Source organism: Quercus suber, unplaced genomic scaffold (genome assembly GCF_002906115.3).
Source record: "Quercus suber isolate HL8 unplaced genomic scaffold, Cork oak 2.0 scaffold_544, whole genome shotgun sequence".
Taxonomy (NCBI): domain Eukaryota; kingdom Viridiplantae; phylum Streptophyta; class Magnoliopsida; order Fagales; family Fagaceae; genus Quercus; species Quercus suber.
The window spans coordinates 79498-146913 of NW_027069992.1; the positions used below are offsets into that span (position 1 = coordinate 79498).

Consider the following 67416-nt stretch of genomic DNA (forward strand, 5'->3'; position numbering starts at 1 on the left):
TTCTCTAGGATTTCTCTCTCAAAATTCTCTCTGGAAGCTCTCTATATTTCATGAGTATAAGGGGTATTTATACTAGTGTGTGTTTGGAATACGAAAGGTCAGTTTTTCCCAAACAGAGTGGTCTGGCAACTTGACCTCTCGACTTGACTGAGTCGCGAGTCTAAGTCACGAGCTAACGGCCTGGCCAGTTGGAAGTTTTGTCCTGTAGTGCAACAGCTAGCGTAACTCTTCAGCTCCTCTACATGCTACACACATGTGCCTCCTTTGGCAACTTGCCAACTGTGAGCTAGCCGCGAGATCCAGTCGCGAGGCCCTGCTGAGTGCACATTTTTGAGCATTTTTTTTACACTCTCTCACACACTACCCTTACATGATTCCCACCTAAATATAGGGTTTCTAAATGCTAAATTATAAGCAAATAGGCATGGAATAAAGCCAATAAAATGGTTGATTAAATTCAACCTTACGATCTCCATCTTTGGCTATTCCATGACAAAACCCTAAAACAAACTTTAGACTTAACATGTGAATTGGGAACAATTGAACATAACTCACTCACACCTAACTCTAGAATTCGTGTAGCTCTTGAACTATAAGAACAAGTATCTCCTGAAAAACAACAACACAATATGATCATTGTATGCAAAAAACTTGTAATGCATTGGAGCAAGCACAATGCGATTAAGCAAAATGGATTAAAGTAATAAAGCATGGCTTGACCAAAAATGAACAATCATTGTAAATAGTGACCACAATGCTCATTCACACAAGGAATAAACATCCGGACATGCAAGCTAATAAGCTCAATGCAAAATATCATTTGCATGTCCAACACTCAACCGATACAAAAACTCAAAGTAATTGCATCATGGATATAAAATCCAACAAGGGCACAAGAGTGATGTACTTAAAGAAAATGCAAAACATTTAACAACAAGTACTTGGCTACAAAGCATGGGTACAAATCAAAAACATACTGAATAAAAACTTATGCATATATATACCAAAGTTTCAAAAGCTAAGTACCAAAAGCTTTAAACAATAGCACAATGTAAAAACCAAAGTATTTGACACAGAACTGAGCAAACCCAGAATAAAACTTATCCAAAACATAACAACAAAACCATAGATAACATAAAATAAAATGCTTAAAAGAAGTTTCTAGTTTTTCTCCCCCTCAAGAACTACCCTTTCTTCTTCTCCAAAATTCTCCCCCTTTTTGACCGGAATGGCCAAAGGGCTACTGTTGGGTGGAAAAACTGTAAAACTTTGTTGAAAGTATATTCATCTACTTTTGGATTACAGCCAACTTGTTGGATTGCTCATTCTGGACATCTCGGAGTCCATCAATCCTTTCAAGTATGATTTGGAGTGCATCTTGAGGTAATTCAGAGGATGATGAAGCTCTGCTCCTTTTGCCACGGCCTCTTGAGCTTGATGGTTGTCCTTCAGCTGCAGTCTAAGTCTCCATTGGTTCTCCTTCTTCTTGAGCACCCTTCTTTTCATCACCCGGAAGACGAATTCTTATCCGTGTAATGGTTAGAGTATTAATGGCTGAGAGAGTAGGTATGAGACTGATGTCTCGAGAAATGTCCACACATTTTGCTCTAAAAAGCCTCACAAATAGACTAGGGAAAATCATTTTTGCCCTTGAGGTGGTTCTTGTCTCATCAGCAATAATGAAGAAGATATGAGCACTTATATCAATGTAGGTTTTCTCCTTGAGCTCCATGAGAAAAATGCCTCTAGCATTATTAATGGTGGTCATCTTCTTCATCGAGTACAAGTTGAACATCATGATCACTGTAAGACATCTCATGTCAGCTAGAAAAGCAGTAGTGTTGAGGCATCTCCCCTCTCTTACTCCAACAATATGAGATTGGACAGTTTCTATGTAGAGCATCCTGTCCTTGTAGTGTGTGAAATCATGGTCCAAGTTCTTAAAACCCAACACCTCATCAATATCATCCAGATCTATGTTGAATTCAAGTCCTCGTATCCAACAGTTGATCTCATCCTCTCTTAAAACAGCATTAGCATAGAATTCTCTAATCAGAGGTTCACATACCCCAGGCAGATCACTTAGTAGCTTATCCCAACCTCTGTCCTGAAAGCAACTGGAATGAAAGTGTCCTTTAAATCAACCAAATCCACAAATCTTTCTTGGATGATGGGTGCCTTCAAGTAGAACTAAGTGTATTCCTCAAAATGTTTGGTAGACCTGAACTTTGTATTGTCCATTTTAACCTCTTGTCACTCTTCTTTGCAGTGGTTTTCTTCTTTGTAGGAGTCATCTGCAAAACCATGGCAGCAAAACCCACAAAGACAGAGCATACATATGATAACACCACCAATTAGTACCAAGTTAGTAGCACTTAAAATGGCAACGAGTTAAACCAAAGATTCAGTCTATAGCACAGTTCAGACACAGCTTGTCATGAAAGAACATACAACAACAAAACAGAGTAGAGTTTTATCACAAACTTTTACACATATCACAAAGTGAGTGTGTGCTCAAAACATTCCATTAACAACCTAGGACAAAATGCAAAAACACTTGACTAGTGATGCAAATACCAAATAGTGTATTCCAGAGACATTACACAGATAGTGTATATCACAAAAACCCTACAATCCAAGCAAATGTCTACAAGACATTTCACAATGGGTATGATATGCACAGCACAACTCAGAACAATAATCATACTCAAGAATGAAAATCAAACATGAGAACAAGCATATCAAGAATCATATTATTCAAAAATAACCCAATTTATGTACGAACAAACATATCGCAAAACTCAACAACAACTCAAAAATCCAAGAAATCAGGGCTATAATCATGAACTACTTAGAGAAAATAAGAAAAGTCATACCTTGTCTTGAAGATTGAAGTTGAGAAGATGATGAAAATGGTGGATTTGAGAGTGAAACACTGTGAGTTTGTGAGAGTGTTGAACGAACAAGACAATGAACAGTCAGAAATGTTCAAGGGAAAACTGAAAAGTTTTAAAAACTGCCCTTAAAGCGCAAAACACGCGTTTTTCGCGACTGAACCAAGTAGCGAACAAGTCGCCAAAGCAAGTCGCTAGAAAACTACAAGACAAAATTTTTGAAAAATTGTCCAAGAGTTTTTCGCGACTGGAAGTTTCACCCGCGAGTGAGTCACATGGGGAGTCGCGAAAACTTCTGAGTAAGCTCGCGACTAAAGCTTCCACCCTCGAACAAGTCGCCAAATCGAGTCGCAAGAAAATTAAATATCCAGATTTTGAAAAATTTTCTAAGTATTTTTCGCGATTGGGACTCTGACACGCTAGTGAGTCGCGAAAACCTACTGAGTAAGCACGCGACTGGATTGACCCGTGACCAAGTCGCCAGTACAGAGCAACACAGTTTTTGAAATTTTTGATATTTTTGCAAAAAACAAAAAACTTTCCAAAAACAATTAAAACACTCAAAAATCTTTTTGTGTTTGATCAACAAAAATTGAGTATGTGAAACACATTTTATCAAGAACAAGTCACACAAATGAATAACGCATTCATTGAACATAGACATGTATGATGTGTGTGGGTACCAAAAATGAGATAGTCCTTAGTCCAATGTGAAACTTCAATGATCAATTCAACTAAGGCATACACAATTAGCACTAAGAAAAGTGACTTATCTCAATTATAAAAATATGCATATATGATCTCCCACAAAACTTGATTACATAGTTTTGAAGCTTTTCATTTGGCTCCATATTTATCATATCATTTGATCTTTTTGAATCATTACATCTCATTTTGAGATCGATGCTTGAAATTTTTGATATTTCAAATTGATGAGTAAGCCTTTGACTTTTTGGACATCATACATTTTTCACAAAAGTTGCTTTCTCTTTTTTCTAGTCAAATACTAGTATGTGCGAAGGCTTTTGCAGCTCATTATCTCTTTTTATTTTAAGATTTATATTTGTTGAGCTCTTTAAACAAAAGAAAATAAACGGTGGGAAGATATATAGGCACAAGTCTATGCAAGTTTCAAAATCAACAAAACTATTGACTAATCATTCATGACAAATTTGAAGATCTATTTACAACAGTCACATAGAATTCAAGATTTTTCCTACAATGATATGAGTGCATAAGGTACAAGCTATGCTCGTAAATGCACAAAACCATTAGCACAAAGGTACAAGGCAAAACATGCTTGTGACAAAATACAATAATGTCGATCAAACTTTTTGAATTTTCTACTTTTTATGTGTTTTTGGATTTTTTTGACACAAAAACAAGTAAAGATTGATAAAAAAAAAATGTAAAAACATTTAAAGCAAAAAGCAAGCAAACAAACACAAATTTTCAGCATATGCTGGAATAAAAACAAAAAGCACACAGCCAATCAAAGTCACAAAGTATAGGAAGTATTAATGTATGGATATGTTGTAATGCTTATGCATGAGTACCTCTCTTCACCCACACGACATGTGCATTTGGGGTGATATCTATAGAGGATTGGGTACGAGGGTTATAGCTGTCAAATCTTCTGGAGAAGCTTGCCAAACAGGTCGTGAAAGCATCAATCATCTTCATCACATCTCCAATGTTAGATTCAGCTTCTCTCCCTTTCACTTGCTTGGGGTTCCCTTTATCCTTTCTTTGTCCACGTGGTCTTTGATAGTTGCCATTTTTCAATGCCTAAAGCTCAAGACAATTTGGTCTGGTGTGTCCTTGAATTCCACAGTGATGACAGAAATGTTGAATTCTCAGACCTTTTTGTGACTTTGGGAGTGATTTCCCTTGAGCCATAGGTTTGACCACTGATTGGTTAAGAGGCTTAGTAAAAAACCGTTGGTCAGTCACATTCCGCTTCTTCTCCAGCTTTGCTTTCTCAGCAACTGTAGTTTCTACCACTGGTTCCTTAGCTTTCACAAACTTCATGTCCTTGGATACTTTGACACTCGAGTTGCTCTCTCCGGTGTATCCCAATTTGCTTTTGTCGAAGAAAGGTTTTTGATGAGCAAGCACTTCATCAAGCTTCTTGGAAGAGACTCGTTCTACCTTAGCATTCACTTGAATCACCTCAAGCTGAAGGAATTTGATTTTTGAATAAGCTTCTGTTAACTCTCCATTCAGCGTCTACATTTCACATTTGATCTCCTTGTATCGCACTAGAAGACTTCTATAATCTTGCTCTGCCCTCTTCATCTTTTTAATGGCTGCGTTGGCCACTTTTGCATATTCACCGGTTTTCTCAAGGCGGGAATTGTAGGTCTCTTATAGTCCCACTGTTCCCTCATCTTCCTCATCATCAGATTCCTCTACTATCCCTATTGACTCCAATTCAGAATGCTCACAAAGCTCTTTCACTAGCGCACTCAAATCATTCGAAGAATTTACTGGAGTAATGGTCATGAATGTAGAGAAGTTTCCCTCTCTATCACAGCTTTCATCTGAATCTGAATCAGAGGAGTCGGAATCACTAAGAGTAGCGGCATACACCTTGCCCTTCACTTTCAAATAATTGGGACACTCTTTCTTGAAATGTCCATGTCCGTTGCATTCGAAGCATGTGATTCCTTGAAAGGATTGAAAGTCCTTCCCATCTTTCCTCTTGAAGCCCTTTTTTACCTTTCTGGAACTTGGGAATTTTCCTTTCTCAGCAAATTTTCCATTCTTCTTGAACTTTAAGAACTTTCGGAAATTCTTCACAGGATATGCCACATCTTTATCGACAACATCCTTATCTGATGAATCGTGAGCTTCTTCCCTCTCATTAATTGTCTTAAGAGTAAGGGATTTGCTCTTCCTTTGTGGTGGCAACGACAGCTCATATGTTTGAAGTGAGCCAATTAGTTCTTGAACCTTGATATCATCAAGATCCTTACTCTCTTCAATTGTTGTAACTTTTGCACGGAAGCTCTCCAGCAATGATCGAAGGATTTTTCTCACTATCTTTGAGTCCTCTATTTTCTCACCCAAATTGAACTTGCCAATAACCACCTCATTCAGCTTGCCATAGAATGAGTCAAATGACTCGTCCTCACTCATTTTTAGCTTTTCAAATCAAGTAGCATTTGCAATTTAATGTCCTTCACTTTCTTCGTGCCTTTATACGCGGTCTCTAATATTTGCCACGCCTCCTTGGTGATTGTGACGTGAGATATCCTGTGAAACTCATCTGGAGATACACCACAAAAAATTGCATTCAAAACTTTACTGTTAGTGTTAGCTGCCACAAGAGTTGCCTTTTCCCATGTGGATTTAGTAGCCTCCGGCCTAGTCCATCCAACATCTACTGCATCCCAAATGGTTTCATCAATTGAACACAAGAATGCCCTCATCCGGACTTTCCAAAAGGCATAGTTGTTGCCATCAAAATATGGTGGAGCATTTAAAGATTAAGACTGGTCCATCCCAAACAGGCTCAAGGATTGCACTAAGGTAATTCAACCACAGTAAGTGCAGTCGCTCTGATATCAATTGAATGCTCAAATAGTGTGTAAAACACTTTAAACGTTTAGACCTCCAAATTACAAATTACCAATTCAAGCTTATTATCAAATAATGTATGTGCGAAATATGAAAATAAGCTACAACAGAATTGATAAAACAATTTAACCAAATAAAATCACAACCATAGAAGAAATTAATTGGCAAAGATTAAGGGAAGAAAGATGCAAATATAAAGACAATACAACGATGTGTTATCAAAGAGGAAACTGAAGTCCTCGCCATAAAACCTCACTGCTGCCCTCTAAGCGGTTAATAATCCATTAGAGAATAAAGTTGAGATATATGAACAGCAGAAGACCCTTCAAGCCTAATCTACCCAATGTACCTAAGCCCTCTAAGCTTCTTACTCCAACGAGGTTACGTCGAACTTTTGTCTTCTCTAGCTTACCGGATCCCACTATAGCCCATAGTATCAATTAATATCAATTGGTCCCTTCCTAACTGTTTCCCAAGCACCAAATAACATTTCACAGATATGGGTATGGTGAGATAAGGATTTGGCCAATGTACCTCTCAAGAATGTAATAATGGAAATGGTGAAAGTAGAGGAATTTGGAGAATCAAATGATGAAGATTGTGGATGAGTCAATCTTGTTTTTCTCTAGGGTTTCTCTCTCAAAATTCTCTCTGGAAACTCTCTACATTTCGTGGGTATAAGGGGTATTTATACTGGTGTGTGTTTGAAATGCAAAATGTCAGTTTTTCCCAAACAGAGTGGTCTGGCGACTTGCCTTCGCGACTTGACTAAGTCACGAGCTAATGGCCTGGCCAGCTGGAAGTTTTGTCCTATAGTGCAACAGCTGGTGTGACTCTTCAGCTCCTCTGCATGCTTCACACGTGTGTCTCCTTTGGCGACTTGCCAGCCGCGAGGCCCTGCTGAGTGCACACTTTTGAGCTTTTCTTCACACTCTCTCACACACTACCCTTACATGATTCCTATCTAAATACAAAGTTTCTAAATGCTAAATTACAAGCAAATTGGCAAGGAATAAAGCCAATAATATGGTTGATTAAATTAAATCTTACAAAGTTCATGCTCATAGTAAATGCATTTAGGAGCATTTAAATTTTTGTCATCTACTTCTATGCATTGAAAAATTATTAGATACTTCTGGAGTACCATAAATACGTACTCCCTCCTCTCACATGAATGGTGGGTTAGTGAGACCCACCATTCATGTGAGAGGAGGAGTACACAATAATTTCCCCTATGAATTCGCAACTCAACTAATTGAAATTCCTTGTCACTAATGGTATGTTTCTATATGTTATCTTTGAGGAGAGACTCCCCAAAGGCCTTGTGAGACTTAAAAATTTCAATTCTTCCTTTATCTTGTATTTGATCGATCTTCTTTTTCTTACTTTGTTCTTAATTCTGCAGTATCGTACAAACTTGTCGTCCGTAATTTTGTCCTTTCACCCATACTCATCCTTGAGGTGCTACAACTTTGTCCAAAAATTCTAGCCCTAACTCTATGCAGCTTTCAATCATTAGATTGGATGCAGTTGAAAAATATCATAGGTTTGCATTGGATTTTAGTTGAAAAATATCATAGGTTTGCATTGGATTTTTCATAGCATCCTGAAGGACCTGAACCCATTAGAGCAATTTCTTCCCTAATTCACAATTGTGAACTTTCTTAGTTTAATCTAACTTGATTAGTGCAGCTGAGTTTGTCCCTCTGCTTCAAGATGGACAATATAATTATAGGGCACTAATGGGAACCATATTACCATTGCATAGGATCTAGGAACTGAACCAACAAGGCGTGTATGGTCTTCAATTAATGTTGGTCTTCAATATAATTCTCACTTGTTTTTTATTATTATTATTATTTTAGTTTTGGCATTTTTTCCACGGTGGCCTTTTTAATTTGAAAATTTCTATGGACACACTCAAATTCATATTTGATTTCACATGCTTGAGAGTGTCATCTTATGGTACATAAATATTTTTTCTTTTTCATAACTAGTTGAGTCATATGTAAGTGATGAAACCAATTGACAAATTGAGAACCAAACATGTTATTTTTACCCTTGTTAATGGCAACTGATTTTTTATTTATTAAGTCCATAAACACTCTTTTAATTTTGCTCAAGAAAGGCAACTCATTAATTTAGCATTATGACTTATGAGAACGAGAAAAAAAAATATTTAAAAAAAAAAAACCCTCATTTTTATGTATGTGCAGTGGAATCCAATGATGTGGATGGAGCACCAATTTTTCTTGATAGGAGCACCAATTTTTCTTGATATAAGCACCATGAAATATATGATTATGAATTTAGACGTATGGTTGTCGAAATTCAGATTAGACAGGAAATAATATAGAAAAGAGCTTCTTGTTCTTGACTAGGAAAAATCCATTAGGCAAAGAATATAAAATTTAAAACAAAGACAGCACAAAGGAACAGCGTTTGTCTCATTATTAAAGTTTGCATGGAATTTTAATTTTTGTTCTTATAATATACAAACTTTTAATTTTTGTTATGGTACCTAAATTATTAAAAACATTTTTACTTTCTGTTGATTATATGAAACCAGTATTTTCGTCCCAAAAAAAATCATAAAATTAAGGAAACACAAAAATCTACATAATTCTAGGATTTACAACAATCATATTTTCTATATATATATGTGGGGCCCATAGGCCTGATAGTCTCGGCCCATCATGTAGCAGGCCCAAGGCCCATGCCGAGGAGCACAAGCTATTTTGGACTAAAGTGGGGGAAAACCTATTTTCCCAATCCACGCCGAGGACTACCTTATCCTCGGCCTGACAAAGGTGATTTTGGGGAGAGGCTAACCCCAAAGTAAGTTGTCACTCTCGCATTTAATGCACTCAACTAACTCCCCTGGCCGCATTAATGGGGAGGTAACCCCTTGGCAGGATAACGTTGATCAGAGTGAACCACTTGAGTACCGATAAGACCTCTGATGGGACGGACGGCCAGAAGAAAGGCAAATAGATGATCAACAGATGGAAGCAGGAGATAGGAAGATGAAAACTATAAAAGAAAAGCTAGTAAAGTAAAAGGGGGGGGGGAGAAAAAAAGAAAGAACAAGAAGGCCTCCTCGGCCACAGGCCGAGGAGCATCCCCCCTATTTATAAAGAAACTCTTAGCATTTTTTACAAGAAAAGTTCATGCATGGTGATCGACGGCCAGCACCTAAACCTGTTAACCCACTCTCTATAAATTTATTGTTTGGGCTTATTGGGCTGAAAACCCATCACTCAGGGTCAATCCAAATTGAGTCCTTACAATTGGCGCCGTCTGTGGGGAGGATTAGGGTGCTGGCCGGCGCACCAGGTAAGTGTTCTAAGTTCTAAGTATTCGTTTTACAGTAAGTTAGAAAAAAAAAGAAAAAAAAAATATATAGAAGATTTGGCAGCAAAAAAAAAAAAAAAAAAAAAAAAGATCTCGATATTATTATTATTATTTCATGAAAAGAAAGGTTACAGATTACAATCAAAGGCTCAGGTAGGCTTGTTTTACAAGTAAATTTACAAGCTAATAACCACCTGTTATTCCTGGCTACTCCTACAATTAGAGGCCCAAGTGGAGCCGCCCTAAGAGAAACTAGCCGGAGGAAAGTGTCAACTCGTGCTTTTATTTGGCACCAAGAGAATGGGAGAGCTTGACACACGGCGGAGGAGGTGAAGGGCAATCATGCTCTCAGGCCCCCAACAACTCCCTCCTCGGCTAGGCGGAGCTGGAACAAAGAGAGGAGCAGACGCAGGGGCTCCGAGATACCCTCCCCCATGATGTTCCCTCGATTCTCTCCGTTCCTCTCGAGTGTTGGCCGTTGGAGACGGCAACACTCGAGCACCGCCCATGAGGTGAATTCGCACGCCTTCCTCGTCGGGGTGTGCTCCGAGGAAAGACGTTGGGTTCTCTAGCAACATCCCTCTGGGATACCTTGAAGGGCACCATCAGGGTTACGCCTAGACTCTGCCGCACCAAAAGCCCAGTGGGGGCTGCGGCCATACCGGTTTTTGTCAGTCCCGATAACAATTCCGGCGAGGTTGTTAAAAGGGCGTGGGAGGTTGGAAGAAAGTGTTTTGTTCTGTTTGTGTTGAGAGGTTCATGGGTTGTGGAGGAACCATCTCCTTACTTTATATAGGGATGGGGGTTGGTGAGAATTAATTCGTGCAGAGTTCGAAAAGAATATTATCAGCTGGGTTAGTAATGAAGTCGCCAATTTCCAAGGAGGCCACGAACGGTTGGACTCGTGTCAATTTACGAGGGCATTAATGAAGGCGCGTTTCGCGCGCTGGAGCGTCAAGCGCGGAAAACGAACAGACAAAGAGCGCTTCATAAATGAAAAAGATGGGGCCGCGAGTTGGAGGCGAGATCAATGCCACGTATAAAGATCATAATCTGACGCAAAGAGGAATCATCTCCAATAAAGCGATCTGAGGACAAACTTCTACTTACAAAAAATAGAAGTGGTAGACAGAACCAAGGTATTGTATGGTTCTCGGACCCAAACCTATGGGGAAACTAGATATTTACAGGAAAATAGAAGTGGTAGACAGAACCAAGGTATTGCATGGTCCTCGACCCAAGCCTATGGTAAAACTATACACACCATTATATCTAATACTTACAAAAAAATAGAAGTGGTAGACAGAACCAAGGTATTGTATGGTCCTCTGACCCAAACCTATGGGGAAACTAGATATTTACAGGAAAATAGAAGTGGTAGACAGAACCAAGGTATTGCATGGTCCTCGGACCCAAGCCTATGGTAAAACTACACACACCATTATATCTAATACTTACAAAAAAATAGAAGTGGTAGACAGAACCAAGGTATTGTATAGTCCTCGGACCCAAACCTATAGTAAAACTACACACATCATTATACCTGGGTACTAGACAGAACCAATGTATTGTATGGTCCTCGGACCCAAGCCTATGGAAAACTAAATACTTATAGAAAAATAGAAGTACTGGGCATAACCAGAGTGTTGCATGGTCCTCGGACCCAAGCCTATGGAAAACTAAATACTTATAGAAAAATAGAAGTACTGGGCATAACCAGAGTGTTGCATGGTCCTCGGACTCAAACCCATAGAGAAAATAACTATCTAGAGAAAAACCAGAGCGTTACTTAGAATCAAGCTATACTACGATATTTAGATTTATATTCGAAGGATAACAGATGGTTTCATGAGGTAAACTCCAAATAGAAGTACGAATATTGAGCAGAATACAATAGTAAAGTAACAAAAGAAAAGAAAATATCATTAGTTGGAAGCGAAGTATTAAGTATTCAAATTCAAAAGAAAGTATACAATTCCCTTACAACGCCACTGAGGCAAGAAATAAAATGAGATAAAAGAGAAGATAAACAAATTCATCCTACGCCGTATACTAGTCTCCTCAATTCAATGAGCAAATTAAGTCAATAGGTAAATCAAAAGGTCTGGGCTAAGGCCTAAGGGCTTGATTTCAAAAGGTCCGCCGGAGGACTTGCCATGTCTTGTGGCATTCCCTGACCCTCAGTTGCAACTTCCCCAACACTCTTTGGGGCTCAACCTCCTCGGATGGTTGATCAGTTAACGGCACATCCTCAGCGGTCCTATCCTGACTTTCAACCGATGGTAATGAGGATCCCTCCTCAGGAGTAGCAGGTGCAACCTCGCGAATGGCAATAGGGTAATATACCCTGTCCTCCTTCTAAGATCAGATGAGGCATCACCCTGCTTGTTGAGGGCTTCATACCAGGTTTGAGAGCAATAATGCCTGCACACTGCAGGAACTTGAGCCCGAAGGATGGCTTCAGTCTTAGCCACCCCTTCTGCGAAAAGCATCTTCCTCTGCCTTTTCCACAGAGCGCTCAGCGTCTGTTTTCGCAAATACCGCCTCGTCTTGGCTCTCACAGCCTCGTCCCTGGCATACTCAGCAACACTTTTTCATGGATTGCCTTGGTCAACTGTGCCTTCATATAGGTAATGTTCTTATTGGCAGTTTGTAATTGACCCTCAACGTCTTGCAAGCGATTAGCTTGATCCTCGGCCTGCTTCCTGGCCAAGGCTAGGTCAGAGACAGCAGTATCCCTGGCGTTTGTCATCGCTGTCAGATTATCGGTCGCCTTTTTTAGGTCGGCCTCAGATCTCTTAAGAGTATTGGCAGCCTCCAAGAATTTGTCGCGCTCTTGCGCTAAGGCATGGCTATGGTCATCAACCTCTTCGCCCAACCTGAAAAGGGCCTGGATAGCCTGCCAGTAAAAACAAGCAACTCTGTAAAGAGAAAGAAAAATACTAAGCGACAAATTTTTAGTAAAATGAATAGGTGCCAAGGGACCTACCATGCCTAGATATTTCTTAAGGTCGAGGACAACCTCTACCCCACTCATTTTCTCTAACTCGGCCATATCAGTGGGAAGAAGAAGAGATTTCTCTAGGGCCTCGGCCACGAGAGCCCCCTCGTCTCCTTGAGACTCTCGTATTGACGCGTTATCCATTAAGGGCTGATCATGGAGCATGGCAGCAGGCAGCCATGCTTGAGCCTGGGGCTGCTGGGTGGCCTTCTTGCTCTTCCTTTGATCACCGAGCTTCAATTGCTTTGGAGGCCTGCAAGTCCTACCCTCCTCGGGCGAAGAATGAGATTTGCTCCATCCATTGGCTCCTTACCCTTAGAAAGTCTTTTCCTTTTCGGGTCAGGAGACTCAGTAGGAGGGCTGTTACTGTAGGAACGGAGGACGACCTGGTTTGCATGGTTGGAATCTGCGGGCTGAGGTGCTGGGGCTGGGGCTGCGACTCCCCTGGTACATCCTTCTTGGAACCGCCTTCAAGCAGGTCAAGAAGATTGGTTTGGGGCTGTCTTTAACCCATCTCAGCCTGAGTACCAACTCTTAAGGACTGAAGATCGGCTTCGGACAAGTGAGGGTCTCCTAGGTCACCGGGAGGATCTCGGACTGATCAACTAAGTCAAACACACTATATTCGTCCTCGGAGGAACTCAGTTCAACCACCTCCCTCGCTTTCTTAGATGGTCCTTTCTCGGCCACGGTTACTTGCCGGGATGAAGAGGGACCTGATAGCGGAATGCCTTCAGGTATATAAGACCCCTCAGTAAAAGCAAAACGCTCTCCACCACGGTAATCTGCGTAAGCCGAGGGTCACGAGCTCTAATTACGTGCTGTGAACTGGGAATGACGTCTGAGCTGGGTCGCATCCGAGGATTTTATGAGCAGCTCTGACTTGGTTATCAGGTTCGTTCAAGAAAAGTTCCGACCTGAGAACGGTTTCCAAATCCGCTTTGTTAACCAGGTGGAAATGACGTGCAAAAGCGTGTGGATCTGCGAAAAGAAAAGCGAAATTCCTATGGTTAATCAACCAAATCGAGTATACAGGTATAAAACTTGAAAATGCTGAGACCTAGATTATCTTGTATTTCGGATGCCTACCTGGCTCCCCTCTACGGTTGGGCAATGAAAGCCGTCGTGCCACTCTCCCGACACTATGAGGAAATCTTGGTTCAACCCCTTATTGGAATCAGGAAGACACTGGATGAGACGAACCTATCGTCCCTTGTCTTCATATAATATGTCTTACCCCTCAGGTGATGAAGGTTGTAACACCAATTCACATCATGGTGAGTCAGTCTCAGCCCCATTTTTCATTCAGGGTATCTACACACCCTAATATCCTAAATACATTCACGGCACACTGAGTAGGAGCCCAGGCGAAATGCCTAAGGTAATTAAGGTCACCGGCCTCATAGGGATTCTCATCCCTCCTTCTACGAAAGCAACTATCGGATCACAACTTCACCCTCTCTCCTCCTAAGGTACCACTCTCCCTCTTCACAGTACTTCAAATTCACATTATTTGGTATTCCATAGTCGACAATGAATTTGTTCATCATCTCATCGGACTCGACCAACTTCTTAAACTTACCCATTCCCAAAGACGAACTAAAAGTTCTAAAAGAAAAAAGGAAGAGTGAAATCAAGGAAATTTGGGTCGCTAGAAAAAGAAGACTTACAGAAGTATGACGATACTCTTCAGATAGTGTGCAAGTCGAACCAGATTCAAACTATATGCATCAATAATTATAAGCGCGAAAATGATGAAACCAGGCGATTCAAACAGTATTTATACTCTCCTTTAAGTTCCCCAAATGAAACCGCTTGCTCATAAAAGCAAAAGATCATGCGTTGAAAGTGGGAAACGTGGTGCCGCCAAAATTTAATGTGGGCACCCATTAAGTCTTGAAACGCTAAAAACGCGCATTGGGCAGTCAAAAAAAGCCGCCAGCATCAGTATAAACCGAAGTGGGGCAATTCGTCCAATGGACCCGCATGTATCAAAACCCTCCTCTCCGTTCGAGGGAACGTGCAGCAGAGTTTTGAGGGGCTATTGTGGGGCCCATGGCCTGATAGCCTCGGCCCATCATGTAGCAGGCCCAAGGCCCATGCCGAGGAGCACAAGCTATTTTGGACTAAAGGGGGGAAAGCTATTTTCCAATCCACGCCGAGGACTACCTTATCCTCGGCCTGACAAAGGTGATTTTGGGAGAGGCTACCCCAAAGAAGCTGTCACTCTCGCATTTAATGCACTCAACTAACCCCCTGGCCGCATTATGGGAAGTAACCCCTTGGCAGGATAACGTTGATCAGAGTGAACCACTTGATACCGATAAGGCCTCTGATGGGACGGACGGCCAGAAGAAAGGCAAATAGAAGATCAACAGATGGAAGGAGGAGATAGGANTACAATATATATATATATATATATATATATATATATATATATTTGTTTTTTTCATGTGTTCAATATGACCGAAATGTAAGAAAAAAGAAACAGAGTTGAAGATAATGATAATAAGTGGACAAAGCCTACAAAATTTTCCAAAAAGAAACAATTCTCAGAAATCATGGTTTGAGAAGCCAAGTCAAGTTGATATCTTTTTCAGCCACCTTGACCTCTAAATTAGTGAGAACTTCCTTGATAGGCTCCCAAAACTTGGCCCTCTCTTCATCACATATCACAAGCTTCAATTGCTCAAGATTTGTAGCTGATGGTGGCAACCCATTAAGCAAGCTCAAGCACCCTTTCATGTGGATCTCCTCTAATTTATATAACACACCAATCTCTTTTGGCAAGTGTCTAATGCTTAGGCAATCAGATATGTCAAGAAGTCTTAACTTATCGAGGCTTTTGATTGATTTTGGCAACTTAGATAAATCAATACAGTACCTAAGCCTTAGCACTTCTAAATTCACTAGCTTTCCAATTCCTTTGGAAAGTGAAGACATTTGATGAAAATTAGTGATAACAAGTTTTTTTAGGAGGATAAAATCACACATTCTTTTAGGAGGATAACATCACACAACACTGCAGACAATTTTGTTGGGGATTTCACCAAATTAAGGAGTAATAATGATGAAAGAACAAATGAACACATCAAGTAAATAGAAATTAGTGATTGACTTGGAGGCACAATTGAATGTTATCCTTAGACAATATTTGTCCCCATACACAAGTTACTAAAGGGTTTCTACAAACTTGTCCACAGAATACAACCAAGTTTATTAGGTTCTACAAATAACAATTTTGGAGAATACCCACAGGATTTCTTGTGTTTCTTTGTAACTTACTATCAAGTCTATCTTTCAAGTGAACATTAACCTCTATTTTATACCCATAGGGTTATAACCCTTCGAAAGGTAAGTATGGAGAGTTATGATGCCTCATAAAACCATTTACAAGATTTAAAACCTTTCTCAAAGTTCAGAACAGTTACCACAATTTTGCAGAAGATTCTACAAAAACAGTTTTTACGAGGCTCGATTGATCAAGTGAATCGAGCATTGATCGAAGGAATCAAGCATCGATCAAAGGCTCTTTTCGATCGATCGAACAGGAATCGAACATCAATCGAGTCAGGCCGAATCTTTAGATCAATTTGATCGATCGAGCAAAAGCTTAACCAATCGAACATCCTGAAACTTGAATTTTCACAAAGAAAATTCCAGATCTTGAAATTCCATTTTATTCATTTTACAAATGTATATTCTCTAACCTTATATCATTATTACAACCTATCATTGTATATACCCATATATACAACAAATTCTACAAGATCATTGCAATAGTCAATGTTTACCTCCATTATATTTGGCAATGCATCTGAAACTTGGATGGCACAATTCCCAAAAGCCTAACCAATATTACAAATGAACAAGGATATTTTCTTCAAACTCTTCAATAGTATAGAGGCCTTGCAAGGGGAAGGGATTGAAACCTTCTCCAATCTGATTCTCTTTAAATTGGGTAGAGTTGAGTAGTTGAAAATTTATCATTTCAACAGGAAAGAAACCATAATTAGAAATTACCAAAACCTTGAGTTTATCCATTTTATCCACAAAATTAGGTAACTTGTATGCTTTGTCTGAAAATTCAGAACTAAAACCTTAACTTTGGGTGCATGAATGTTGCACCAAGTTGACGGGAATGAATCATCTACAAAAAGAATTATAGACGATGTGAGAAGGCACTCAATATGTATGGGGCGTGTGACTGTTTGTGTCCATGCATATGTGTGATAAGAGAAAACATGAACAAACCAGTTGAGATAGATAACAAGCGGGCATTGATGGGCTGCTGATCCTGAGTGTTTTCACTTGCGTCCATAATCCATCTTTGCCTTTGTCCTTCTGGCCCTTGGCAGCTTTCAAACATAGCTAGCTCTCTAAGAAGATCATGTTGTGTGACATAGTCTTCATCTATATATATCTAAAAGGTGAAGCGTAGCAATTATTGTTGCTACGCTCTCGTTGAGCCACATTAGCGGCCACATCATCCACTTATTTTCTATTTATTTTTTTTGTCTTTTAAAAATTTTATTCTCCGTATTCTAAAAAATAAAAAAATTATTAAAAAAACACCTCTTCTTCTCCCTATTAGTCCACATTTACTGTTACGCTTTCCCCAATCTTTCCACTTCCTCCAACCTTTCCCCTCCCTTTTTGCCTCTTCATCTCCCCACTACTCTCTACTTTACAGTTACACTTCATCATTTTTTTTCTTCTTATATTTTGACTCTTCTTCTCCCCCATTTTATTTTTGTATAAATTCGATATCATTTCTCTCATTCAATCCATATTTTTCCTACGAAAAAACTGAGTGTTGTGTCTCTCTCTCTTTTTGTTCTTTCTTATAACTCTAATTAAGGTTGATGGTTTTTTTTTTAATATATGTTTTGGTATTGTATTTTTCAAAATTTTACGTCACAAAGTCTTCTCTCTCTCTTTTGTAGCTTTAGTTGAATTTTGGTTTGGGTTAATACTTAGTTTTTTTTTGGAAATAGGAATTTGCATTTATATAAAAACAATCTACATGGCTATGAGTTTTAATATGCCTACCAATTTTTTGAGTAATAAATTATTATAAAGTCTATTTTTTTTTCTTTGGTTTCATTTTAATTTTGGTTTAAATAACATTGTAATTTTGTGATGAGTTCTTATTGTATTGATAATCTCCTTATTCCTTAAGAGATGAGAAATTTGAATAATAAATTTGAAACTTATAAAGTTTAGTTGCACATTAGGCAAATATAACACTACAAGAGAAATTAGAAGAAGACGGTTCATCTTTAAAAAAAAATATTAATCAGTGACCTTTATGACTGTTTAGGCTTGCTAAATTCCACAATTAGTGACCATTATGGTACAAATTTGAATGAGCTTTTACCTTATCTTTCCTACGAAATCCCTTCCACTAGTTTTGCAACAGGCACAAAGGGTCAAGGCGTAGACACAGTTTATGGGCTTGCCATTTGTCGTGGTGATATCTTAGAGAAAGATTGCAAGAGTTGTATTGTTAATGCAACCAACAAAATTTGGTCACATTGTCCCAATAATAAAGGTGCAATAATATGGTACTATTACTGCACATTGAAGTATCATAATTTGGATTTCTTTGGCCAAATTGACCGTGACACATTGTTCTTCGCAAATACTCCAGAAAATATGCATACTAACCAATTGATTAGACAAAAGAAAGGAGAGTAGTTGGCCCAACTCGCAGGGCAAGCTTTTGTGAATGTACAAATGTTTTCAATCGGAGACTTCGATGTTGGAGACAATTACAAACTCCATGGGTCAGTACAATGCCCTAGAGACCTTTCAAGCTTAGACTATATGAAGTGCCTCAATGATTCAATTGGGTTTATTCCAAAATGTTGTAACTTGAGTAAAGGAGTGCAGATCTTTAGTGTGACTTGTGACCTAAGATTTGAGACTTTCTACCACAAAGTATAAATTTGGAAGTTGAAGTATTCTGGCATCAATTCTACTATCAAAATGCAAAGTGTAATTGGAATATACTTTAAGTTTTTGGGTGATGAACTTTTCTACTTTAAGAGTTGGTGATGAACTTTTGTCCTTTACAAGTTTTACCCAAACTGGTACACAATTGAATGAGATTTGCTGTAGTTCCTTAATTTTATTTTTCACTAGCATACCTTGTGCCATGTATGGGGAAAAAATCGACATAATATAATATTCTTTAGGTTGCATCAATTAGCTCAAAGTCCTCTCTTTCTTTTGTAGGTTTGGTTGAATTTTGGTTTAGGTTAATACTTAATTTTTATGGAAATAGGAATTTGAGTTTATATAAAAACACAATCTACATGGCTATAAATTTGAATATGACTACCATTTGTTTGAGTAATAAATTATTATAAAGTCTATCTTTTATTCCTTTGATTTCATTTTAATTTTGGTTAACATAAATTGTAATTTTGTCATAAGTTTTTATTATATTGATAATCTCCTTATTGTTTAAGAGATGAGAAATTTGAATAATAAATTTGAAACTTATAAAGTTTAGTTGTATATTAGGCAAATATAACACACTACAACAGAAGTTAGAAGAATATGATTCACCTTAAAAAAAATATTAATCAAACATACAAAAAATAATATTATGATATATTTGTAGAAATAAAAAATACTTATAGAAATATTTTTTTTTTAAAAATAGATAATACTTGAAGTAATTGTTACTTTTTATAAATTACACTCCGTTACAAAATATTTATATATTCCCACGCATCGCGTGGGTCTGCGACTAGTTATAATAATCGTTGATCTCACTTGCATTTTTCCTGGAGAATGAGCAAAAATTATAAGAAAGGATTCAATTTTTTTCTTCAAATGCAAAAAGTACTTCCCAAAAAATCTATAACAAAAATATTATTGCCATAAGAAATTAATTAAGTTATAAGACATTACAAAAATTTGTTCCTTAGGCTGTGTACAGAGTGATAACATATTATGACTACTAACTAGCAATGGTTACTTGTAAAAAATACACGCTAAGAATCAGCATGCGTACCTTGTCATCACAAGATTAGCCAGATTCAGAGAGGTGAGTTCATGTAAAATGGGGCAATGGCATCAATGCCATCTTCATCATGTTTATATAATTCTTGCCACACATCAATGAGGGCAAGAACAGGGATCCTTTGGTCTTCACGAAATGAACCTAGATCCATAAAACACTCTTTTAATTTTTCCTCGTCAACTGAAAATTCTAGGCTTTTTTAAAGACAATGAAGCAGATTAGAACTAGAATTGAAGATAGAATGACCACTAGACCATTTCTACCTCTACTGCGCCAAGCCTCTACAGGCTTCCCACAGAGTGATTTGCCATTCACTTTGAGAGCTAATGGGAACCCCCCACAGCCTCTCACTATCTGCAATTTAAGGAACCAAATAAAATTCAGTTATAGTCATTCAAAATTCAAACCACATGAATTCAAAACAAAACAAGCAAGTTCAATTCTAAGTATTAGTTAGTTTGAAAGCATGATTTTGGCCAGTACATATGATATTATATATGTACTAATCAGCACCAAAACTAGAATGTATTTCTTCATTCATATGCATAACATAAATACTTACTTTACCCAATGGCAAAAAGTGTAAATAAAATTAAGCACATTGCATCCGTATGTATCACATTTACAAAACACTTTTTTGATAACTTCAACTGAAATATGAGAAATCCCATCTTGCAGTGATGCTGAGTGACGTAGCAGAGTCGTTGCATCTTCATCATTTAATGGTTTTAAGTTATATGTAAAGCTATATCCTGGAAGTGCAGTTCTCGAGGTCACCAGAATATTGCAATTTGGCATATCAAACTTAAGCTTCTCAAGACAGAATTCTGATCCAGACCAGACAACATCCAAGATCAATAATATAGGATTTGATCCAATTTGGGTTAGTCATTCTCGTAGCTGGTTGATTGCATCTTCATCACTTTGGAATCGGGGCACCTGACCACTTATACATTGATATAGTCTTTGCGCAACGTCCATTAGGTTGAAAGTTTTAAATTTGCCTACCCAAAAACAATTTAGTTAGAAAGCATATTTCATTTCTCATAACATTTTAAACTGAAAACATAGATAATAACGGCGGTCTGATGAAGTGAATTACACACAATTTCAGTCACGACAAAGATTAGGAAATTATATATATATCTTACATTTTCTTTGTTACTACTCTTCTAAGGCAATAAATCCTGAGGATGAAATGGGCCAAAAGCAGTGCTAGACTTTTAAAAGGGCTAAAAAAATAATGAACATAATTAGTGAAGGCACAAATCCAAATCTTCTGTCCCACTTTTCCTGCTCCACTCTATACTCCACCAATAAATACTTGCCACGTGATACTATTAATTAATAACTGTAGGATTAATAAGTCAATAATGATAATATTTAATTAATTAGGTGAACATGTAGTAAGTATTTATTGGTGGAGTATAGAGTGGAGCAGGAAAAGTGGGACAGAAGATTTGGACTCTATTTGTTCCCATATGCAAGTTGCTAAAGGGTTTCTACAAACTTGTTCCCAGGATACAACCAAGTTTCTTGGGTTTTACAAATAGCAATTTTTGAGAATACCCACAGGATTTTTTGTGTTTATTAGAAATTAATTTTTGGGAGGGAAAAAGTAGTTATCAAGTGAATATAAGCCACTATTTATACCCAAATAATTATAACCCTTCAATTGGTACATTTTCATTTAATAAGTACCTTTTGGTCAAAAGACACTTTTGATATATATATCCAATACAAAATGTTATATCCTTTCAATAGATATATATATATATATATATAACAGCCTATCTTGTATATGCTTTATATATACAACACATAACAAACCCCTATTTCGCACTGGTTGGAACCCATTCTTGAAAAGAACCACGAAAACCTAGTAACCTAACAAATTGTGCAACAGGTTGAGGAAGATGAGTTGTTGTTCCTTCAGAAATTATAGATGAGGTCTTACTATTCAAAGACTACCTTGTTCTCACCTTAGATTCATCCTTTCACAAGATATGGGCCACTTTCTATTGGAACCACATCAGGGAAGATATCATGTCCTTCATCCCAATTCCGAAGTGCGAAACATGTCAATGGTTGAAAATCAAGCAACTAACTGCAATGAGACTTCTGTAGCCATTACCCATCCCAAGTTGCATTACAACATTTCAATTGACGGGTTACCAAATTGGCAAATTCTCAAGGGAAATCCATTCTACTGATTGTGTGGTAAATCGCTTGTCTAAGTATTGCTATTTTATTCCGGTTTTGCATCTTTATACGGCAATAAGTGTAGCCAAGGTGTTTTTCAAAATCTCTTTTAACTTCATGGAATGCCTAAGTCCATTGTATGTGATAATGATGCAACATTCACGAGTGCCTTTTGTAAAGAATTATTCTGTCTCTATAGGAAAAGTTTCAATTTTAGCTCTTTTTATCACACACAAACGAATGGGCAAAGAAAAGTGGTCAGTTGAACCTTAGAGATTCTTGTTTTCCTTTTCTTGGTGGAACGACAACCTTAACTACACTACAATTTTCGTTACAAAAGTGGACGACATCAACTCCCTTCTCAAGTTTGTATTTGGGTTCCCATAAAACCTAGTTAACCTCCATTTTAGGTATAGAGATTGATCTGCAACAATTGCATCAATCAACATCCAGTTCTCTAACCCATAACAGAGCAATTCCACCACATTTACCTTCACCAGGGACAATTAAATTACTTGGGAAACCAATCTTTTCTTTCACTTTTGTCGTTCTTCTAACACCTATCTTAGTCTCCATGAGGAAGACAATCTTGGGATTCCATTGTTGCACTAAATCACGCAACACTCGAACTATCCGGGGGTTCCCAATTCCCCAGTAGTTCCAATTTAAGGAATTCATGGCTCTCGACGGTGCTGCCTAGTAGCCACTGCTGTTAAATTAAAAGAAACCGACTCACCTGTGCATGCCCTTTTTTGCATACCTTCTTCATTTTCTTCATCTACCCAAAGACTACGCTTTATCCCCACTATGCTAACATTGATTTCCATCTCTATTCCTTGCTTTTTGTTTGACCTCAAGCTAATTTCTTCCACTTCCCTTTCTTGCTTTGGGCCTTTTCTACCACTTTGTTAATACTCTATTCTCCAACCGGTTCTTTTTGGGCTTTAATTGGGCTTGTTACCTCCTCATTTTCTACGGTTTTCTTATGCCCTTGCCCACTTATGGATCCCAAATATTGCTGCTCATTGACTGTTCTTGGTCAATATTTCAACACAACCAAATAAACTCCTTTCATCTAAAAAAATCTATCCATTTTTGTGTCCTTGCAGCGTGCCTGCTGCTTCTAGTTACATCTTCTCCTTGCTAAATTGAATGTGCAAGAGTGAGTTTTCTTATACCTCTCTCATCAATCATCATCATTTTTTTACCCTTTTTTTTACTTTGTTTAATTTTTTAATTAGCCTTAAAAAATAGCACTTTCGTTTTAGGATTTCAGGCTTGTTTCTTTCTTCAATACCATATGTGTATTTAGATTTAAGCTTTATTAGCATTCACATCCGAGGATGTAAAAAAAAGAGTTATTTTATATTCTCAAACAATATTTTATCTATTTTACCAACCCATTTAACAATACACCCAACATCTCAATTCTTATCTTTACATACAACTCAATAAATTAATATAAACTACACAATAAAATGAAATAATATAAATTACTCTTCACTCTTCTTTTTCTTCCTTTCTATCTCTCTCTCCACTATAAACCGGCCAAACAATCACCACCTAACCACCACCACCACCACTGAACCACCAAACCAACAACCCAAATCGCAAATCAATTTTGAAACCAATCCAAGATTTACAACCCATTCAAACCCATGGCCCACAACATTATTTAATTTTTACCTACCAGCTACAATGAGTTGGTATTGATACCAACTTGTAGCAAGTTTGTATATATTTTTACATATTGCAACCTGAATGTTACACGTTTTTAAGGCTTTAGGTTGTAAAATAGCTACTGGAAGGGTTTTACACCTCCAATGCTAATGCTCATATATATGATAATGGCCATATGGTTTTGTTTTGTTTTTTAATTTATCATAGTATGAATCTGACCATATGATTTTTTGGCTTTCTAATCAGTTGAATGAATATATATATATATATATATTTTTTTTTTTTATCAAGATTTTGTTCAATTTTTGTATTGCTATATTATAATATATTTATTTTTTGGTTCGAAATTAGGTGCCGAATAATTCATTAAAAAAATAAATAAAATATAGGAAAATTTCAATATTACGGATAATGATGGATTGATAGTTTTTAAAATAATAGTGAAGTTTTTTTGTATATATCTATAGTGAACTAAACAATTTTTGAGAATATAATTATATATCAAAGTTGATAATTTTGTATTCAATAAATTTTTGAATTATGATTTTTGTATCAATACTATAGTTTTTGTTGTGGAGATTCGGAAGAAAAAAAAAATACTACAAATCAGCCCCCAAGTAAAAATTTTTAGCTACGCCTCTGTCCAGTAGTATGCAAGATAGTATAACCGCAATGGTACTCCTCAATCATCCTTCATTGAAAACTCAAGCAATTCAAGTAATAATAAAATAAAAAGAAAATTGCTCCTATTTTCACTTCATTAGTGTGTATTTTTCCATCAAATGTAAATCACAGACATCCTAAAAAATGGGGAAAAAAATGGAGAAAAAAAGGCCAAAGACAGTAAATTTGTAAACTTGGTTATGTGTCACTGCTCCAGCTATTCACGTCTTCTATATAAACTACCTATAAGGCAAGAAAGAGAGAACTAAACAAATCAGAAGCCATAGCAGTTATAACGCAACCTAGAGAAAAAGAACATAAATAGTGACATTTCTTACTTCGAGAGGCTCCTCTTTGATAGAACCTTGCCAAAATATCACCAATGGGAGTTTTAGGAACAGGTATTAGTTTCCCAAGAACAGCAAGGGGCCAACTGAATGGAGAGAGAGAGCGGAGAGAGAGAAAGAGAGAGAGTAACCATTAGTTAGAGGAAGAAAATGGAGATAAGCAGTTTAACCTATAATAAATAATACATGCCTACGGATTTCACATGTTCATAACGGTTGGATAGAGTTTCCAAGTTTTTACTAATGACCATCCAGAAAAAAGAGATTCACTTTGAAGAAAAAGTTCCAAACAGAGTTGAGATGCAAGATGCTCAAAAACATTTACCATGCCTTAAACCACTTCATATAATTACCGACCTTAAGAAACCAATAATGACCGAGATTAGCCAGTTTGACCGATTCAACCTTACTGTCGAGGTAAACTTCCCAAGAAACTCGATGATAATAACCTAAACAACAGCAAGAAATGTGAAGTCCAAGCAAGATCCAAAAAGCAAAAGGCACATAAAAATGCTATACAAGTCTCACCTGAAGCACCACCGTTACTCCCACTATTCCCATGAAAAGATAGTTTTTAGTAATTCCTTTGAACACGTTAAATTCATTTGGCTTCCGAGCATTAAATTCATTGAAAATCTGCAGTTGGAATAATTAATTGAAAATGCTTGGCTGGTTAACTTTACGGGCACAAATGAATTACACAAAGGAAAACTAGCAGACATAAACAATAACTAAAGATAGTCAGGATATTTTTGTCAGCCAACTAATATTGATAAATACTCAATTGGATTACTAATAGAGTTAGCAGCAGCAGTGTGCCGTCCCCACCCATAGAAGATTTCAAAATCCTGACAAGTGTTCCCGTAACACACGTGCACACAACTTTTTTCTTTTTCTTTTTATTTTTTTTTTAAAATTATAATCAGTCACTGAGACAGGACTAGGTAGTCAGTGACTACAACTGCTGATTTTTAGCATGTGTAACGAAATAGACAGAGATAGAGATACAAAAAATAAATAAATAAAGGAATCACATGGGCAGACTTGTTCCATAGAAATAGAAGATATATATATATATATATATTAGTAACACACACACCCACCTGACCGCTCTCAATGAAGCATCATAAAGAATTTGATAGGCATGATGATCTAGAGCTTCAACTAAGACCACTTTAAAAGAGTTTTCTCATCATGTGTTTAGAACTGGAATAAAGCCAGACTGAAATCATTTCATTTTAATTCTCAAAGAGGCTAAATAAAGTAGTCTGAAGAAGCCATGCAGGTCAAAGTAGATATATAGTAAACCAAGATTACAGATTTCTGAGAATGAATCTATAGAACCTTCTGTGGAATACTGTTTAAAAAGAGACAGATATGCCCCAAAGAATATCCACGTAAATACTAGAAGTCAAAGAAAGAGAAGTTTAAATAAGTTAAACTTCATTTCTTTAAATTTGACAAGTCAAAAATTACCTGAAGAAGTACAAAGGAATTGAATATCAAAGTATTCTTCACTTTGAGGGCATGGGAGATTGTGTCACCCTCCAAATTCAGTAAACTTCTACCTTGGAAACTGAGGACAAGCAGAAGGGTCACTTGATATAGAGCCTGCAATTTCCAAACCAACGTTAACAATGGCCATTAACATGAAGACAACTGAAAGACACAGTTTATGACCTGAAATTCCCTCGACAGTAACATAGTACTGGTCACAAAAGAAACAAACAAAACACATGTACCTGTATCAGCGAGTTCCTCAACATGATATTTGTTATTATAGGAGATTCACTGCAAAACATACAATAATTCATAAAAGCATCAAAGAACCATACAAAAATAATTTGATTATTTTCAATGAAGAGCTCCAAAAACAACAAACATGCCAGCCAATAAAAATTTTAAAAGATTTGAACAACCTTGGTAAAGACAGAACAAAAGAAAATGCAAAGCCTGGTTGGTCCCTCTAAAAAATTGGTCCTTAAGGCCAATAAAGAAATACAATTTACCATTATAAAGTAATTAGTTAACTTCTTTTCAACAGGGGGGATAAAACTCTAAAGTAAATGACATAACAACTTCAAAATCATTTTCTAATCCCATGGAAGCAAATGGCCAGATTGACATTACATCACACTAAATTGAAATAGAACAATAGGAAATTTATTTTAAAGAAAACCAGCATAAGAATTACAGCTTCCATGGTCCAAAAATTATTACCTTTGACCAAATGGGGGCCTGTGCATCTGGCGATCAGTTGGTGGCTCAGTAGCCAATGCTAGAGGTCCAAGAGTATCCATGATAAGATTAACCCAGAGAAGCTATACAACAAGCAACAAATATTGAGCCATCAGCATGAGGCACATACGTCCATGCACGCGCGCGTGCACACACACACACACAAAAACAACCTGCACAGCATTTAGTGGTACATCCCCAGAGGAAACTGCTGCCACAACATTTATAATCAGAGCTGCTACATTTACTGTAAGGTGGAACTGAATGAATTTTTGAATATTTGCATATACAGATTGACCCCATCTGACAACCTACATTACAAACAACAACAACAACAAAGCCATAGTCCCAAAATTTTGGGGTCAAAATAAAAGTTATTAACCAATTTGTATTTTAAAATTAAAATATGAAATTGCATCCAGGATGATCTTAAAGACATGCTCATGAATTAATGGGTCCCAAGTCTAATTCAATTGTCATTTAACAGAGAATAATGAGAATCTTATAAGTTCATAAAAGAACCCTCAAACACAAGAAAAGTCGAATCAAATAATCGTGAACATAAATTAACATGACACATTAAAAGCTGCAATGAACAAGGAAAAATCTCTTTTGAAATCATATCCACATTTTTAAATAAATCAACAAAAAAAATTTTATATTCATTCCAGTCCTTGCAACTACAGACCATAATTCCTAATCCTCTCTTACTCTTTTACCTGTCCTGTCAAGCAACAATAAACATAATGAAAGTAGTGGTTACTTTTTACAACAAACGAAAGTTACGGGAAATTATCTTGAGGAGGGGCAGAAGAAGGCATTTTACAACTTTTCAAGATAGAAGTTATGCATATAATTATGAGGGAAACAAAAGAGAGAAGAAATAAGAAGACAAATTTACGACAAAGCTAACCTTCACGACAGAAGCAAAATCGTCATCCAAGATAACGATATCTGAGCTCTCTTTAGCAACCTCTGTGCCTGAAATACCCATTGCAAGACCGATATCTGCCTAAACTCCAGAATAATATAATACCAATCAACACCAAGACGACAGATTTTTTTTTTTTTTTTTTTTTATCATGATCAACAATACTATCAGGAAGATGAAACAAAAAAACACATAAGAGAGAGAGAGAGAGAGAGATAAAGGGGAGTTATCTCACACAAACTCTAATGATACACATTTTAGTGTAAATCAATGATTAATAACAGAAACAAGTTTTCAACATTACATGCAACTAAAAAATTTAGCGCGCACAAAATAAAAAAACTGAATTTAGCTTCTTTGCATAGCTGCACAGCATCTTTGACACCAGGTCGACAAGGGTCCTGCATTGCATTGTCTACATAAGTTAAGGCACTAGTATAGGAATTGACTTTCAAAATGTTGATGCTATAATACTTCAAGTCAAACCTTCTTGAATTTTTTTAGATGATGCTCTTAAGAGACAAGCCCTCTTAATATAAAAAACTAAGAAACAAGATCATTGTTAGAGTTTGTGAAATATCGAAAATGACCGCTACAAAAATACTTATTGAAAAGAAAATGACCGCTACCAAAGAAAATGCAGACTAGTTATACGAAACCCATTAAAAAGGAAAGATGTGAAATAAATGTAGATAAGCATTTTATAGAAATATTTTAAAACATTTTCCATGGCAGGAGTGTGAAGCACACAAGGGTTTATTATAGCATAACAGCATTCAGAACCTTAACCAATATTTCCCTCTATAGCACGACAATGATTTCCTCATTTCGTAGAAAACCTATTAAATAAGAGGATAGTTTTCGTAGACTTGTTTTTTGTTGTTCTATATTGTACACACCTGTTGGGTCCTGAACCAACAATTTTAACCTCAATCCAATTTTTAAAGGGAAGAGGAGGTGCAATTGGATCATTGGAGTTATCGTGTTATTAGTCTAGGGTTTATCTTTAGTTAGAGGCTTAGATCTCATCGACGACAAGAATGTAAACCATAAATGGAAACATATATATATATATATATACTTTATGCCCATAATAGCCAGCAATACAAGGTCATCCTCAGGTAAGGCCACTGAGCTAGTTCCTGTTCAGTAGATGGAACTTTTCCATATCATATGATCGATATGCAATGGCAACACAAGCAAACTACTAGCAGCCATTTCTTCAATAGCTTCTTAAAAAACTCCGCCTGCAANGACAGATTTTTTTTTTTTTTTTTTTTTTTGAGACCATTTCATGTCAAATAAATTTCAAAATTAAAGGCAAAAACAGGGCTATAACAAGTAGCCAGTGCAAGTTGTACAACCAAAACCATTATTCATGTCTGAAACAGTGGACCTGGATCCACATTAGTTTGTTCCACTCGCAAAGCCAAAGGATCCATTATACTGCTCTTGGAGAAAAGCACATTTAAACGGAATTTAAAATGAGAACCACCTAAGTAGATTGTATCAAATGGTCTTAGCCACAGCATCCAGAACAATCTATAATAATTGATTCATTTACAACGTTCACCATATTTGGGCTGACTTTCTAACAATACTTTAAAAAAATATAAATTTTATAGTTGGGGGTGGGCGGGGAGGAGGGTAGTAAACAGTACTACTAGTAGTAGTAACAACAGCAAGACATGCCCTACATAAGACTCCATAAAACAAGAATAAGACAAGAAGAATGGGAGATGCTGTTAAACCTCATGTAGAGGCAGGAGCATCATTAGCGCCATCCCCAGTTACAGCAACAACATGGCCCTTCCTTTTCAATGCTTGAACAAGCAAAAGCTTGTCACTGGGAGAAGACCGCCCATCACCTATACGTTGGACAATACGGTTACTGTTCTACCATGTTGGCCACAATACTTTATTTTTTTTTATTTAAAAAAAAAAAGATTTAATTAGTGGATGATACAATGTAGCAGATCATACAAATATCTGATCGACAATTTCTTCTCTTTCCAAATCTGTTTTGAGACGAAATACTCTTCCTTCAATGAGAGTTGGCTCGGTAGAATCTTTATCTGGATCTAGTATTCCACATTCGAGAGCTATTGCTTTTGCAGTTTGAAGATTGTCACCAGTAACCATGCGCACCTATGGTTAGGAATAAAGGATGGTTCTTTTAATAAACTGTAAGACTTTTACAAAATTAATCTCCTCTCTCTCTCTCTCTCTCACACACACACACACACTGCATACCATCATGATCAACATATACTATCAGGAAGATGAAACAAAAAAACACATAAGAGAGAGAGAGAGAGAGAGATAAAGGGGAGTTATCTCACACAAACTCTAATGATACACATTTTAGTGTAAATCACATGATTAATAACAGAAACAAGTTTTCAACATTACATGCAACTAAAAAATTTAGCGCGCACAAAATAAAAAAACTGAATTTAGCTTCTTTGCATAGCTGCACAGCATCTTTGACACCAGGTCGACAAGGGTCCTGCATTGCATTGTCTACATAAGTTAAGGCACTAGTATAGGAATTGACTTTCAAAATGTTGATGCTATAATACTTCAAGTCAAACCTTCTTGAATTTTTTAGATGATGCTCTTAAGAGAAGCCTCTTAATATAAAAAACTAAGAAACAAGATCATTGTTAGAGTTTGTGAAATATCGAAAATGACCGCTACAAAAAATACTTATTGAAAAGAAAATGACCGCTACCAAAAGAAAATGCAGACTAGTTATACGAAACCCATTAAAAAGGAAAGATGTGAAATAAATGTAGATAAGCATTTTATAGAAATATTTTAAGAACATTTTCCATGGCAGGAGTGTGAAGCACACAAGGGTTTATTATAGCATAACAGCATTCAGAACCTTAACCAATATTTCCCTCTATAGCACGACAATGATTTCCTCATTTCGTAGAAAACCTATTAAATAAGAGGATAGTTTTCGTAGACTTGTTTTTGTTGTTCTATATTGTACACACCTGTTGGGTCCTGAACCAACAATTTTAACCTCAATCCAATTTTTAAAGGGAAGAGGAGGTGCCAATTGGATCATTGGAGTTATCGTGTTATTAGTCTAGGGTTTATCTTTAGTTAGAGGCTTAGATCTCATCGACGACAAAATGTAAACCATAAATGGAAACATATATATATATATATATACCTTTATGCCCATAATAGCCAGCAATACAAGGTCATCCTCAGGTAAGGCCACTGAGCTAGTTCCTATCGAGATAAATTTCACTTAAGCAACAAAATTTAAAAAAAAAAAAAAAAAAAAAAAGGAACTTGCAAAATACTTGTATTAGTTGTGTGATAGTAAAATACCTATTAAGTTAAAAGGGGAATTTTTATAAGACAGGTATAAGAGCAGCTATAGTCTACAGTATTGCATGTTGGACTACTAAGAACTAGCATGTTTCATATTTTTTTTTATAGGTAAGAAAAAAATTTATTGAGAAAAGACAACTACATTAAAAGGATGATGTAGCCAAAAAAATATGTACAAACAACAAAGGAAAAAGAAATTATGTACATGAAGAAAGAGAAACTAAAAACATCAGAATGGACTCCTTAGAAAGTGAATCCCCACGCAAGAGATCAATCAAACAGAGTCCCCACAAATAATGTGATAAGCTGATCCCCAGTGCACTCCAAATATACGATTATTACACTCCCTCCAAATAACTTACACCGCAAATTGTGGTACCAATTCCAAATATTTGATGAGTGCTTCCCCAACCAATTCCTCCATCCTACCAATAAATCAATAACCGTCTTGGGTATAACCCAAGCAGCACAAACAATCTAAGAGCAAAACCCATAACCAGTAAACCCCCTCACAGTGAAGCAAGAGATTATCAACATTCTCCCCCCTACACCAGCAAAGGCAAAACCAATCTACAATTGTGAAGCCCCTTCTCCTCAAATTCTCACCTATGAGAATCTTCCCCCACGTAGTTGTCCAAACAAAGAAAGACACAAGATGTGGAGCCTTCATGCCCCAAATACTTTTCCATGGAAAAACAGTAGAGCTAGATCCCTTCAGAGCACCATAAAAGGAGCAAACATCAAAATCACCATTCTTCTTCAACTTCCACCTCATCTTATACCATCCTCATTTGGAGGAATCTGTGACTCCAAAATGTGAAGAAAGACTCCCCACCATCTCCATCTCCCAATCATTAAAATCAGGCTGGAACCATACATCCCAACTCCGCCTTTCATCCACTGTCTGACTCACCAATATCTGCTATAAATGCCTACCTATTTGTAGCATTCTCAAATAAAATCGGGAAAATTACTTTCAGCGGCTGAACCTCACACTAGCAATCATGCCAAAATTGAACCCAACTCCCCAACCCAATCCCAAAAACAAATAACCTTACTAAAACTCTCCCACCCCATCCAAATACTCAACCATAAACCACAACCATGCGATACCCTTCCCAACTTCAAGTACCAGCCAAACCCCCCCCCCTTCCCAGTCCCTTTTCTCCCCAAATTTCAATGCAATCACACACCATGTGTCTCCTTAACCCCATACTGCCACAACCACTTTCCCAAAAGAGCTTTATTAAAGGTAGTAATTTTTCTAATCCCCAACCTACCACTAGCAATAGGAGAAAACAACTTATCCCACACAGCCAAATGAAACTTATGCTCGTCTCCTAAACCTCCCCAAAGGAAATCCCTTTATAACTTCTCAATCCTATTAGCCACACTAGTAGGAATAGTAAACATAGATAAATAATAAGTGGGAATACTTGAGAGCATACTCTTAAGCAAGGTCAAATGACCCCTATTAGAAAGATACATTTTCTTTCATCATGCCATCCGTTGTTCAAGCTTCTCCAAAATCAGGTTCCAAATAGAACTCGACTTATAGGAAATTCCCAATTGCACACCAAGGTAATACATAGGCAGAAACCCTGACCTTGCAACCCAAAATAACAGCTAGAACTTTAGATTGTCCACCTCTCCAACAGGAACTATATATCTCCCTTTTGCAAACATTAATCCTTAGCCCTGTTATTGTGAAATAAGTCAGCAACATCTAGATATGAAGAAGCTGCTCAACATTGGCATCGCAGAAAAGAATAGAACCACAACAGATGAGAGACATATAGTTCATCACCTCCCACTCTATTCACCTTGAAGACCCTAATAATACAAGCCGCCTCCATTCACCTAAGCATTCTAGTAAACACTTCCATCATCAATCCCCTTGTATTAAGCCTCTTGAATTTAAAACCCATCCTCTCTAACAAGTATAGCAATTCCTCCCAATTTACATAATCATAGATTTTTTTTGATGTCCAGCTTACAAAAAACTAGCATGTTCATAATATGAGCATAGTTAAAATGACAAAGTAAAGGTAGAGACGTGGAAATGCAAAACAAAGGATGAAATAAATAAAAAAAAATTCATTTAAAGATAGGGATAGAAAACCACATGAGATGGTTTGGTTATATGCAAACAAGGAGAGATTGATGCAACAATGTGGAGTGATTTGGTTCAAGTCAAAAGAACAAAAATGGTAGGGGAAGACCTATAATAACATTAATAGAAATAATTTTTTTTTTTTAAAATGATATGTTAATTAAAGAGGTGATAGGATATGATTTTTGATAGTATAGAATGATGGAGAAGAATAAATGGGGCCGACCCATATTAGTATGAGAAAGATCCATAAGTGACCTAAAAAATTTAGGACCAAGGGTTTGTTGTCATCATTGCACTTGATATACACCGTAAGAGAAGCAAACCTGAAACTGTATCTTTTGAAATTTTTTTAACTAAATAACATTTCTTTCAAGACTTAAATGAGTTAGATTCAAATTACACCACATAAAAGAAGACAACCTGAAATTGTATTTGTTGAAATTTTTTAACTAAACATTTCTTGCAAGATTTAAATATGACTTAGGTTCAAATTACACCATGTTTGTTATGCCACTTTTAATAACTTAGTATCTGATGGGGTATTTAATAGACCACCACTGAATTACATTGATCCTATCAATAACTATTTCATCTATAAAATATTTAAAGTTCAAGTATTTTGTATTCTACATATAACATAAATTTATTAATCAAATAATAACTAGCATCCAATTCACACGATATTTGGCACGTATCTTAAGAATGAATCAAACATGAATCAAATGGGAGAATACTCAAAAAAATAAACCAACAAAAATTTAATAGCATTAAAACATTAAAGGAATAACACTAGGTAAAACTTGAACCAAACACTAATGTGGCGTTTGGTACGGGGGAATCCACATTACTCCTGACATCCAGATTCCTAGGAATGTGATTTCTAGATGTAGTTATTCCTATGTTTAGTTCATTCTCAGGAATCTTAAATGAATTATTTATTTTTTCCATTCTATCCTTAGATTTGAATATAAACTACCAAGTCATTTAAAAAAAAATTGTTAAAATTATCAATTTATAAAAAATACAATTTTTTTTAAGCTTGAGAATCTGGATTCTCACCTGTTTTAAAGGGAATCCACATTCCTATTGAGAGGGGTTTAAGGGAGGAATCCAGATTCCCCTGGCATTTGATTCCTTAGCATGATTTGCAACCAAACATGGGAATCTTTAAACATTCCTAGGAATCCTAAAACATTACCCTGTACCAAACGCCACATAAATATTTTATACAGTCAAATAATATCCAAGCTGTAAAGGGAAAAAAGGAGAAGGAAAGAGAATGACATTAATTTTTTTTTTTTTTTTAAATCCATGATATTGTTGCTGACTACTTTAGCTAAGGTGTGGTGTGCTTTTTGAAGCTTGAATATTGTATTCATTTTGTTAGAACGTTTAGACCCTTGTACACCAGATTTGTTTAACCTAATTAATTAGTCAAGTAGTTACTTAGCTTAATTATTTAGATCTAGGTTAAACACATACAATCATATTACTTAGTGCGGAAAAGTAAAGAAGGCAAGTAATACGATGACCCAAGAAAATCAATGAAACCAACAGTTTCAAGATAAAAATTCTAGAGAGGATTTAATCTAACTATCCTCAAGATAAACAAATTCACTATGATATAATGGAAGTTTACAATAGATATTCTCCCTAAAATCTAAAGCTACCTCATGTAGAACTTACTCATAGGACCACATGCAACTCCAACTCCACAGACTCTTCTATCTGAATTTGCTGAACACAAACACCCACATTTGTGACTTTAAGATTCCATTCAAAGGTTTTAGATCACCATCAGTAGTTGATCTTTATGCAACAACTTGTTTCCATCAGTTCCTAATTGTAGATCTTGTTTTGGTAAATGCTTATTGAGTTAGAAGGCTACAGAAACCTCACAAATCTCACAAAAGTAACTCACAAGATTTCTAAGAACTCCTAAAACGTGGTTAGGGTTTTCCTTTTATACCTAGTAGTGTTTCACTCAAACCCTAAACGTTTTCGCGAGCTTTGGGCCTAACTTAAAATCTGCAGAATACGACTTTCGATCGATCAAGCCTTTCTTTCGATCGGTCGAGCTTCACAAAAAATTTACTTCTTCTTTCTGCAACTTGACAGTTCTTGAATCTTGAATTGAACAATCTTGAGCTATGAAGCACAAGTGCGTTTTTGGATTCGGGTGTGGGTGCGGAACTCGACAATTTTTGAAAAAGTAGGGTGCAGGTGCTACGATTAAAAAATTATTAAAAATATTTTTATATAGTGAATTTAATATTTTTTATATAAAAAATTCAAATAAAGGGTAGAGTTTATTATTAAAAAATAATTATTTATGATTTGTTTTTAATAAAATCAATATTTTTGGTAATTGTAAACAAAAAACCACATTCCAAAAAGATTACTTTACTCATTTTCCAATTCCCAAGCCCACCCACATGAAATAATTGACTTTCCCACCTACTTTATTTATATTCTTTTGCATATTTTGCTTTTGCCTTACCATATGTCCGCATGGCCCTACGGGCTTAAACAACAATTAATGACCAACTTTATATTTGATAATCAAAAAAGCCAGACTTTATGGTGTGAAAATGGCCAACTTTATAGACAAAACAAAAGCAAGTGGGAAACTTCATAGCTGCTCTTCAACCAAAAAAGAAGTTCATAGCTGGTCATCTTCTTCTTCCTTCTCTTCTTTTTTTTTTTTTTTTTCCCTCTCACAAGGCCACATGAAGCAGATGAATGGCGGCCAGATGCCCATTTTGGCGGCTATTTCAGAGGCCATTTCGGCTGTATCAGCCGTATCGGCTCCTGTTTCTGCCGGAATTGGACCAAATCGCCGGTTTTGGCCCAAATCGGTGTGAATCGAAAAAAAAAAAAAGGGCAAATTGGCGTGTCGGGACGAATCCGGTGCGGGTGCAGCAACTCTGGAGCCACACCTGTGCTTTCTTGATCTTGAGCGATGTCTAACATCTTAGCTAGATATATTTTTGTTCTTAGTTTGCCAACATACATAAATTTAGAATCTAAACATTTATACTAATTATTTAGAACCTAACACATTTAAATAGTTAATTATCTTTTTTTTTTAAAGCAAATTTTTGGGACTTTTTTTTTTTTTTTTTTTTTTTTTCTATGGGTCACTTAGGGTTGAAATATCAAATGAACATGCCCCAAGTGTTAACAATTACGTTGATTTTAAGATTAATAAAAGTCTTAAAGAAATGAAAAGAAAGAGATATTGAAGTAATTGTTGTGTGATTGTGGTATTAAGAGACTATTGTGAATGCAGCTGGGTGTTATAGGACAAAGAGCTTGGCTTGAGGGGTGGTTTTTTTTTTTTTTTTTTTTTTTTTTTTTTTTTGGGGGGGGGGGGGGAGGGAATGGTTGGGTTTAGTCAGTTCAGGGCCGGCCCTAGGCCTAGGCCACTTAGGCCACCACCTAGGGCCCCCTATTAGAGGATGGCCCCAAATTTTGGGGGCAAAAATTGATATATTTAAAAAAAAAAAATTGGAGATATAGGGAAAAAAAATTTAGTTTTATAATTTTCCTCTATTTTTAAGAAGTTCCAAAAAATTGAGTAATATTAGAGATAATATAACTTTAAATACATAGATCTTACAACATTTTACAAACTATTATTGTGGCCAACTTCTTACTGGTTCTCATTTGAGCCCACTGATAACATCACTTTTTTATTTATTTATAAGCATTCACCACATTATCAGTTTGTAAAAGTTTTTGTAATAGAATTTTTATCTCTAGCATTTTCCCTTACAAATATATGTATCACTAATCACAAAAAATAATAGAAAAATGCTAGAAATATTATTAATTTTACTTGAAAACTTTACAAATTGATATAACAATTAATATGATATGTAGACGTTAATAACTTATTAAATGCATTTTTTTTTTGTGATTAATAATACATCTTTGTAAGCCTCATGTTGTAAAATTTATAATATCTCTAACATCATTCATTCAAATATTTGTTTACTATCTACTTAAAGTGTCACTAATCGCATTCATTTCTACATTGTTTGAAAGTTTTTTTTAGTAAAATTTGTTATAGTTTTAGCATTTTTTCAAAAAAAAATGGCATATTACAAAATAAAAGGAATATATTTTTGTTATAAAAATAATGATATTAAATACTAGTTAAATATTATTTAAGTGATAAAAAAAAAAAAAAAAGGCTCCATTTAAAGCCTTCAAATTTGTTGGGCCACGCCTGAGTCAGCTGTCCTTTTTCTTCAACTTATGTATGCTAATTGTGATATTATCTTTTATTGTTAGATGGATGTTGTTGAGGCTTACGTTGGCGGGGAAAAGATTGATCCTTCTAAGAACAAGTTGGACGTGTCATCTGAGCTACGCTCTTTACTCATTGAAGGCATTGCACAAAACACTAATGGCAGTGTTTATGCGCCCGAGGTGTTCTTTTTTTCTAATTAGTAAATAATTTTGCGAAAACTTAAGTATAAAACCTATGCATAGTATGATAATGATGTCACTACTCTCCTGCAGGGTGGTGGAGATGTAAAGGTTTCCGGTTCACCAACAGAAAAGGCTATTCTTAATTGGGGAATGAAGGTTCATTCTCTATTATTTACCATTTGCCACTTCTCTCGTAAATTGATTTTTGAGTATTACTATAAGTGACAGGTATTTTTCTTCACAGCTGGGGATGAAATTTGAGGACATCAGATCTAAATCTTCAGTCCTTCATGTATTCCCATTCAACTCAGAGAAAAACAGGGTGGCATTGCACTAAAATTGGTAATGTGGAGCCAGTGGAGGCATACTCCTTTTTTTAATATTATTCATGGAAGCAACTGGATCAAATGAACCTTGCTTATATATTTTCTATTTTCAGTTCTTAATATTGTGATTCTACACAACCTATGTGACACATGTATTGCTGCCTGTTGATGGCATATGTTGATCTTTTTTTATTTATTTATTTTTTAAACTAGTTTTTTACAAGAAGTGGGGAGGGGGATTTGAACCTCGGTTTCCCACATAAAGAAGACCAAGCAATGTCATTGAGCCACAAGACTTTTGGCAGATTGCCTATATTGATTGTAATTCAGAGATGTAGGCACAGATTAAATCTGCAAGTGGGAAAAAGAATACCATGAACTGAGACTATGTTGGTCCAATACAAGTTTTGTTGGAGTTAGATAGTAATTGTGCGTGGTTTCAGGATTAATCTACCCATTCTATGTGTTTTTCATATATGATGAGATGTTACTTCTAACGACTATCATTTTCTTTTCTTTGTCTACAGTCTAACTCTCAAGTTCGCATTCACTGGAAAGGGCTGCTGAAATAGTTTTAGCATCATGCACACATTATCGTGATGCGGCTAATAAGTCAGTTGCAATGGTTGAAGATAAGGTTCGATAGTGTAATTACTTTCCAAGATTTACAGTTTGTGTCATAGTCTATGATGCATTGATATGAATACTCTATCTAGGTCCAGTATGATACAGATATGGTGATATGTTAATTTTATAAAAAAATTAGAATGTGCTAATGAATTGATTAGCATGTTTTTATAGTATATTTATTTATATTTGATGACAAGGAATCCCCTCAAGGTATGGGCCAGTGGGACCCCAGGCACTCTCCCTTACAGCTGAGGGGTAAAACCCCAGATGCCTACACACCCCTGCTGAGCTGGCATCGGGTAAATCGTAAAATGCCTTAACTAGGAGTCGAACCTGAGACTTTTGGGTTCATACATAGTCCAGGCACTCTCCCTTACAGCTGATGCACCTTAGGTGGGGGCAAATAACATACCCAATACTAATTCAGATTTTAGCTTTAAAATCCAAGTACTTAAAAAAAAAAAAAAAAAAAAACTCCCAAAAATATGGTATATGACTTTTAGACAAACTATTTATGGAAAGAAAAGGTGTGTTGGTGATGATCTTTGTAAAAATATAGTTATTCGAATAACTATAAAATAATGGTACACTACTTCTTTCGCTTCAAAGCTTATAAGGCAGCAAGTTGGGGAGGTTTTTCTTCGATGTGGGACTCCTAGGACACCGTCCGAGGATGTTTCCAAGCATGCCTAGGGTGTTGCCATGCATGCTTAGGACGTTGCAAAGCCGTCCGAGGATGGCCTAGGACGTTGCCAAGCACGCCTAGCTTATCTAGGACGTTGTGAAGCATGCCTAAGGTACCCACAAATACCATAAATTTTACTATAGGCTTATAAACTAACATATTACCAATTAATTACAAAAAATTAATTTAAACACTCATTAATTAGGGTGTTAAAGTTCATCAATTACAATTATTGTCACATCATATTGTAAAAAATTTGTGGTACCTTTAGCATTTTTATTTTTCAATTCTAGTAAGGCTTCCAAAATAGGAGACCAATAAAAACCTAACCCAATTGAAACCCTAAAATGTTTCCAAAATAAAAGAGAGTGTTAATTGTGTTTGATTGTCAATGATGATTACTCTTCCCAAACAGTTTGAGATTTAAATTTTTTTAAAACAATCTCCTACAAGCNGAAAAAAAAAAAAAAAAAAAAAAAAAAAAGGTCATCGTGAGGCTCGGGGAAGTAAGGTTGTTGAGCGGAGGAGGAGGAGGTGGAAGTAAAGGCGAGAGAGATGAGGCTCAACAGCGACGATGTCGTTGTTTCCTCTGCTGCATTTTCCGAGTCCATTTCCAAAGAAGATCTGCTCCGATCGATGAGTTCTGAGAATCAGATCTGCCTTTTATTCTTATGTTTGTGTTTTTTGGGTTGTTCTGGGGACTGTGCCGTGGACCTCTTTGGATTTGTGTTTGTGTTTTTTGGGTTGTTGCTGGTTTTGCTGAAGAAGGATTGATGGTTTGTGTTTGTATTCTTGCTGGATTTGTGTTTATGTTCTTGCTAGATTTGTCAGCATTTGTGTTTATGTTTGTGTTCGTGCTCTTACTGGATTTGTGTTTGTGTTGTTGCTTAATCTTGTGTTTGTTTTCTAAAGAAAAAAAAAAAAAGAGAAAATGTCAAATAAAGGAAAATGTTCTTGTTCTTAAATCTGTATTTGTGTTCTTATTGTTCTTGTTCAAGGCATTTTTAGATCTCAATTTATGTGTTTTTTTGTTTTTAATTTTTTTTATTCAATTAAAATTAATAAATTAATTTTTTTTAATTTAAACGCTGACATGGCATTTTTTAATGCAAAAATATATTTTTTAATTATTATTTTAATGTGCTGTTAGCCACATTAGTTATTTCCGTCTGTTGGTTGATGGAAATAACTAAAATAACAAGCGTTAATTGAATTAGGGACTAAAAGTGATAAAATAAAAATGTAAAGACCAAAATAGAAATAACTCTAAAATGTAGAGATAAAAATTGCATTTATGCTTAAAAAAATTTGAAAAAGTGAGAAAAGATTAAAAAAAAATTGAAGTTTTAAACACATGAAAATTAAAAGTTAAAAGTTAAAAATTAAAGTTAATGCCAAAAGAGACTCTGAGTCAAAGCCAACGTACATAAGGCACTTCTCTTCTGAACAGCGTAAGATTAAATCAAGCAACTGCTTTAAATTTACCTGATTCAAAGTTAAGGTTCCAGTCTTTTCACTGCAGATAGTTGTGGCAGAGCCAATGGTTTCACAGGCAGAAAGCCTTCGTACCTGCAATATGATATATTTATATTGGATCAGCATCAGATGCAATACCTAGGGTATTGCACCTGGTGCAATACCTCAATTTCCTTCACAATTTTTTTTAACTTTTTCCACTTTTTAACTTTAACTTTTTTTACTCTTTTTTAATATATTTTATTTAATGGCTGAGATTGAAAGTTGCTTTTTCAACTTTCAATCTCAACCTTTGATAAGCTATTGCACCTGATGTGAATCCATTTATATTGACACAACAGACAAGTGTGTGCATGCATACACCTGTACCTAAAATACACTCTAAGCACAAGCATCAAAAACTCTATCATTACATACCAAGGCCTTATCCGCCATCATTTTTCTCATAGCATAGGCAAGGCTGTATCATAGTCAAAGAAAACAGTTATCAGGTAAAGACAAAATATAAGACAAATAGAGAAATAATCACATTAAAATAACAGATAATTTCAAATATACATATTAATAAATTTCTGAGCTAATGAGAAATGAGTAGCCAAGACCACATAGTATTCCGGAAAAAAATTATAAAAAACATGAGATGAGAGAAATTTATATACACTTTCACATTTGCAAATTAAAACTGGTTGGACTAATGACAAGTTGGAGGTAGCACCATCACCATGATGAGGGCAAAGTATGCCAAGACAACCCCAACTTCATGTGCCGGGGAAACAAAAAAAAAAAAAAAAGGCAAAATGCTGGCAGTACCAATCTATTATATGGATTGATTGTAGGTGTTACAAGATTTAAAGGGAAAGGTTACAGGGAGGGGGGAAATAACAGAGGTTAACATGGTGACGAATTTTTTTTTTTTAACTACAATAATTATAGAAAAGATATTGCCCAAAAATACAGAAATAATTACGAAATTTCTAAGTAAAAGACATTTGTAAAGCTAGGGAGACTCACGTTAAGGGAACGGCTAAAGGAAGCCCTTTGGGCACTGCAACTAGTACAATGGTAACCTACAGTATTTCAACATAAGTAAATTTATCAACATATTTTTGATAAATAATGAATATCTCTACATATAAATATAAATATGCGCGCACACACAACAAAAACCATCAACAAATATATACATACAGCAACGTTAACAATTTGAATGGCGCCATCTATGGCAGGACCAACTTTTGTTGTGCCAGCTATAAACAGAACATTTTCATTTGCGTCTTTGGAATTGCCAGTAAAATATCTGCATACATTTTATTTGTCATTCGTGACTCTTAATTAAGAGAGAGAGAGAGAGAGAGAGAGAGAGAGAGAGATCATTCCCAATATTTTGAGCTACCTGACCAGAAGGACAATCAAGACACAGACAGCTACTGTATATTCTTCAACCTTACTAATTAAGGTCGCAAGTCCATTTAGGCGTCCCTATAACATGTCATTTGCAAGTTAACATAACATGCAAATTAAAGAATGAAGCTACTCAAAAAGTCAAGATAAAATAGGTGACCTGCAACGGAGTCTCCTCAACAGTGTCTTCTGAAATATTAGCCCTGTGGTTACCCCAGTCAGCATTAATCCCAACACTAGTTACCTTAAAAAAAGAGAGTATGCAAGTTAGTGAAAATAAAAAGAGTGACAAGCAGATAAGATTTGCAAATAGTACAACTTGATATATATATATATATTTTAATAAAGAACAGTGATGACATTCTTTTAGGAAAATAAAGACAATCATATATAAAAAATATAGAGAAATCAAAAATACTGATCCACGTGTGAGCATGACTTATGTATGCTTTCAGAAAAAGAGACGCATTAAGTAAAACTAGGAAAAAAAAAAAAGGTGCACAGGTTTCCAGAAAAGATAGTCTGGGGAGTGAATCATTCCTACATATCAAACCATCATTTTGATGGTAAGATAGACACACAAATATATAGTTTATGAAGAAATACACCACACAATAAGTGAAGAAAAGAAAAGAGCTAAGAAAATCTTATTTTACCAGCATGGTGCCACTACCATCAGCAACTTTGAAGCCAGAGAATAGAAATGGATCTCTGGAATCCTTGTGGACCTGGAAAAAATATTCTTTAAAAACAAAAAATAAATTAATGAATATTAATTAAAAGTACAAGATAGGTAGATATGCTCACAATCTTTCTCTCTCTAGTCATACTTGATTCATCAATTGCGAGAGAGTGACCAGTAATCAATACTCCATTGGCAGGAATCTATGGAGAGATTTAGAATGTCAAGTCAACAAAATATTTAAAACGCAATTTTAGTATGCGACAATAAGAACAAGAACGAAACATGTACCCGATCACCGATGTTGAGAGGCACAACATCACCAACTACTATGTCATATATAGAGATCTCAATTCTTCTTCCACTTCGAATAACCTATGCGTGCGTATCTTCCGGTAAAAATCCAAAAAGAAAAGAACAAAAGAGAGAGAGAGAGAGAGAGAGGGGACCACAAAAAGTCATAGAAACAAACCTGTAGATGGATATTTCGCTTCTCTTCATTTAAACTTTGGATCTGAAGAGATTGTATGTAATCACTTATGGCTGTAGAGAAAAGAATTAGAAAAAAAAAAAGGCACCAAAAAAAAAAAAAAACAATAATAATAAGTGCAACTGTCTTTCCATAGAGGCAATCATTATGACAATTTGTTAATCCCTCCAAGATGCAATGGATAAAGAAATTATATTTAATAAACAGATCAAGATTAAAGATCCATAAATAATTAATAAAGAGTATAACTTTAAATAAAATAGAATGGAGAAAAAGTATAGATATGGCCCGCTCTCAAGATACGTTTAGTACACTGAATGAGGATTACGACAAGAATTGTCATCTTTATTAATATGAATAAAATGTGTTATAATATAATAACTAAACTTATTCTTTAGTTTGGTTGTGAGTTATAGCATTATAATAAAACTAAACATTTATTTTAGAAAATTTCTTACTCATATAATTATATCTCCTTAAGAATTGTTATTTTTAAATTTAAGAGAGATATGTGTTATTTTTTATGATTTTTTATTTTTATAATTGTTAGATGTATATAGAAAGTTTGTTTATTTGGAAATATATTAAGTTTTGAAATTATTGCACTTATTAAGAAATAGTTAATACACCATTTTAAAGATGAATAGTTACTTCTCATTTTGAAGAATAGTTATTCATAAGGAATTATTATTCCTTATAATAAAAACATAACCAAATTAAAGAATAACTAAACCAAAGGAATAACTATTACATTACAGTACCTATTATAGTCTACCAAACATGCCCTAACTAATCTATTGAGGAAGGCTTTGTTGTTGTCATAGAGAATTGTAGACACACAAAACATCAAATAGAGTAAAACAGATTAAAACTAAAAATAAATAAAAAATAAAAAATAAAATAAAATAAAAAGTGAACCATAATAGATAACAAGAATTCAGACTAAAACTTGAGCTTCAGCCATAATAAAAGGAACAAGTGTACAGATGTCGGAATTTATAAATTGAAAGAAAAAATAAATAAATCTCTTAAATATTTGATATGTGAGCAGGTAAATTAGCATATGCACATGTCAACAAGTATATTATGAAGAACGAATTACATTTTCACTTGATTAGTTGGTTCTCATACATTAAATATTTACGATTTTTTTTTCCCTTTTTGGCTCATATTACCATATATATCTTTGCAAAAAAAAGAAAAAGAAAAAGAAAAAAGATCAATGAATCTTGAAGTAGTCCTTTTTAGCAGCTGTAATTTGATCCTCCATGAACACAAAGATAATTACAGTGCTTCCAGTTCATCTTGTTATAAGAACATTTACATGTTTTCCCAACATCTTGTCAAAAAGAAGCAAGAATATATAAAAATCATAAGAAAAACTAAAATGAATAAAGACCAACTAGAGATGAATCAAATGAACATTCAAAACAAATTATAGGTATTAATCCAACATATTAAAATTATCCTCTAAAAATGTAATAGCAAATAAATATTTCTAATGAAGCATTCCATTCAATACCTTTAACAACAATCACAAACATAACAGCAAATGCAATGCTGCCTCCATCATACCATCCTTCCTTTTATGGGAAAGTCCTTTTTTTTTTTTTTTTTTTTTTTGATTAAGGCACAGTATCTTGAGCAAATAAAGATAAATGTCACAGTTACTAAATAAGAGGAAACTAGCATACTAAAACAAGGCTAAAAGGGAAAGGAAAACAAACAGAGAGGGAGCGTGTCTCCCTTGCTAACAAACAATGATCAAAAGCATATCAGAAATAAAAGTCTAGATGCTCTTAAAATAAAGCTTGATCTATTTGTACTGTCTCATTGATAATGGAAAGGGGTGCAAACCATGCATGCAGCAGGAAGTTAGGAGCCCTCCGAACCCAAAAAAAAAAGGAAATTACACCAACCAGCTTGAGGTATAAGGAAATGATAGTCATTCCCAAAGTTCACAAAAATGACAATCACCTCCCTAAGGTTTGTGGTAAATATAGAAATATGATGAAATCCCTATTTTGTGCGGGAGTTACCCTAATTTTGTGGACTAACTTGCCCTTGGTTAAGTGAAGTCTATATTTTGTGCCTTACCTAATATGATGAAATCCCTATTTTGTGCTGGGCTTATAAATGAAGTCTATATTTTGCCCTTACCTAAACACCCAATTTACCAGAAATTATGAATGCTTAATTCGGTAACTCAAAGACATATAATAAGTATGGGAAATGTTAACGAGTGCCGTGGGAGCATTGGTTAAGAATCTATTTTAAGAAAGTTTTGATATCCCTTTTATGGGAAATGAAAAAAGCTGTCAAAATATTAATTGCTTTTTTTCCTTTTCTTCATTTCTTTAATTGAATTGTTAACCAATGCCCTACGGTACTCGTTAACATGATCCAATAAGTATTTCATTGTATTTGATATGTTTATCACAAACCTCAAGGAGGGGACTGTCATATTTTCAAAACTTTGAGGTTCATTGTCATTTCCTTATATTTCAAGGGAGGATGGTGTACTTTTTCTGGGGAAAGAAAAAAGGTAGACAAGTAGGGCCTGAATGGAATGACAGGTCCGAAGCAGGAATCCCAGCCCCTGCATTTGTAAATCCTAATCTTTTCACCAAAAGAACACCACCAGGCATGTGAAACAGATTTCTATGCCACTTTTCAGCCTCCCAATTTCTCCAAGGGCCACTAGATTCTTTGTGACAGAAGAATGAAACAAAATGTCACCCACAGTTATGTACAAATAAAAAAGGATTTTACTAATGTGTGCTTTTAGGGCACACATTAATTTCTATTTTTGGAAAAAAAAATTTCGAGAATTGAAAAAGAAATGACAACTTTTTCAATTCCCGAAAAAATATTTTCAAAAATAGAAAGATTAATGTGTGCCCTAAGGGCACACATTAACCGGACCCGATAAAAAATACCGTTGTGCAGATCAACCATATACCGCCATCAGCAAATGATAAATAGAATCTGGCATCTGACTCAAAGAATAGTAAACAACAATTTGTTTTTTCTAATAACAAATTATTTTTTTTCTTTGGGGCAATGATGGCTTAAGTCTTAATAGTAAACAATAATTTGACCAAAAACAAAAGTAGATAATGAAGTTGATAATACCAAAATGTAATAATAAAGTTGAAAAAAAATTAAAACATAATACATTTTGGCCAAATGGTGAATGGGGGGACCAACATTACCATACACAACTCATAAACAGAGAAAATAAATTCCTAATATCTTAAGTAATAATAATTTTATTGAAAGGAAGGAGGTTCCTTACACACATGCAGTGTGTTCACAAGTTATTCCTAATGAATACAAACACCAATTTTAACAAATGTAAGGAGAGTGAATTAACGTCTAAGAAAGATTGAAAACCACTAGAAGCTATAATATGGGACCACTCATACAATGTAGACTCCTTATCATTTAATAAATTTTATTAGAAAAAAGGAAACACCAAGTACACAGGATGTATTCAAGATGTACATCACACCAAACCCTGAATAGGGCAAATACAATATCCCACAAATCTCTAGCAACAGGGCAATATAACAAGTGATCCTCTCCCCATCTTGCATATACAACACCAGCTCACCAAAATATTGTTTCACTTCCTCAGGTTATAACAAGTTGATGTAAAATAGACAGCACATCTTCCTGGAGCAATAGGAGCACAGGAAATCACAACGCAAGATCAAAAGAGGGTGCCAGTAGAAGCCATCGGGGGGTCGGAATTGCATGAAATTTAGGCGAATTCCTTCATTAAGGCCCCGAAAACAACGTTTTTACTATTTATAGTAATATTTATTTTTCCTTAATAACTTTTAGTTTAAATGTTAGAATAAGGTCCTGTTTTTGGGACAACCCTTAAGGTCAGTAGTTTATGATTTTGCATTTAACTCAATTTTGCCATTTTTGGTAAAATTCAGTATCTTTGTCACCTAATCGCATAATTAATGCGAATTAGGGTTTTAGACGTTTTTCTCAGTATTTATATGTTTTGTAGCCATCAGAGGCAAATCAGACTATTATCAATAAACACAGACGTTTTGTTAAATTTTCTTCTAGTGGATTCGATCCAGTTTTATTCTCCTTGTGAATTCAGGAAAACTCCTCGTGGATTTGAGATTTACTACCAGAAACTAACAGTTTAGTTTCTGTTCCATCAAGAGAATATCGTGTGTGCTTCTTTTCAGGCTTCCACGACATCACAAGTGATCCTCTACAGTCTACACTTTCACTACTACACATGCACATTCAACACTGATTTACCAAAGGAAACCTCTTTTGATAAGGTTATCACCTGCAAGATCTTATCAAAGACTGTTGTCCAAAAAACAAAAGCTTCTCTTTGGTATCTTAGCATGCCATACACCCTTCTATGGAAATCTTACATCATTTGATCCACAAATAACTTCATAATATGATTTCACATCAAACTTTCCATTGCCTCTAAAATGATTGTGAACACCACAACTTGGAATATTGGAATATAGAATGTTAAAGAAAGACTGAACTGACTCCAGCTTCCAATCATTAAACTGACTAACAAACCTAACATTCCGTGATGAGCTTCCTCTGTCGGGGAGATAAACACCTTGGGGAGCTTCCTTGAGTAATTAATATAACATATAGAGACACACTTTAACCTAAAAAGCCTGAGCCCAATGGGTATGTGCTCAATTATGTTATATTAACCACTCATTCTTCTCATCTTTATTCAATGTGGGACTTCACTCACACGTGTAACCCAACAATCTCCCCCTCACGTGTGAGTCTCTGCCACTCTGTGGGTTTCAAGACTTCTCTGTGGGCCATAAATAAGTCCTACTCGCTCCCCCTTGCCTAATGGGCTTTTCACTTCATCGACGCGTCATCCATGGGTCTCTCGTACGCCATCCATGGGAATCACATGTCAACCCCACACGCACATCCATGGAAAACCCTGCACGACCATGTCCATGGGAACCTCGCATCACAGCATTATTTAGCACCATTAGCAATATTCATTTGTTGGACTTTTTTCTGTTTTCTTCACCAGGATTTTTGTTTGTGGGCCGTCTAGGCTTTCTCTGTCCCCGCTGGGTAGGGACTATGAACACCTCACCACCTTCGCCGCACACCACCATGGGCTCTGATACCACTTGTCAGGGAGATAAACACCTTGGGGAGCTTCCTTGAGTAATTAATATAACATATAGAGATACACTTTAACCCAAAAGGCCTAAGCTCAATGAGTATGTGCTTAATTATGTTATATTAACCACTCATTCTTCTTATCTTTATTCAATGTAAGACTTCACTCACACGTGTAACCCAACAATCTCCCCCTCACGTGTGAGTCTGCCTTCTGCCTCTCTACAGGCTTCAAGACCTCTCTGTGGGCCATGAACAAGTCCTACTCACTCCCCCTTGCCTAATGGGCTTTTCACTTCATCGACGCGTCATCCATGGGTCTCTCGTACGCCATCCATGGGAACCACGTGTCAACCCCGCACGCACATCCATGAAAACCTCGCACGTCCATGTCCATGGGAACCTTGCACCTCATCATTGTCTACCACCATTGGCAATAATACTCCTTTGTTGGGCCTTTTTCAAGATCGTTTGTGTGGGCTTTATGGGCTTGCTTGGTGTAATATACCGTCCTCGCTCTAACTGCGAAAGGGACCTGCCCTGCTCCATTTGCGAAAGGGTTTCAAGTACACACACTTCGTTCCCGCTCCAACTGCGAAAGGAATCTCGATAACCTGCCTTGCCACCTTTGCCCCACACCACCATGGGCTCTAATACTACTTGTCGGGGAGATAAACACCTTGGGGAGCTTCCTTGAGCAATTAATATAACATATAGAGACACTTTAACCCAAAAGACCTAAGCCCAATGGGTATGTACTCAATTATGTTATATTAACCACTCATTCTTCTCATCTTTATTCAATGTGGGACTTCACTCACACGTGTAACCCAACATCCTCCTCCAACAGCTAGTTCCAAACATGGATATACTAATAAATCTTTGTCAACCATGATAGAGGACAACTCAGGATACAACTCTTTTAGTGTGTGATAACAACACCAAGTATCATGCCAGAATCTTACCCTAGAACCATCTTGAACCACAAAAGCAAAATAGGTCACAAATCCATCCCTCACACTCCTACTCTTCCAGAAACCACACTGGTGAGTAGTTATAACCTTATCTGTGGTCCAATGGCCCCATGCATCCCAATATTTCCCTTTTCCAAAAATGATTTTCCTCCTCACCCCAACCGTACCCACCCTCCCCAGTGAGATCATTTTGCCTTCAAGTATCCTATCAGTGAGATTCTAAGCGTATTGTCACTCTTGGAGAATTTCATTATGTATTACCAATTAAATTTTATTTTGGACATTTGATTTGTTAGGATTTATTTGGGACTTTTGTCTGTTTATTTTTGTGGAGTTTAGATCATTTAGTTATTTTGGAGACAGATGAAATATTGTGTGATTTGATTTCATGACTAAATTTATTTGATTGGAAGATTTTATATTGTGTTTCAAATATAGGAACTTTTGAAATTTAAAATTTCAGAGCACATTACATCTAGTTTAGTGTGGGTTGATCTGAAGGAAGAGGAACAATCACATATTTAGTGGAGTGCAGGTCTCAGATATAAAGTTTAAAACAATGGATTTGATATCATTGTTGTAGTGGTTGAGTACTCTCAGAACTAGTGATATGCATTTCCTTTTAGATTTTATACTCTCTGTTAGAATGCATTTCTTTAGGAGGACTGTGTACATACCCTGTGTAAATGATGTCTCTCCTCCATATCAAAAAAAAAAAAAATTAATAAATAAATAAAACCTATAATAATAACTTGCAGATTGCAAAAGAACAAGGATACCATATTTACATAGTTATGATGGGCAACATTCAACTGACAATCAATGTGAGCTGAGACATGTATTTGCATAGCATAGATGTCTAAAGGTTTACTAAACCAACTCTGAACAGCCAACTCTTAGCTTTTATCAACACACTTGGTTTCTTAAGAAAGAAGGATGTAGCTCAGATCAACACACTTGGTTTCTTGAGAAAGAAGGATGTAGCTCACGTAATTCTAAAATGCAACAAGAAGACAAAGAAAATTGTCTTGCACTGAAACAATGCACCCACAAGTTAACCTAAATTCTTTTGAGTCTAATCAAATCTTAATGCAATATAGTTTCGAAGAGTCATCTGCTTAATTACTCAATAAAAAAATAAAAAATAAAAACTCACTTGTGTCTTTATACCCAAAGCCAAAGAGGCCACAGCAACTACTATCAATATGATTAATGTCGGGTTTTGCCAAGCGTCCCAAAGAAACATCTAAGAGACAGCAAAACAAATAAATACAATCAGCTTATATTCTCTTCTTCAACAAAGGAAAAGGTAATAGCACTAATAAGACAAATGAGTGTTAAAAGATCAAATTGGTAATGAAATTACCCAAAAACTCCTCCCTTTTTTCCAAGGATATATATTTGGTCCGAATTCATACTTCCTCTTCAGCAAATCATCATTATCACCTTTAATACCCTCCTCCAAATTTGTTTTTAACGAATCTGATAGTCCTTTGACCTAATGTAAAGGTAGAGAAGTAAATAATATATAAAATCAAACTTAAATAAGTACTAACAATACAAAAATCAGATAAAAAAGAATGAAAGAAAATTTAAAGGCAAACTTGCCCCTCCACACTCCAGCAGTGCTGCAACATTGTGATCCCTTGACAATACAGCAAGCTTGTCCCGTCCAATTGTAAAATCACCACTGGGAGGTGGAGATGGAGATTCTTCCAACGTTCCTGACACTTGAATGCAACAAATAAATCATCTTGTGCACGAGAAGGATATCTTAAAAGTTTTAATTCAATGATCTATGACACATCAAATGAAATTAAAAATCCATGTGGCACTGAAAGTAACTGTAGAAAACAGGAAATTTAGATAAAGATAATATGGCACCATGGCATGGGACATGCATCACAAGTTGAAAGAATAAGTCAAAAATAAATGATAGTTGAATAGAAAACTTGAATCCTGCCACAGCTTAAAATCTGGCTCCAAATAAATTATCTCATAAAATATGGGTAACCCGGTTGATATTATGTATACTACAAGAAGAAGCCGAAAAGAAAGGTTCATGTCCTGAAGAAAGAAATATTCTTCAGCAATAAACACTACAAGGCCTTCAACGGCACAGACTGGTGGGGGGAACAAAACGAAACAAATTATCAAGACTTTTTTAAAAAGGTTTGTACCCATTGGGAGGGGAAAGAGAGATTTGAACTAGTAACCTCTGCTTCATAAATCCTGGTGTCCAGCTGATTATGCTAACGAAAATTATGAGACAATTTAGAAAGAAATTATTTGTGAAGCCAAATCCAAGCAATTAAAGCAACCTATGTCCACTGGATTCCATTTTTTAGGCTCAATTATTCCATTAGATTAACTGCCTAATACATAAGCAAGACTCTACTTGCTACTCTTCATGACCCTGTCGGCACAATTTGTGCTAAAGAAGAAAAAGAACTATGAAAATAGTAAGAGTTTTTTTAGAACAAAATACTAATTACAAAACCAGTATGAACAAGACAGAAATTTAATAATTCTCCTGGGCAGCAGGTTATGGGTCAGTAATTTATTAAAAAATAAGAATCAGCTGAGAGGAACCAAGACGGCATAATTAGTATTAGAAATGACATATTAGGAAAAAAAACAATTATTATTAGAAATAAAACTAAAAAATTTTTCCTAAAAGGCAAACTCAAACACAAACAAAAAAGGGCAAAAAGAGAGAGAGAGAGAGAGATTAATGTAGATAAGAGAACTCTAGTAACAAAAGGACAGCAATAACTTCAGGGGAGGTACAGAAACTATAAAGCCATATCAAGTTGCTTTTAGATTTGAAAATAAAATGACTGCTATAATAAAGAACAGGAAAGCACATAAGTAGATGTACCGTTTGCTCGTTCCTCCTCAGCCCGCCTGAAAATTTTTTCAGCCTAATACAACAAATTTTATAAATTCAAAGATACATTAAAGCCATAAACAGTGTTCAAGAAAACATGTTTTGAAGAATTATATTACTTCTGTGCCTCTGTCATGTGCTTTGACTCTACTGATTCTACTGATCAGTGGCTGCATCTCTATGACATCCTGCAAGGTATGAAATCAACGAGAAGCATTTAGCACAAGTGCTGCTTGCTATAGATGAAACAGTTGAGTAGCCCAAATGTTAAAAAGCATTGTCTTCTAATCAAGACAATAAATTGAGCAACCATGAAAAGATTCACTTAGCAACCACTAAATATTAAGAAAAATGAAATACAGAGTTAGACTTGCCATTACTGCCAAACACAGTAAGATTACATAAAGAAATTTTTTAAAAGACATGAGCTTCTAGTGCGTGAGGATCAACTGCAACTAGGAAATGAATATCACTAAAACCTTTACAATAAAAAGAAAGAATATGCAACTATTATGAAAACCAATGGTTTTGCTTGCAAGAAACAAGGACAGTTCTTATCAGTTGAAGATTCAAGATAGGACCAGCAATTTTAGGAGGACAGGAGAAAGCCAAAGATGATGAAAGGCAGCCGTGTAAGGGTTAGGTACAATTTTTGAGAAATGTTCCTGCATCATTTGCATGCAACTGACTCCTATTTCATCATTGTTATTGTTAACGTATATAGTGTTGTAGGTTTTAGGCCCAAATTAGGTTACTTGTATAGCACAAATATTTACTTATACTGCATACATATGCCTCTTATATAAAGGCACCTATGTACATTCTTTTATTATGAAATACTATACAATCATTCAGTATTCCTAACATGGTATCAGAGCCACTGCTCTAATCCTTTGGTGTACCGCTCTTAAGCAATCCTGTCTTCTTGGGTGTCATCTACAGCCGTTGTTGTGAGCAGCACCACTGCCTCCACCGCGACTTTAGTACATCAAAAACCACTGCCTTGCCGCCGCCACCGCTTCCGCTACTCCGATCAGATCACAGATTGTACCATCGAAAAGTATTCTCTCTGATCTACATTTCTGTGAAATATCGTCTTCATCAGACCACCCAAGCGCCGCCACGCACCACTATAATTCTCGGCATTACTAGCACGCACCTCTACGCGCCGCCAATATTCTTCACGCGCTGTCACACACCTCCACGCGCCTCACGCGCTAGACTCGGTCCGCTGACGTCATCATCTTCGCCACGTCAGCCCTAGTGACGTCATAAGTGCTTACGTCAACAACACGTCAGCTTGCTTATGTCAGCACTCAAAAGCAATCACGTCATCACCTCTGACCGTTGACAACGTTGACTTTGATCGGGCCGTTGACTTTTCTCTGGGTTGACTTTTTTCAGTCCAGGTCTTCCTTACCCAGTTTTTCGCGTAGATTTCATTTTTGCAGTCCATTTTTGCACATTTTGCTTCTAAATAAAGAATAAGGGCAGGTCTTCTTCTTATTGCAACAATCATCGCTGCCAATCAATCAAACGTTTTTGCAAATTTTGCAAACATTTTGGCCACAATATTGAGACTTGCTATCATCGCAACAAATCAGCTGTTTCAATTTCTGTTGCTACTGTTGCTAACATTGAGAGTGTCCAACCAATGGCTCCTATCTCTGCACAGTCTAAGTCTTTGGGATCCACTTTCTCCATTTCCAGAGATGACCTTATAAATATTATCGCCAATGTCATTCGTATGGTTGGTAATGCATCTTATTCCTCTTCTCTCTCAGCTTTATCTAGTATGTCTCCTACCTCTTGGCTTATGGATTCTACTTGTTGTAATCACATGATACCTCACTCATCCTTATTTTTTGACCTTAAACCTGCACCGCACCCTCTTAATATTCACACAACAAATGGTTCCACAATGTCTGGTCATAATATAGGTTCAGTTTCAACTTCCAACCTCTAGGTTCCTAGAGTTTTTAATGTTCCTAACCTTTCTTATAATTTATTTTCTGTGAGACAATTAGCTGAGTTGGGTTATCGCATTACCTTTGATTATTCTAAGTGCATTGTGCAGGATCCTATGATGGGATAGGAGCTTGGGACTGGTCCCAGAGTTGGGCGTATGTTTCCTGTGGACAACTTTCGTCTTCCACTTGTTGCTCCTATTTCTATTGTTGCAGTTGCTGCAGTTTCTTCCACTCCTTCCCTTGCACTTTGGCATGCTTGAGTTAGTCACGCATCTTCCTCTCGAGTACAACAATTGGCTTCTAGAGGTTTGTTAGGTTCAGTGTCTACAGAAGATTTTGATTGTGTTTCATGTCAGTTAGGAAAACAACCAACTTTGCCTTTCAATACTAGTGAATCGATATCCACTAATATCTTTGACCTTATTCATTCTGATGTTTGGGGGCCTTCCTCTGTCTCTAGTATTGGTGAGTCTAGATATTTTGTTGTCTTTGTTGATGATTACTCTCGCTATAACTGGATTTTTAATATGAAATATCGTTCTGAATTATTGAAAGTATATTCTAATTTTGCAAAAATGATTGAAACTCAGTTTTCCAGACGCATTAAAATTTTTCGATCTGATAATGCTCTTGAATATACTCAATATGCTTTCCAAGCTATTTTGCATTCTTATGGCACTGTTCATCAACTAACTTGTCCAGGTACCTCTCAGCAAAATGGTAGAGCCGAACTAAAACTTCATCATATTCTTGACACTGTTCGTGCTCTCATTCTCTCTGCTAAAGTTCTTGCTCCTTTTTGGGGTGAAGCTGCTCTTCATACTGTTCATACTATTAATCACATTCCGAGTCCTATTATCCAAAATCAAACTCCATATGAGCGCCTTTTTGGGTCACCTCCAGACTATCACCACCTTCGCTCCTTCGGTTCTGCTTGTTTCGTTCTTCTTCAGTCACATGAACATAACAAACTTGAGCCTCGGTCAAGGCTTTGTTGTTTTCTTGGCTATGGCGAAACTCAAAAAGGGTATAGGTGTTATGATCCTGTCTCTCATCGTCTTCGTATCTCCCGTAATGTTGTTTTTTGGAAACATCGCCTCTTTGTCGAGCTCTCTTATTTCAGTGCTTCCTTGTCTTCCTCCTCTGTCTTAGATCTTTTTCCAGATGAGACACATATTCCTTCTGTAGTTGCTCCTGATCCACCTGTAGTTGCTCCTGATTCTGTTGCTGTAAACTTCTCTGTCCAACCACCAGATATCACTGATCCCTTTCCTAATTCACCCTTCAATGAACTAGGGTAAGATTTATTCCTGCACATTTACTTGACTATCATTGTTACACTGCTCTCGCTACATTACACGAGCCTCACACCTATCGTGAGACTTCTACTGACCCTTTATGGCAGATTGCAATGAAAGAGGAACTTGATGCATTATCTAAAAACCATACTTGGGATTTGGTAACACTTCCTCCTGGGAAATCTGTGGTTGGTTGTAAGTGGATCTACAAGATTAAGACTCGCTCTGATGGGTCCATTGAGCGCTACAAAACTCGTCTTGTTGCAAAAGGTTTTACACAAGAGTATGGGATTGATTATGAAGAGACCTTTGCTCCGATTGCTCGTATCTCATCTGTTCGTGCCCTCTTAGCTATTGCTGCTGCCAGTAAATGGGACCTTTTTCAGATGGATGTCAAAAATGCATTCCTTAATGGGGATTTAAGTGAAGAAGTGTATATGCAACCTCCTCCTGATATCTTTGTTGACTCAAACAAGGTTTGTTACCTTCGACGTGCACTTTATGGCCTTAAACAAACTCCACGAGCTTGGTTTGCTAAATTCAGCTCTACCATCTCTCACTTGGGTTACATGGCCAGTCACTATGATTCTACCTTATTTCTTCGTCGCACTGACAAAGGCACTAGTTTACTTCTCTTATATGTGGATGATATGATCATAACTGGTGATGACCTCAGTGACATTCAAGAACTCAAGGCTTTTCTCAGTTAGCAGTTTGAGATGAAAGATCTTGGACATCTCAACTACTTCTTGGGTCTTGAAATCACTCATTCTACGGATGGACTTTATATTACTCAAGTCAAGTATGCCTTTGAACTCTTGTCTCGTGCTGGACTCACTGATAACAAGACTGTTGACACTCCAGTTGAGCTTAATGCGCATCTGACTCCCTCAAGGGGGAAACCATTGTCTAATCCCTCTCTTTACAGACGCTTGGTTGGCAGCTTAGTTTATCTCACTGTCACTTGTCCAGACATTTCCTATGCTGTTCACCAGATGAGCCAGTATCTGTCTGCTCCACAATCGACTCACTATGCTGCTGTTCTGCGCATTCTTCAATACCTAAAGGGCACTCTCTTTTATGATATTTTCTACTCTGCTCAGTCTCCTCTTACTCTCCGTGCATTTTCTAATACCGATTGGGCAGGAGATCCCACTGATCGCAGGTCCACCACTGGTTATTGCTTTCTTCTTAGTTCTTCTCTGATTTCTTGGTGAAGCAAGAAACAAACTCATGTGGCCCGCTCCAGTACTGAAGCAAAATATCGTGCCCTTGCTGATACCACATCTGAGCTCCTTTGGCTACGATGGCTTCTCAAAGACTTAGGTGTGTCTACACCCTCTGCTACTCCTCTTTATTGTGATAACCAGAGTGCTATTCATATTGCCCACAATGATGTCTTCCATGAATGGATTAAACACATCGAGATCGATTGTCATTTTATCCGTTTTCATCTTATTCATGGTGCTCTCAAGCTGATCTCAGTCTCCTCTAAAGATCAACTTGCAGATATCTTCACCAAGTCACATCCTAAGGGACGCTTTCGTACTTTGGTTGACAACCTCAAGTTGGTCTCACATCCACCTTGAGTTTGAAGGGGGCTGTTAACGTATATAGTGTTGTGGGCTTTAGGCCCAAATTAGGTTACTTGTATAGCACACATATTTACTTGTACTGCACACATATGCCTCCTATATAAAGGCACCTATGTACATTCTTTTATTATGAAATACTATACAATCATCCAGTATTCCTAACAGTTACAAAATTTCTATTATGAAATACTATACAATCATTCAGTATTCCTAACAGTTACAAAATTTCTAGCCTTACTTCGTTAACATCAAGCCACTTATCAGTTCTGTCATTAGAAAAGTAAGTGTTTTAGCACTAAAATTTTTATTTTTTTTAATTTTTTCTGCACTTACAAACTATTGTATTTCTCCATCTCATTGTAGAATAGCCAAGAATATTGTAGGAATTTTAACCCCAATGACATTGGCTGTCAAAGTCTAGCCATCATTTCTATCCCACACACCCAAACATCCTCAGTTAATAGCAAAAGGTACCAATCATTTGATGGTAGAAAGAATGCAAGCATCTGTTGCACTATTTTTTTGATAAATCTAAGTATGATACACCATATTTTACTTCTTCTTTTTTGGTAGTTTCAAGAACAAACCATAATTTCTAATTTGAGTATTTCTTAAACATAATTGTTTCCAAGGGCACTAGGAATGGCAACGGGTCGGGTTCGGGCCGGGTTTTTCCATACCCGGACCCGACCCGCGGGCCAAGACCCGCGGCCCGAACCCGGCCCGTTTAATAATCGGATTTTTTTTCCGGGGCCCGGACCCGCCCCCGCCGGGCCCCGCGGGCCCCACGGGCCCCGTCCCTCATGACCAGCCCAACCCAAAATTAGAAACAAAAATTTTGATTTAGGATTTTTCGGCCGAAATCACAAACACAAACATAAATCCAAACACAATCACAAACATAAACACAGAATCACAAATACAGATTTCAGATCTACAATTTTCCCTTTCAAAATCACAAACCAAACACAAATTTCAGATCTATGATTTTCATTTTTCCCTTTCAGAAATCATAACACAGATTTCAGATCTACAATTTTCCCTTTCAAAATCACAAACCAAACAAAAATTTCCCTTTCAGAAACGATAAACACAAACACAAACCGAGGCGAACTGCGAAACTGAACCCAGAAAAAAAGAAAAAGAAAAGAAAAAAAAGTAAAAAAAATGGAGAATGTCATGGAGTGAGGCTGTGTCACGCTTGTAGTTGTGGCCATGGGCGAGGAAGATGAAACGGAGTTGAGAGAGTAGACTGTAGAGAGCCTGTGCGGCGGCGGCGTGGGGTAAAGCATGTGCGGCGACGGCGTGAGGAAGATGAGAGGGGCGGTGGCGTAAGGAAGATGAGAGGGGTAGAGGACTGTGGCCGTGTGTGTTGTGGACTTGTGGCCGTGAGTGTGAGAGAGCAGAGCCAGAGAGATGAAGAGGGAGAGGCGGATGTGTGAGCTGATGATTCAGCCGAAATGAGGAGAAGAAGACTTAGAAGAGTGTAGGGTTTACCATATATATATGGGGGGTAATTTAGTAATTATATATATATATAACCGGGTCTTATCCGGGTCGGGTTTCGGGTTTTTTTTATAAAACCCGGACCCGACCCGAACCCGCTTCGGATTTTTTTTTAAAAAACCCATACCCGACCCTATTCTTTATCGGGCCGGGTAAAATCCGGCCCATTAGGATCGGGTCGGGCTGGATATCCGCGGGTCGGATTTAAATTGCCATCCCTAAAGGGCACAAAACCCTTCTTGCCATAAATGAAATCTTGTTTGCTGCATATACAAACATCTGACCCCCTAATAATCAATACTCAATTTTCTGCTTTCGTTTCCTGACCAAATATTACTAATACTCATTAACGTTTTCCTAAAGAAGCAGAATATAACAAACGGTTATATTAATTTTCTGCTTTTATTTTTTGGCAAAAGTGCGAAGTATATCCTCTAAGTTTGACCAAAATTCATTTCAATCCTCCATCAACTTTAATTAAAATTTAAAAAATATATATATAAATAAGAAAATATTTTTCAATAATTAATTTTTTAATTAAAAAATTTTGAAGAAAAATTAAAATTAAAATTTGGACACTTAATTACAACATTTAACGAAATTTTATGGGGAGGCCTTAGTTTAATAAACTCAAAATTTAGAGGACTTGAAGTTAAAAGACTTAAATAAATTTGCATTTTTGCCTTATATAACAAATGGTTTAAACACCATTCTCAAATTAATTAAAAAAGGTGCGCATTCCAGTTTCAAATACGTAACAATAATAAAAATAAGTTTGGAAAAAAATAGAAACAGAAACAGAAATAGAAATAGAAATAGAGAGAGAAAGAAAACATACCCATCCATGGAGATGCTCCGCAACAGAAAAAGACTTCTTCTCCTGATCGCTTTCTCTTCCACCGTTCTTCTAAGTTTGACCAAAATTCATTTCAATCCTCCATCAACTTTAATTAAAAATTTAAATATATATATATATAAAAATAAATAAGAAAATATTTTTCAATAATTAATTGAATTTTTTAATTAAAAAATTTTGAAGAAAAATTAAAATTAAAATTTGGACACTTAATCACAACATTTAACGAAATTTTATGGGGAGGCCTTAGTTTAATAAACTCGAAATTTAGAGGACTTGAAGGTTAAAGACTTAAATAAATTTGCATTTTTGCCTTATATAACAAATGGTTTAAACACCATTCTCAAATTAATTAAAAAAGGTGCACATTCCAGTTTCAAATACGTAACAATAATAGAAATATGTTTGGAAAAAAATAGAAACAGAAACAGAAATAGAAATAGAAATAGAGAGAGAAAGAAAACATACCGGTCCAATGAGACGCTCCGACTCACCGATTTGGCTTCCACCGGCTTCCAAATCGTTGTTGTTGCTGTAGTGCCGGCGGGAAGTAGAACTCATCTCTGTCGCAAAGAGATGGCACCGTCAATTGTCTTAATATATATAACCAGTAAAGTGAAAAATCACACATACACAGAGAGAAAAGCTTAAAGCTAGTAACTCACAATATCCTAACCTGAGCGTTTTTGTTTTTCAAATTCTTCCAGGAAAAAAAAAAAAAAAGCAATAACAAAGCAGAAGCAGTGCTTTCTTCTCTGCTGTTTCCCTTCTTCGTCTTTGAACTTTTGCTTTTGTTGACTCTTTCTTCTTGGTCTGCGTACTTGGAGAAAGTGTATCATGTCAGCATCAGTGTTTCTAAACGAATGAGATGATGACACGTACAGGTGCAGACCCGAAACTACTGTTAAGTCACCCCGCTTACTGTTTCCTTTATGGCTTGTTTGAAAGTTTAGGGGCAGTATAGGGGAGTAGAGGGAAGGGGAGCAGTGGGAGGAGAGTAAAGAAGAATGATTCTCTTTTACCTTGTTTGAATATTTTTAAAATTAGTAAAGAGAAAGAAAATAATTAGCTCTTCTCGGAAGGGGAGCAGTGGGAGGAGAGTAAAGAAGAATGATTCTCTTTTACCTTGTTTGAATATTTTTAAAATTAGTAAAGAGGAAGAAAATAATTAGCTCTTCTCCTTGTGTAATTTTGTTAATATAATAAGGATAAATTAAGTAATTCACTTGGTCAATAATTTATGTACTTTACTCTTCTTCCAAATCTCTCCAATTTAGGGAACTAAAAATAGGGGGCTGGAGGGAGTTAAAACCCCTCCAAACTCCTCCCTCTCATTTTTTAAAAAACTTTCAAACAAAGTAATTAGATTACTCTCTTCCCTTCTACTCTACTCCTCCTCTTTTTTTAAACATCCCAACAAGCCATTAAGTTCTAATCGTTCATCTAGTACTGCTGGATGTGTTCTGCATGATTTTAAAAATGGGTAGAACTGAAATAGGGAGTATTTATTAGTTTTATGGCCGATTCTTTTGAACTAAAAAATTAAATAATAGTAAAACATTAAATATTAACTTACCAACTTTTGGATACTACTTAACAAAAAAAAAAAAAAAAAAAAACTAAGAAAGTCAAGCGCAAGAATTACAAACCACTTTTAGTTATTTTTTAATTTGTCAAATCACAAAAAGTAAGTCACATATCATTGCCCACTTGATATTTTTTTTCCACCTATCCTACACTTTGCACATTTATATCTCACCCACCACACATCTTGAAAATCAACTTCATCCACACCGGACCACACTTTTTATTCAAACTTTCAAACAAACATATTTGAACTTATTCTTTCCTATTCTACTTTTTGCTAAACTTTCATTTCCCTCATCAATATTCGCTCCCTCTCTGTGTCTTTCTCATCAATATAGGTATGTGCAAGTGCAACTGTGCAAGAGCAGCAAACAAAGATAGGAGATCTGATGATTTTGGGGTCACTGTTGGTGTCTTAGGCTACACCACTTCAGGCTTGAGAGCATTTTCAAAAGCAAAAATCTCTCCTCTCAACTCTGAAACAAAATCTCTCTCTCTCTCTCTCTCTCTCTCTCTCTCTCTCTCTCTCTCTCTCTCTCTCTCTCTCTCTCTCTTTTAAACACAGCATCTGAAGTTTCAATGAAGGATTGCTAAAAACCAGTTTAATAGTACCGGTTTTCGGTTTGTTGGTTAAACCAACGGTTTCTGGTTTTTAACGGGTTTTTTCTAGTTTCGGTTTTTAACATAATCGGACCGGATTAATGTCCGGTTTTCGGTTGAATCTGCCAGTCCAGTCCGGTTCGGTTTTTAAATCCATGGAATTTTGAACTACTTTTGAACCGCTGTATTTCTTGTTTTTGTCCAGCTGCTGCACCTATTGCTTTTTTTTTTTTTTTTTTTTTTTAAACCAATTTAGAACTCATTCATGATGACTTGATTTAGCAATCTGATTCTTACTTTGTGCACATGCATGCACTGGTGTTGATTCCATTGAAGCAATAGAGTTTGTCAATAATTTGAATTTTACGCTCCGTTTGTTTTGGCTTCAAACGGTTTCCGGAAATTATTTTCTGGAAAATTGAGTGTTTGGTTGTTACTTCAAATTTGGTCAAACTGAAAATAATTTCCGGTTGACTGAAAATGATGCCAAAAACGGGTGAAAATGATTTTCGGTTTCATTTTCACTTCAAATGAAATTTTTCGAAAAAGAAACAGAGAGCACGAAGAGAGAGAGAGAGAGAAACCCATCGCCTTCACCCAGACCCAGACCCACGAGCACGACGAACCAGACCCACGAGCCCAGACCCACGAGCACGACAAACCAGACCCACGAGCACAACGAACCCAGACCCACATGCACGATGAACCAGACCCACGAGCCCAGACCCACGAGCACGACGAACCCAGACCCACGAGCACGACGAACCAGACCCACGAGCACGACAAACCCAGACCGCCGACCCATCACCTCCACGCTCTCTCTTCCTCGATCTCTCAGTTTTTTTTTTTTTTTTTAATTTGATTGTTGTTTTTTTTTTTTTTTTATGAACTGATTGTTGTTGTTGTTGTTGCTGGAATTTGCTATTGTTGTTGTGTTGTTGTGTTGTTGTTGTTACCGGAATTTGCTGCCAAAATTTGTTGTTGAATGGGTTGTGATGTTGAAATTTTTGTAATAAAATTTGTTTGGATGCTAAGAAAATGTGAAAAAATTGTAGGAAAATAGCATTTTCCTAATAGAACCAAACACATGAAAATATTTTCCACAACAATTTTCATAATACAACCAAACACTTGAAAATATTTTCTTTTTCCGGAAAATAGTATTTCCGGAAAATAGGTATTTTCCAAAAAATATTTTACGAGAACCAAACGGACCCTTAGCTGGATTTTGTTTCGTAATTTGATCTTCCGCCGCATCCTGTGTTGCTTTATGAAAATTACTGATTTTTCTTGGTTTCATGTTGTAGTTAAAGCTAAAATTGTATAGAAAAGTTTAAATGACTGAAATTATGGTTGAAAGGTTAATTGTTTTATTAGCCTAGCAATTAACACCGAGTGCATGGTTGATGAAAGATATAATCTATTAATTTTTAAATTTATTAATTTTTTGTATTTTTATGTAATTTTCGTTATTTTAGGTTTATGATATTTGTTCTCTTGTTTTTAGGCGATTTTAATACTTTTTATGTTAAATTTGTTTCCATTATGGTAAGATATTAATTAAGATTTATTTTAGAATATATTTTCTTATGTGTCAAGTTTTATGGATTCTTTAAATCAATATTATGAATATTGTTTTAAAAACTATTTCAGTTTGTTCATTTAAATGAAATGTTTCGATACTGGTCAATTTCGACGTATTGTTTTATGACGTTTTGGGATTACTATTATATAAAATAATAGTAGATATATTGTGGGGATAAGTGGCTCGAACAAGGGTATTGGGCCGTGGGTCGCACCCAAGGATGTCAAAGAGCCCGAGGACAAACCAGTATTAGTGAAGGCAAGTAGGTCATCATGCCGAGGACGAGAGTTGGTCATGACAAGTAAGTGATATTGTCTGAGGAGACAAACCTCCTCAAGAAGCAGAGTGGAAGCCTAAAGCCCGACCACCCAACAAGGACTAGGAAGTGGACAACTATGCTTGGAAGGAGGATAGGCATTGGAGAGAGGAGAGTCAACAAAAAATTGAGAAATATTTGGGAAGAAAGCTGCTACCACCACATTAAATGCTCTGCACTTAACCAACTGGCTGCAGTAATGTGAAAGTAATATCTGAACAGTGACTTTTAGCCTTACAGCTACCCACAAAGACTTTAAGCAAGTACTGATGGGACAAGTGTTAAAGAGATTAGTAATCTGATCTACACGTGAAAGACTAAAATAAAAGAATGGAAGAGAATATAAAAGGGGAAGGATTCCATTTTGTAACCAAGAACTTGAATATTTGTATAAGTCTGAGAGACATATATATAAGAACATACCATCCTTGAACTTAACCGAGGAGTGTTTTTCTTTTCAACTTGTTCGTCTTAGTCATTCCAACACCAACTAACCTATTGTGATTCACATTTAACTTAATGAACGTTCAGTAACAAACTCACTCTCTAACAAATCTATTGTTGTGGGCTTATTGGGCCATTGTCCATATCTCTTGGACTATGGATCAAACTGTGTCCTTACATATATTATTACTATTATATAAAATAATGAATTTAATATTTTTTATATAAAAAATTCAAATAAAGGGAATAGAGATTATTATGAAAATAAGAAAATATTTATGATTTGTTTTTAATAAAACCAATATTTTTTGTAATTGTAAACAAAGAATCACCTTCCAAGAAGGTTACTTTACTCATTTCTCAATTCTCAAGCCCACCAATGTGAAACAAGTGACTTTCTCACCTACTTAATTTATGTTTTTTTTATCCTAACTTCTCATCTGAACCTTTAGGCTTTGTTTAGTTACAGCTGGAGTGAGGGAAGAAAAAAGAAAAGATAGGAAGGGAGGAAAAAGAGAAAAGAAAAGAGATGAGAAAAAACCTTTCCTTTGTTTGATTTAAACTTTTTGATATGTATATTTTTACATTTGTACCCTTATATATATTTGACATGTTTAAACTTTTTGGTTTGAAACCACTTAAGGGTATATTTGTAAATTTATCCCATATTATTTTGAAATTAGTCAACCAACAATTTGTCTTATTCAGTTTCCATTGCTCTTCTGACCAATTTGGGCAGACAAGAATTTGTGGGCCCATGAGAAACCTTTCCTCTTCAATTCTCTCAGATTTCCTTTCCACCCTTGAAACCAAACAATGGGAATCTCTTCCTTTCCCTTCTTTTCTTTTCCCTTCCACCAATCCAAACATAGTGTTATTCTTCTTCCTCACCTCTTCTAAGTTATAACCGTGTCTTTGTGTATTTTTTATTTTTTTTTTCTCTCACACGGCCATTGCTTCAAATGTTGATTCAGTTCACCTTATTCTTCATTTTTTATTTTACCTCTCTCTCTCTCTCTCTCTCTCTCTCTCTCTATATATATATATATATATATGCAATAGTTAGAGCTTAGGAAATGTTAAGATCCAGTTTTTTTTTTTCCTTTGTTTTCAACGAAGATCAAGGCCAAATAGCGTACCGACTAGATCTTGAATTTCGGCCGGTATTGACCAAACTAGTAGAAACTCCCGAAACATCTCAAAATGGGTCGAAATTCCTTATGAGGTGGAACAAGGGGGGTTACCATTCTAGTTTGTATGCCAGTACGAGATTTTCCAGCTAGAACGAAACGAATTTCATGACATTGCTTTAAATAGACCTTTAAGTATGTCAACGTCTTTTTAACAATTATTTAATCAATAAAATTCAGACGCTTGTCTTTATTTTTGGGTGGAGTCCAAACCCTTTCTTTTTGTGGATTTGAAGACCCTTATGGATTTGAGGTTATATTTCATAAACAAATGTGTTTTATTTCTTATTTTCTAGAAATAAACATTGTTCTACTTCTTGTTGCTTCACATCTCGCATCAATTGGTATCAAAGCCTTGATTTATCATGGTCTGGTGGCTAACAATGGCACCATTGGAGCATGGCAACAATAGGGATAACTATCACAGAGGTGTAACTTATAGGCAACCTATTGGTAAACAAATTTCATATAGGTTTTATAAAAGAATTGCAAGTTTTAATGTTTATTGTTATAAAGAAGATTTTCTTGACTGGTTACTTAATCTAGATGATTTATTTGACTGTGAGAATACTTATTGTAAAGTTGTGATTTACAACCATATTTTTGTTGGCTTTAATTCCGTGTTAAATTTGATTGTATTTTTATTCAATCCTTTCCTTATATGTTTATGGGATTTAATGTAAGGGTTGAGTGTGAGAGTTTGGTGAAGAATTGTGAAGACAGTGAAGTTCGCGACTAGCTCATGAGTGGATAATCCGTGAAAGGTCACGTGAGAAGCACATACTAGAAGCTGAAAGGACTAATGCCAAGCTAGTTTTCGTGAGTCACTTTGCGACTCAGCCAAGTCGTGAGTGACCTGCGAAACTCTCTGCCTAAAGGTTTTTAAAGTATGTTTTTCTCATTTCTTTACCAACATTATATAAGCCCACATTACCCACGAAATTATAAGGAGACTTTCAGAGCGAAAACCTAGCAATACTCTTGAGAGTTAGAGAAAAATTCTACAATTGCATGAGACCAAGGAAAAAGAATTCAAGTTGATTTGTACTCCATTGATGAGTTGCAAGTATGGAAAGAAGATCAATGGGTTCAGTATTCCAAATATTGCTTTCTAAGAGCATTCTCATCAGGTGTGCCAAATGCCAAATATTTGGCATTTGGCAAACCAAACCCAAAAACCCTTCTCATGAGGTGTTCTATATTCTATAAATTTTGACACACGTGAACAGTTCCGTTTCATTTTTGGAACGGTACGGACAGATGTGTTATAAAAAATACTTTTTTATTCTATTTCGCTCTCTTCATTTATGACTCTTTCTTCTCTCTCTTTCTTTTCTCCGCCTCACTTCATCTTCTCAGTTCACTCTCTTCCTTTCTTTTTTTTCTTCTCTTCTTTTCTTTCTCAAGAAGTTCCACCTCTCCTTTTTCTTGCCTTTTTTTTTCCCCTTTTTTTCTTTTCTGTCACTTTCTCTACGCCTTCTCTATCTTTTTTTTTTTCCCTGTCACTCTCATTCTCTGTCTTTTTTTTTTTTTTTCCTCTGCTAGGCCGTTGCCATTGAGATCAGCTGTCACCATGGAGTTTGGCCTCGCTGTGGAGTTCAGCCTCGCCGATAAGGCTGTCGCCGTGAAGATTCTGATCTCATCTTTTTTTTTTTTTTTTTTTTTCCTTCGGTTGTGGATTCCATGTGATTATGATTATGGTGAGTTGGTTCTTTTTCAAGCTTTTTTTTTGGGATAGTTTTGTGTTGATTTTGGGGATTTTTTTAAAAGTAGTATTGGGTGGCGGTGGCGGTGGCTGGTGGATTTTTGTTGTGGTGGTGGGTTTTACTTGTGGGTGGTGGCGGCGGGCTATGCTTGGGTATGGTGGTGGCGGGCTGTGTTGTGTATCAGTGTATGGTGGGGTTTTGTTGAAGGTTTGAG

At 36.1% G+C, this 67416-nt stretch overlaps 2 protein-coding genes and 1 long non-coding RNA gene across 3 annotated transcripts; 1 reads left to right on the forward strand and 2 right to left on the reverse strand.

Moving 5' to 3' along the window:
• Positions 1–24413: 24413 nt before the first annotated feature.
• LOC112027191 (calcium-transporting ATPase 8, plasma membrane-type) lies at positions 24414–49848 on the reverse strand. Its single transcript, XM_065764184.1, has 21 exons — positions 49651–49848; positions 45051–45111; positions 43511–43581; positions 43330–43413; positions 43164–43241; positions 43013–43084; positions 42517–42600; positions 42349–42434; positions 42144–42252; positions 41967–42022; positions 41373–41415; positions 40965–41048; positions 27911–28009; positions 27171–27308; positions 26980–27080; positions 26502–26550; positions 26236–26370; positions 25288–25395; positions 25117–25208; positions 24751–24845; positions 24414–24655 (listed from the first exon to the last, which is right to left on the reverse strand). The coding sequence occupies exons 1-21, from the start codon at positions 49846–49848 to the stop codon at positions 24630–24632; spliced, it is 1869 nt and encodes a 622-aa protein (XP_065620256.1). The 3' UTR covers positions 24414–24629.
• LOC136063581 (uncharacterized) lies at positions 37700–38969 on the forward strand. Its single transcript, XR_010625214.1, has 4 exons — positions 37700–37835; positions 37929–37994; positions 38083–38180; positions 38692–38969. It is a non-coding gene; the product is annotated as an uncharacterized LOC136063581 (long non-coding RNA).
• Positions 49849–50770: 922 nt separating the features above from the next.
• LOC136063580 (calcium-transporting ATPase 10, plasma membrane-type-like) lies at positions 50771–60571 on the reverse strand. Its single transcript, XM_065764195.1, has 8 exons — positions 60451–60571; positions 60243–60337; positions 59757–59825; positions 52669–52737; positions 52541–52583; positions 51268–51383; positions 51026–51157; positions 50771–50905 (listed from the first exon to the last, which is right to left on the reverse strand). Exons 2-8 carry the CDS (start codon positions 60333–60335, stop codon positions 50786–50788), a joined length of 642 nt encoding a protein of 213 aa, XP_065620267.1. The 5' UTR covers positions 60336–60337; positions 60451–60571; the 3' UTR covers positions 50771–50785.
• Positions 60572–67416: the final 6845 nt, after the last annotated feature.

What these genes read in the sequence shown, in the direction of transcription:
- LOC112027191 (XM_065764184.1), bottom strand. Translation starts at nt 49,848, where the DNA reads ATGATCTCACTGGGGAGGGTGGGTACGGTTGGGGTGAGGAGGAAAATC. An exon ending in AGCGAAATATCCATCTACAG is followed by an intron (nt 43,414 to 43,510) that starts GTTTGTTTCTAT and finishes ACGCACGCATAG; the next exon opens with GTTATTCGAAGTGGAAGAAG. An exon ending in AGGCCCCCATTTGGTCAAAG is followed by an intron (nt 26,551 to 26,979) that starts GTAATAATTTTT and finishes TATGTTTTGCAG; the next exon opens with TGAATCTCCTATAATAACAA.
- LOC136063580 (XM_065764195.1), bottom strand. Translation starts at nt 60,335, where the DNA reads ATGAGTTCTACTTCCCGCCGGCACTACAGCAACAACAACGATTTGGAA. An exon ending in TGAGGAGGAACGAGCAAACG is followed by an intron (nt 51,384 to 52,540) that starts GTACATCTACTT and finishes TTCAAGTGTCAG; the next exon opens with GAACGTTGGAAGAATCTCCA. An exon ending in CACTGCTGGAGTGTGGAGGG is followed by an intron (nt 51,158 to 51,267) that starts GCAAGTTTGCCT and finishes CCTTTACATTAG; the next exon opens with GTCAAAGGACTATCAGATTC.